This window comes from Schistocerca piceifrons, chromosome 8 (genome assembly GCF_021461385.2).
Source record: "Schistocerca piceifrons isolate TAMUIC-IGC-003096 chromosome 8, iqSchPice1.1, whole genome shotgun sequence".
Taxonomy (NCBI): domain Eukaryota; kingdom Metazoa; phylum Arthropoda; class Insecta; order Orthoptera; family Acrididae; genus Schistocerca; species Schistocerca piceifrons.
In genome coordinates, this window is record NC_060145.1 from 228,953,414 (window position 1) to 229,025,502 (window position 72,089).

The 72,089-nt window shown below is 41.8% G+C and overlaps 1 pseudogene; it reads left to right on the plus strand.

Annotated features, from left to right (window-relative positions):
* The first annotated feature begins 39,797 nt into the window (after positions 1–39,797).
* On the plus strand, positions 39,798–39,915 carry LOC124712888 (annotated as a pseudogene).
* The last annotated feature ends 32,174 nt before the right edge of the window (positions 39,916–72,089 follow it).

Below are 72,089 nucleotides of genomic sequence, written 5' to 3' on the forward strand. Positions count from 1 at the left end.
CGTTCCACAGGACTACATCCAGCATCTCTACGATCGTCTCCATGGGAGAATAGCAGCCTGCATTGCTGCGGAAGGTGGATATACACTGTACTAGTGCCGACATTGTGCATGCTCTGTTGCCTGTGTCTATGTGCCTGTGGTTCTGTCAGTGTGATCATGTGATGTATCTGACCCCAGGAATGTGTCAATAAAGTTTCCCCTTCCTGGCACAATGAATTCACGGTGTTCTTATTTCAATTTCCAGGAGTGTAGAACCGTGCTGTAAGCAATACCAAACTCGTGACGTATACTCATCACACTTCGTCCTTCTTCCACTTCCTCGACGATTAACCCCAAGGGAAGTCATCCACATGTTGCCTGCCGGCTGCGTTGTAGTGACCACTCGCTTACTGACACACTACGTCGTTTCACGTTCCCTCAGCTGCCTCGTTTGCGGGGGCAACCACATTTGGCGTTACAGTCACATTGGCCTTATGCAAAGTGAATCCAACTTTCTCTTCAGGACTTGGATACCTTTGGTATCATCTTCCAGCACTTTCATTTTAGTTACATTATGTTATTTTATCCACCTCGCCCTTCAGTTTTTCATACCAGTGTGTCAGCCCATGATCTTCAGGCCGAACTAAAAGCAGCACCCCTCCCAGCAAAAACTAGTTGTGGTAACCACAACGGGGACTGGGGCAAAGGATACAGACGCCGCCCGGATACTATACAGAGTGTTAGCTATGTAAATTAAGGTATTGTAGTCATAAGTACCTTTATATGTATCCACTTCACCATGTTATTTTTTGTTCTGCCTTCAACAGTCTTTCTGCAAGGATATCACATAACTTACCACCTGATGTTTCCTGCATGCTCGTAACTGCAGCATTAAGTGGACTAACCGTTTTACTTCCACGCATTCACACTTCATCACCTGAGCTGCTGTCCAGGGCAAAATAAGCATTAATGGCTTGCTCTTGCCGCATGTAGTTGGAGATACTAATCAACATAATAACTATATTTATTAGGACACAAAGGAATTAATGACACTATTGGCATAGTGGTCACTGGTTTACATGAATAGGGAAAGTTGGAAATTGGTGTCGGACCGGGGGATTCGAACCCGGGTCGCCTACTTACTGAGCAGATGCTGTAAGTACTGAGGCACCCGGAGGCAGTGGTCATCATAACTGTGTGGAATACCGTACCTCGCCACACGTCAGATCCACATTCGCACCTTATCCACACACTAATGACGCAGTGGACCTTCCCATTATCCTCATTACTAGCGCGGTTTCTTCGATTCCCGTGAGAAATCGAGTGTGGTGTGCATCTGCACTGAAGGGATCTTTGGCCAGCACCGAATTAATCATACACTAGGCGTCAGTTCTTTCGGACGAGTACGGACATCACGTATATAACTGTTAGTCGGCAAATTAAGCAAATACTGATACAACGTCGTTCAGTACACTGCCTTCAGTCACTGCACTTATAACGCCAATTTCCTATAAGACACATCCTGAACGCAATTTTCGTGTCACGAAACAAGAGAACACTATACTACAATTGACTCTCTGAAATGACCTTCCGTCCCTCTCCAACACACACACACACACACACACACACACACACACACACACACTAATGTAGGTCAAACAGTAGAAACTTGCGACCGCCGTCTCTATAATGCTGTGCCACGAAGAGACAGTAGGATCCTCCCCCGTCTGAAAGGACTATGCACGATGGACAGGACTCCCGCTGTGTTTGAGGAGCATTAATAAGGCAGTAACGGCCAAGGTGAGCCCCGCCGCCAGAGAGGGCTTCCTGCCCAGCCAGGAAGCTGGCAGCCGCCGCAGCTGCGCCTGAAATATGGAACGGCCGCCGGCCCGTCGGAGACCCCCGTAGCTTCAGCGATGTGGAGTGCCTCCCAGGTCGCCAGCGACCACCCTGCTCTAGGAGGGACCGCGGGAATCAGCTGCGTCGGCGACGTCGCGGAAGTGGTTCACTTTGGCACCTCAGGTCAGTCGTTTGTTACCGTTCTTGACATTTCTGCACTTATACGATTAGTGTATGGCCTATGTGTTCTAAGGAGACAGCCCTGTTGGAGTGGAATTTGAGCAGTAGTCATTATGTTTCTATGGTAACAATGAAATCGTTAAACGTGAAATGCATACACATCCATAATCCGCAAGCCACTTTAAGGTGTGTTTCGGCACCTTCAAATTTCTCCTTTCCTACTCCACTCACGAATTGCACTTCGGGAGAACGACTGCAGACAAACCTTCGTTTCAACTACAATTTCTCTGATTTTAATCGTAGTGGTCGTTTAGTGAGGCATGTGTGGGAAGAGGTAATAAGCACGTGAAGTCATCTTGGAGCGTTCAGTTTAAAATACTGATAGTAAGTCTCTCTACGATGAACAATGTCTCTCTTACCCGTCCGCCATTGAAGTCTGGAGAACTCATCTGAAATACTCTGGTGATCACCAAAAGACCCGTAATGTGTGGCAAATCGCCTTAGTACGTCTGACACCATTCCTTTTAATCCTCAAATGTACAGTGAGTACAGTATCTCTTTGCCAGTCACCACTGTTGAGCAGGCAAGCCTGCATTTCAGAAAAAATTATATGATTTATTCAACAGAAAAAGCTTCACAAACTGAGCAAGTCAATAACGCGTTGGTCCACCTCCAACCCGCTTGGAAGCAGTGATTCGGCTGTCCTCCTGAGGGTATTCTGCCAAATTCTGTAGGTGGTCAAATTTCTGGGATGGTTGGAGTGCTCTTTCCATAATGCTCCAAATGTTCTGGGTTTGGGAGATCCGGTGACCATTCTGGCTAAGATATGGTTTGGCAGGCACAAAGAGAAGCAGTGGAAACTCTCGCTGTGTGGAGGAGGGCATTATCTAGCTGAAATATTACCACATGATGGCTTGCCATGAATGGCATTGGGGAGTAGAACATCGTGATGGTAGTGCTGTTCTGTAAGGATGCCACGCATGACGACCAAAGAAGTCCTGTTACGAAAGCAAATAACATGCAATATCATCACACCTGGTTCTTGATCCATGTGGCGAGCGAGAGTTGGGTTGATATTCCACCGTAGCCTACAGCGCCTCTAGGCGCGTCGCCACTGGTCATTGGGGCTCCGTTTGAAGCGGGACTCGTCACTAAACACAGCTCTACTCCAGAAAATGAGATTCCAGGCCGAAGACGTGTCTGGAGATGTCCTGGTCAGCGATGGGACACCCACCTGACTGTCGCCCGCCATACTTACTGACAACCGAGAGTGACAGTTTGCGATGCCATTTCTTTTCATACATCTCTTTGGTTGTCATCCCCGCCACCCTTACAGAATGGCATTACATCAACGATATTCTACGCCCCGTTTTCGTTCCCTTCAAGACAAACTATCCTGTTCTTACATTCCAGCAGGATAATTCCCGCCGACACACGGCAAGAGTTTCTAATGTTTGTTTCAGTGCTTACCAAAAACCCTTTCTGTGGCAGGACCCTCCAACCATCTCTAACGCCCCAACTGGACAGAATTTGACACGATATCGCTCAGAAGACATTCAAAAACTCTCTCAACACATAAGGGCCGAAGGTGACCAATCGCGTCATTGTCTTTCTCAATTTGGGTTGGGGTTGCGTTGTTTGTGGGAAGAGACCAAACTGCGAAGTCATCGGTCTCGTCGGATCAGGGAAGGACGGGGTAGGAAGTCGGCCGTGCCCTTTTAGAGGAACCATCTCGGTATTTGCCTGGAGCGACTTAGGGAAATCAATGAAAACCTAAATCAGGATGGCCGGACGCGGGATTGAACCGTCGTCCTTCCGAATGCGTGTCCAGTGTGCTAACCACTGCGCCACCTCGCTCGGTCAATCTGATATGCTCTTTCTATTGAATAAATCATCCAAGTGTCCTTAAATTATCCGTAAACGTAAATCGTATATACCGTTTCCCGTCCCATTTGGATAATTCCTTCGTGATACGTCTTTGCATTAATGTTTCCGGACATAAGTTGCAGAATCGTTTCTTTCTTGTAACGCCACGCTGTACCTTCAGGAGTAGCAGGAGGTAAAAGTATCCAGCCAAGATTGCGCCGCGATAGATGGCCTACGTCAGCCATCGCGCAGTGTTGGGCGACAAGGCAACTATATGAACCACTTGAAATTATGGTTTTACAATTTCAGTTTTCTGTTTTATATTGGAGACATAAAGAACGGATGCGCCAGTTAAAGACTTTGATTTAAATAACGCTGAATTTACGTTAACCGGGAATACGTAAAGCTAGCCAGGGACTCAAGAGGCACAGTACCCGCAAATAATTGCAGGCAATTACAGCAATTGTGACATTTTGATTTGCAGACTGCGGCTTGTTGAATGCGTATTGTTTTGCAGTGATTATTACTTTGCACGGTTTGTTTAGTTCTGAGCGAGATTAATTAGGTGACTTGTGCAGAGTAATAATTATTCTTTGGAATTCGTATAACCTCCGTCTGAATTTATTTTCTGCCAGTTGTGAGCAGTTGCGAACTAGAAAGCCAGGCTGCTAGAAGAAACTTTTTATCAGTCTATAGTAACTAATAATGCTTGCGAATCCTCAGGGGACTGATGTTAGGTTCATTTAGTAGGCGTTGCACCTGTGTCAGATCTTAGAATCTTTGCACGACCATTTCGGGAAAAAGGTAAGTGATCAGCCGACTAACATTGATCATAAAATCACCCTCATGATAAGCAGAGCAGCATCTACGAGTTAAGTCACTCTACTTTATATCTTTTCTAGCTCTAACCAGGTAAGGGTGCCAGTTGGACAAGGTGTAGTCATCAGCAGGTAGAACAAATATTTTGTAACTCACTTGTTTCATAATGACAACAATTTTTAATGAGTCGTCCGATGAGTTTTGTGAACATCCAAGGCTTTAGGTAGAATTTCTGATGTATTTTGTGTATTTCTTATATTTAATTATTACTGTATGCTTGTAAACGCTGCGCAGACAGAATAGTCGAGAACAGGATGTCAGTCGGCGCACAGTATGCGCATGTATAGGAATTGCCTTACAGACTATGGAAGAAATTTTGTTGTTAGTTAAAATATGTCTTCGCGTCGTGTAATAGTCAGCTTAGCTACTCAAGGACTGAATGGCACACATTGCTCTCTTTTATGTGTTCTTCGGCAAAAATGAATTTATTATAGCTTCCACAATGAAGATTCCACAATAGAATGTTACAAAATTATAAAAAGGGTAGTTGGTGCTCACCATATAGCAGAGGTGCTGAGTCGCAGATAGGCACAACAAAACGACTGTCAGAAGTGAGCTTTCGGCCAGCATGGCCTTCGTCAGAAATGGACAATACACACGCACACACACACACATGCACAAACACACAATAACAACTCACCACACATGACAACAGTCTTTATCTCCTGAGGCCACACTGCAAACAGCAGTGCAGCACGAGATGGAAGAACCAACTGGGTGGTGAGGGTAAGGAGGAGGCTGGGATGGGGATGTGGAGGGATAGCAGGGTAGGGTTGAGGGACAGTACAGTAATGCCTGTGGGATCATACAGGGGCGAGGTGGAGAGAGGGTAGCGCTGTTAGGTGCATTTGGGAGGTTATGCAGAGGGCACCGGAGGGGGAGGGGTTAGGGGAAAATATGAGAAATAAATAGACTGTTGGTTCACTGGTAGAACAGATCGCTGTGTTGTACTGAAATGGGGGTAGGGAAAGGGCTATGTAATTAAGGACAATGACTAACGAATGTTGAGGCCAGGACTGTAACAGAAACGCAGGAGATGTGCAGGGAGAGTCCCCAGCCGCACAGTTCAGAAAAGCTGTTATTGGTGGGAAGGATCCACATGGCACAGGCTGTGAAACAGACATTGAAATGAAGAAAACCAAGCTGGGTGGCTCGCTCAGCAAAGATGTAGCGCAAGTGTTACTTGGCCACAGTTTTTCAGTGGCCATTCATATGGAGAGACAGGCTGTTGGTTATCATGCTCATACAGAATGCAGCACAGTGGTTGCGGCTTAGCTTGTAGACCAGATTGGTTTCACAGGTAGCCCTGCCTTTGATGGGATAAGTGATGCTTGTGAGCAGACTGGAGTACGTGGCGGTGGGAGGATGTATGAGACAGGTCTTGCATCTACGTTTCGTTGTTTAATAAACCAACAATGCTAGCCGAAAACAGTTCTCAACATTCAGGCAGCAACTTATAATATCGATCATCTCAAATCTTCATGTTGATCAGCATGGACTCAGAAATTCTGTAAGAATAGAGACGCTAGCTGCTATTATTAGAACATTAGAGGAAATTTAGTAGGCCGAAAGAGTTACAATGTCAACGTGACATCTGTTCTTTCTACAAATGTTGTCCAATGTTGGAAGCTCTTGACAGTTGCTACTAGATGTTTTACCGTTTTACTGTTTTCACTGAGTTCTTGCTAGTGGAGTGCTAGAACAGTGAAGGTCCTCATAGGCCATTTATCAGTAGTGCGTTACATTTATCTATGCTAACAATCTACCTCGATAATCACGAGTTTGAAATCAACGTATAGGTAGAGTAAACCTTCTAAAATTGACCGAGCAGTTTATAAATAAGTTCTTTGGAGGGTTTGCATGTGGAAAGATATTAAGGTCAGCGCGTTAAACTGTGTTGACACTTTCAGTTCATACTCGAGTTTAAAAATTTCCTTTTTTACTTATATAGTAACTAACTGGTTTTATGCAGAGTCTTCTTACGTTCTGTTTTTAAGCAACCAGCTTAAAGGGAAATATTTACCAACTTTCCTTTCTTTGTTCCCTCCTGTTGTTGATGTTGACATCACATACAGTTAACTTAGTTTCGGCACGTTAATGATCAACTTGTATTTCTTCCTGAGAAGTTCTTCCTTGTGTATTGCGTTTAACATTTTCACAAATAATACTTCATCCTAGGCCTTCATTTTAGCATGTTTTAGCGAAAGAAAGATTAGAGTATGTTTTTAAGTCGTGCTACAATATAGGTCTTAGGACCTCTTCAAGGATTTCGTCAATTTACGTGTTCTTCTGATTAGCATTCCAGTTTAAATTGCAAAGATCCTTTTATTGTCACTGGAGTAAAATCGTGCCTGTGTTTCTGTGCCGTGCTCCTCCATATCAGCAAACTGTGACTATTTCGCAGTAGTATAACACATAACTAAATTCTAACTTCACCGAATGTCACACCACATATTTGGTTGTTATGCAAGAACTGCAGGCGTACCCCACGGAGTTAGTAATGGAAGATAGCGGCGAGATGGAGGGTTTGGGGTAGTAAGGTAGAGATGCTCCGAATACTAATCTGTGTGATGTCCTCAGGTTAGTTAGGTTTAAGTAGTTTTAAGTTCTAGGGGACTGATGACCATAGATGTTAAGTCCCATTGTGCTCAGAGCCATTTGAACCATTTTTTTTTTCTTCTAGTCTGTAACAACTGTGCGAACAGATTTTGGGTGCAGTTCCGGTAAACCCCCAACTCTGCCGTTACGTTTTTCTTATGTAATTCTAAAATTAAATTATGTGCTACACAACTGATTCATTCCAGTCATTAAGCTTTGCTGAAATAAAATAATCGAATGGCATTATTGGTCAGGAGACCCCGTCTCGATGTTGTTGTGCCACCTCGTGCAAGTTTTTCTGTTTGACGACTTTTCGGTGTGTCTTTATGATGAAGATCAGATGAACTAGTTGGCGCAACAGAAACACCTAGGTCTCGAGATAATTAAGTTTTCGCCTCGGCAGGGAATCGACCCTGGGACACAGGAAAAAAGAGTCAGCGACGCTGAGCACTATACCAGGAGATGCGAACAATAGGTACTGTTAAAAATTTTAAGATGGTCGCTTCCGCAGCAGCACGTTGAGGTGCAGAGCAGAGATGCGAAATACTGAACGGAATACACATGCCTACCTTACATTAAGTTAACGGATCGAAACTCGCATACCATAAAGTGTACAAAGATAGGACTGACATCAGCGTGTTCTGAAAAATCTGCACAGTGATATTCCCTTCAGTGTTGTTTCTGGCAAAGATAGAACTATTTTGGAATCCAAGTTTTAATAACAAATCACATTTTCATCTGTTCCAAATCACACCTCTATCAGAGATCTGTAACACGAGATAAGTTGAGTATAAGGCGACACAGAATATTCTACTCACGAGTTAGGAGACGAGTAGTTGCTTGTTTGGTTTCATTTCGAAAAATTGATAGCTGGGTCTATAATTAAACTATTATTAGTTTTTTCTGATCACCCACGCATCTATAATTTCAGCAGATTACCGCCAAAAAAATGGTATATAGTGAAAACTCTTGTTGTACGAAGCTGTGAAGAAATGATGTGTGACTGCAAATCAAGAGATCTGATTTCTTGAGAATAATCAATAATTGGCTGAGTGTCAGATGTACCTTTCTTTCATAATAATCATAAACACGAAGGCCTAACTCATTTAACGGCCCAACGTTCTTCCCCTAGAGCTTCCAGCTTCGAATATTTTCCACCTCGCTCTTCTTCATCAAATATTTTCTAGACAATCATCACAAAAGTGTTTCAGTTCATGTTCAAAGCTGTTGTGACACTAGTGATCACCTTGCAAACAGAGAGAGACATCTACTTGTTATTTCCCAAAGTAGGCACGTAACACGCAAATCCAGTTCCTAGAATGAGAGCGCACGACACTGTGTGACCACGAGAGCGACGCCGACCATTTACGCTCATAACATTTGACGAACGAGCTGCAAATTAGGTAGTAGCTACAACTACCGCAAGAAGTAAAATAAATACAACAATAACACAGAGCACCACAAGCAATCACACATGGCAGCAAGCTGCCCGAAATTGCACCTTGGCACAAGCGAGAAATGTATTGATGGTGGACGAACCATTTTGGCTCGTATCGATCGCGGTCTGTAGATTAAATCGCTGGTTTGTTTCCCCTCTGGTTCGCCGTAGGGCGCTCTTGCACCACGTCTTCCCTGAGACATTCGACAGGCGGGCGAGTGTGGAACGGGCAGCCACCTCAGGACGAGGGGGAAGAAAGCCGGTTGGAGGAAACCTGTGTTGTCACACTTCGGTTGCCGGTGTCCTGACCGATTCGCTCTAACGGAACCGTTGCAACGCGAACGAATTTGATTATAACTGGCTGATTCCAGTGCGCTGAAGGGGAATCTCTCTCCTGTTGTCGAGCTGTATGATCTAGTTTGGCGATGCTAGCGGGCCCTATAGTTACTGCCTATCCAATGTGATTTTTCCATGAGTTGTGAACTTATGCTTTCCGGGAAGTTTGGATCCACCTTTAGTGTGGTCTGTATCGCTAGCAGAAACTGTTTCGGTCTGCCGACCTCGGTGTTCGCTGAGCGCACTGCCTTGCTCTCCTGAGATGTAAGTTAGTTGTGATTCCCGGGGAGCCGGTTGCGGTGACACTTCATCATTGTTTGGTTTCAAGACACCTTCGGTAGCAGAGTTATTTTCGCCGTGACGACCCTTCTTCCTTAATAGTGTTTCTCCTTGCCAAATGATGCGTAACGTTATTACTGTCACCGTCGGCGCAACGGTGGGAGTGTGACTTTGGGTGCATGTGCTACTAATGCTCTCATGAATATTAATAATTAATTTGCAGTTTTAATCATGTTTTATATTATGATGTGGCCACATCTAGTAGTATACCAGGTGCGCTGCTGGAGACCTGTGAAATTATCTGCGTTGGCCCATCGGGTGTTGTAAGGCGAGATTTCTCACCTACTTCTAGGAGCCTAACTGGTTCTGGGGGCCGTCTTTTACTGGTATCTGACAGTTACAATATCAATAGAACCAGGGCTTCAGAAGGGAAGTGCGAAATTATTAGCTGAAATTTAATAAAATGTGTTCATAATTTGGTAATATTAATGTACTTATTCTTTGTTCTCGCAAGTATTTAAATTGTACTAACCCTGTAATTCTTAGTTTAGTGTCTTAACCGCCTTCTGGCGACTGTTGTTATCCCTTATTCTGGATTGCTTGTTCAAGCAGATATTTGCTGAACGTGTCTCATCGTTTTAATTCACTTATTGGTGTTTCTCGGCATCACCATGTCACATGGCGCTTATTTTACGAACGCCCTGCTGTTGCCTGATAGGCTAGTTACTATTTCTGCTACATTTCCTGCAGCTACCGGTGCACTGGCCTTGTCTGTCAAGGGCGAGCGCACCGGTGGCACGATATTACCGGCAAGCATTTGCGATTCGCCTCTGCTGTTACCTTGTGTCGTATATCTCGTCTTATGGCTTGGAGTCCTTTTGGTGCTGTTCCCTTTCTACATGAAGGCTTCACTCATCATCCGGACCATTTGCTGGCTCTTGTATTTGCTTAAACTTTCAGCTCTCTCAAGGGACCCTGTTAAATGTTCGTCTCTAATTTAAAATCATTCTGCTGACTAGGGACATTAAAATCTGTTTAAGCATTTGTATTAAGTTTGTACTAGGCGCTGTTATATTTGACTTAAAACTATTGGTTTAAAATTGCCGGCTCTCTTAAAGAACCGTGCTGAATTTTTGTCTGTACTTTGAAACCATTCTCCTAGTCTAGACACTTAAATTTGCTTAAATTTATTACCTGTTACTAAATTAGTGCTAGTCGTCATTAAATTTGTGCTTCAAAACTTCTGGCTTGTGATGCGAAACCGTTGTGTTAGCTTGTGATGTTTAAATTTGTTCAAACATTTTCACTAGGCTTGTGTTAGCCCTTGTTATTTAACTTAAAAATCTTGCTTTAAACGTGACAGGTCTCTTAAAGTACGGGTTGAATTTTGATCTGTTTTAAAACCATTCTGTTAGCTCGGATATTTCTATTTATTTAAACGTATTACCTGTTACTACATTTGTGCTGCTAGTCATTAAATTTGAACTTCAAAATCTTTGCTCTAAGTTTGTCAGGTCTCTTAACGGATCAAGTTAAATCTTGCGTCTGTAATTTAAAACCATTGTGCCATTCCGGGACATTTAAGGTGTTATATCTGTTTGAGCACATTGCTATCGTTGTTAAACTGGTTAAACTATTCAGAATAAAATTTTCAATCTGCAGCGGAGTGTGCGCTGATACGAAACTTCCTGGCAGATTAAAACTGTGTGTCACACCTATACTCGAACTCGGAACCTTTGCTATTCGGGGGCAAGCGCTCTACAATATGATCTACCCAAGCACGACTCACGACCCCTCCTCACAGCTGTACTTCCGGCAGTACCTCGCCTCTTACCTTGTAGAGCACTTTCCAGCGAAAGGCCAAGTTCCCGAGTTTAGGTCCGGTCCAGCACACAGTTTTAATTTGTCAACAAGATTCATACCGGCACGCACTCCACTGCAGTGTGAAAATCTCATCCGGGAAACATCTCCTAGGCTGTAGCAAAGCCATGTCTCCGAAATATCCTTTCTTCCAGAAGTGATAGTTCTGCAAGGTTAGTAGGAGAACTTCTGTGAAGTTTGGAAGGTAGGAGACGAGTTACTGGCGGAGGTGAAGGTGTGAGTCGTGCTTGGGTAGCTCAGAATGTAGAGCACTTGCCCGTGAGATGGTTAAGCTATTATTTTCGTTTTCATTTGAATCGTTCTACACATTATTTTAAGAACTGCTGATTTCTAAAAGATTATTTAATTGAGTTTTATTACCATCGTTTTTCATAAATTGTTTAGAAAAAGTGGATCACTTGGAAAATAATGAATGATGTCATAAAGGCCTAGCTCTTAGATGAATTCCTCTATACCTGGCTTGCTGGATATCAACGGATATCAGAGCGTGGTTGTGGAAGTGTGCTCGGCCCATAACCATGAGGTACACGTAAAAATTTTTGAAGGCCAAATGTAAGAACGACTAACATAAATATGGTAACAGGTAAAATTTGTACACAAATTTAAATGTCCCAAGCTAACAGAACGGTTTTAAAATACAAACCAAAGTTTTTAAATGTCAAATGTAACGACGTCTAGTACAGTTTTAGTACCAGGTAACATGTTTAAGCAAATATAAATGTCGTAGCTAACGGAATTGTTTTAAATTGCAGACAAAAATTTTTAACGCGGCTATTTAAGAGACCTGGCAGGTTGATGCTGCAATATTTTAAAGTTTATCCTTGACCTTTGTTCAATGTAAAGCAGCAGGATAATTTGATTGGAAATGGCAGTTTAAAATCTAGAACGACAGTTCAGTAGAACCAGAGGTATTCTGGGCGTAAACAGTGTGCGTCCTTTGCACTTTACAGCCATAAATTCGGCGTCGATGATGTTATTTCATGGCCGATTGACGATCATCCTAGTTCCATTACGTAGTTTTGGTGACTTTAGATTTCTGAGTAGTGCGATCGGAGATCTAGTTTTAAGTCGAAGGCAGTTGGATGGCATCGCTGGTACTTGCAAAGTGCTTAGAAATACCGTAGGGAAGTTCACAATTTCTTCAGCGTTTACCGCTGTGTCGATTGATTTGTATATTCTTTGCTCTTGAGAATTTTGTTTTTGGATACTAAAGTTGATATAGTCGACAATATTATTTTTAGTTGGCAAAATTGCCCTTTCAAATAGCCAATTCGGGTTGGTATAGTTGCGAACAATGTTTGAATAAGTTTGATCGATGGGTTCGTTTCCAGTAGTGGCGATGTTGCACTATTGAGTTTAATGAGACCGGTGGGCTGGTCAGCAGGATGCGTGCCTTAGCCTGTTTGTAAAATTGTTCAGCTAAATTGTTGAGCAAAATGTGCTTTTGTTTCTCCTTTCGACAATTCTACTCTCATTTTTTCTTTTGTTACTAGTAGTATTTGCAGGTGTGCCCAGAGATGTGATTTTTTTATGTATGCATTGTTCTCTTCTCCTGGTGTTGACTTGGTGATGACCGGAAATGTTTGTCGAAGACGTCCTGACAGCAGGAATACAGCTCCTCCCATTACTTCAGGGTTTCCTCGCAAGTCTTGTGAAGTTCTGTCCGCGGCTTCGAGAGATTTTGTTATGTGCCATAGTGCATTCGTCCCAGTAGATAATTTTAGCTTGCCTTAGCAGTTCATCCCGTCCAGATGCTCGTATGATTTTACGTACAGGGAAATGTTCTTCGCCTACATTTAACGATAGTTGTAGAGCGGAATGACCAGTTCGTCCTCCTTCTATAACTATGGCTGCAGTGCCAGATGATGTCACTGCAAGCGCAATGGGTTGGTTAACACTTATTTCCGCCAGCAATAGATTTATTAAAAACCTTTCCCCTATGCCGCCTGGTGCGTCCAAGTAAATAATTCAGCCAATGTTGTTGTCAATCCGGTCCATGGTAACGTTGTAAATTTTCTTTTGATTGCCATTGAGGAATGGTTTGTTGTCAGCACTCTACAGAAGTAGTTCGTTGTTGTTGTAGTTTTTTTCCTTTGTAGTTTGGAAGTTTAGCACACTCACAGCATATTTTCGTAGTGCATACATCCCAAGTGGTACTGAGGTCTGGTTCCTAATTGCTAAACATTGATCTTCTAGGCGAATATGTATTTCATTGAAGATCTCGTCGTTGAAGTCAGTTTGGGATGAGCTTGTCGGTTTTGGTACAGTATGTCATCACTCATAGTCTCTTTGAAGGAGTCTCACAGCTGTTTCGTGTTCGATGGGCTACCTGTTGTTATAATTATGGCGAGTAAGTTACTCATTTGTCAAGCTGAGGCTATAAAGGTATCTTGTAGTGTTAATTCCCGGTGGTTGCCGTTTTTCCAGTACTCCTAAGCATTGGAACGATTTTCTTTACATTTGGCATAGAAAACCGTCAACAGTCTTGAGATTTGTGGAACTTCTTGGTCCCTGCATTCCGTATAGCAACGTCCAGCGTTATTCGGATGTACGGTGTACGTATTGACATCTTCAACTTTTATAGTCCTGTCTTCCTCAGTTGCGTGTAATATTACGGTATATTAATAATTTTACTTATGGACCGTCTGACAGCAACTGAATAAAACACAATTTTAGTGCCATACGCGTTTCGCCTTTATTTTCTGCAAGGCATCATCCGTGGCCTGGAATATGTTCATATGTTAGCTATTTTATTTACAATTTCGTCATTGTGCCTATAGGTTATAAACAGTTCTGGTGGTTGGTATTTCCTATTAACTAGTAATGTTTTGAACTGTACTTACAGGTTGCGTGGACAATTTCCTACAAGTTACGCTCCTCTTGCATTTTTGGTGTTGTTCTTCTTCTTATGACCGCCAATTTGCGGTTTTTTCCCCCATTCCACAACACTACGCACTAAACGCTTGTTTTAAAGCAATGCTTTGGTTTCTGTTGCCGACTGTCAAATGTTTTTGCCAAAGATCGAATGTTATTGCCAAACTTATGAGTGTAACTATTGAAGTATCTGTGGTCTGTTCGTGTATGCATTTGTGTGTGCGTTTGTGTGTGTGTGTGTGTGTGTGTGTGTGTGTGTGTGTGTGTGTGTGTGTGTCTCCAGATGATGTGGGGAAAAGTTTTCTTTTTTTTAATTTTTTTATTATTTTTTGTTTTATGTTATCATTTCCTTTACTATGTGTAGTAGGGAGCCTGTGGTGATGTGCGTTTGTTCATTTATCACATGTTTGTTTTCTGCTATGGCTTTCTGGATGTGGAAGTTTTCTTGCATTTGTATAAGATGTTTGTCATGGTTGCTTATTCTCATTATTTTCATTTCTTCTTCCATGTTTGTAGGATGATGGTCGTAGTGTTTTAAATGCCATGCAAATGTGGAATGGTTTGTTTCATACTTCCAACATCTGATATGTTCTTTGTATCTTGTTTGAAAATTCCTGCATGTCATGCCTATGTATACTGCATCACAACTTTGACATTCAAGTTTATATATTCCTGAGTGTTGGAATTTGTCTCTCTTGGTAGCTGGCTGGCTTAGGTGTGATTGAAGGGTTTGCCCAGGCTTATATGCTATTTTGAAGCCCTGTCTCTTTAGGATGTTTGCAACTCTGTGTGTTAGTTTGTGTGTGTAGGTCATGGCGTACCATCTGGTTCTTTTCTGTGTGGTGTTGTCATTGTGTGTGTTTGTTGAGTGTGTTTGTAAGTTTTCAGCTTGTGAGTTCTTTTGTAATGTGCCACTGTTGTGTTTGTTTTTTATTTGTGTTTTTATTTTTTGATTGAGCTTGTGTACCACATGGTTGTCATACCCGTTGTTCCTAGCTATTTGTATGATTGTACTCATTTCTTGTTCATAGTTTCTCTTGCTGAGTGGGATTCTGTTTAATCTATGTAACATGTGTCTTAGTGCTGCAAGTTTCTGGCTGTAGGGGTGGTTGGATGTGGAATGTATTATTGTATCTGTGGCTGTTGGTTTCCTAAAGATGTTAAATGTATGTTTACCATTTTCTTTTTTAATTGTAATTTCAAGAAAATTTATTTGATTTTCTTTTTTTTTCAAGTGTGAATTTTATGTTCTGATGAGCTTTGTTTATTTCTGAATGGAGTTCATCTATTTTTTCACTTGGCTCATCTACCAGACAAATAATGTCATCCACGTATCTGTACCAATATATGATTTTGAAACTTTCATTTGTGGTTATCTTATCTAATATCTAATTTTCTAGGTGACTGATGAAAATGTTTGCTAGTGTTCCTGATATTGGGGATCCCATGGGCAGTCCATCAGTTTGTAGGTAATATTCTTTCTCAAACTGAAAGTAGTTTTGTTCAGTTGTCAGCTGAGCATATCTGTTATTTCTTTTATTGCATTTGTGGTGAGGTTGCTGTGGGATGAGAGATTTTGTTCTATGATTTCTATTGTTTCTGTGATAGGGGTGGAGGTATACATATTTTCTATATCGAATGAAATCAGTGATGCTGTGTGTGGTACCTGTATGTTCTGTATGTTTTCTATTTTGTTTCCTGTGTTTATCACTGTTCTGTGGTTTTCTACTTTATAGTGTTTTGTAACTAACTTTTGGACGTGTTTGGCTATGTGGTATGTTGGGGCTTTCTTGAATTTGATAACAGCTCTCATTGGCATTCCGTCTTTATGTACTTTCGGTTGACTGCGGAGTGTCGGTGCTTGTGGGTTTTTCTGTGTTAAGTAGTATTTATGTTTATCTGTGAGTGTGTGTTCAATGTTTTTCAGTGTTCGTGTACGTATATTCGGCATACTGCGCCAGGTTTTTATGATTCCTGTGCCATCTTCTACTGGAAATTCCTGTTTTCGTCGTTGGGAGACTTTTCTTGTTCTTTCTCACGTATAATAGGTACAGACGTCGATATATAGCAATGTTTTTGCGAATGGATTAGTTTTCCACAGTTCGTAAAAATTCTGTTAATGTTGTGTTTGAGATGAAAAATGGTTCAAATCGCTCTGAACACTATGGGATTTAACTTCTGAGGTCATCAGTTCCCTAGAACGTAGAACTACTTAAAACTAACCAACCTAAGGACATCACACACACCCATGCCCGAGGCCGGATTCGAACCTGCGACCGTAGCGGTCGCGCGGTCCCTGACTGTAGCGCCTAGAACCGCTCCACCACAACGGCCGGCGTTTGAGGTGATTCGTTTGCAATTTTTCTGGCAGTGACTTTCGTGAAGTAAAATGTCTTTCCATTCTCCAAATGTACTGCTAGATGATGCACAGTTGAGTTACGTTCGTGTATGGAAAAACCGAAAATCGGCCACACTACTTCGTTACTGTTGTTGTGTTTTCCTGTTTGGTAGACGAGGATCTCGACTTTCTGTTTTGTTGTTCGCTGTCTTTGGGTATGTGAAATACTTCCACGACACTGCCCTTCTTCACATACGTACAGACATTTTTGATGGATTTCATTGAATTTCAGTATTCTACCTTTATGTGACCTTGAAACAATTCGAAAAGTAGTGTGTTATACGGTACTACCCAGTTCTAAACTATTTCCAGTTTGTTGCTGCTTTGTGTTAGTGTTTTTATGTGCAGCTATCTTTTTTGAGTGATCGTCTTCTGTATTTGGGGTAGCCATCAACTGCGGTTAGTGTGGGTCGAAGTAAGGTTTTTGGGTGTTTTCTGTAATTAGTAAATTGCGAATTGGCGTTAAATGGCCCATATAATCAGTGTACATCCAGCATCGAGCGGTTCCAAAGATGTGGTATATTTTGATGACTTCGATAAATCGAATTTGTTTTTGTAGGAAAACTCGCGCTATTATGTCGTGTCGATGCATGGGGGCTTGTCCGTTATGTAATTTTTTTTTTCATTTCTGGTTATTAAGAGGTCATGTCGTACATACTTTCTTATGTAGGTCATGGCATCTTTAGCGTATTCTTGCTTGTGTCTAGGGCTTCGTATCTGTGATGAGGGTAGGATTACAATTGTTCCAGCGTCATCAAAGTTTCCGTCATTTATCACTGCGTATCGAAGGTGAATGTATTATTCTGTGCGTAGTTCCTTTTGATTTAGTCTTCGCAAAGCATCCGTTCCGCTTCCGTTTTTGGATACGTATCTACCAGGAATTATTGGAATAAACGGCAAATGCTGAGAATGTGATAGTATTTTTGTCTCTGATCATTCAGCGGTAAGCATAGAACCCCATGGAAGTGACGTTTTGTTTCTACGCTTGTTTCAGTTTTTTTTTACTTTAAAGTGATATCAGTCCCCTTCGTGCAGAAACGTTAATAAATATTTGAGGGAATCATACGAACGGTGAGTCTCTGCAATGCATTATAGTTCTTCCCTTCTTCGTTGTAGAGTTATGGCACGACCTGTTTTCACTATCCACGGTTATCATAGCGACTTCACCTACCTGAGGTGCATTGAATCTACGTTCAGTGCTCCAGGTGGTCTACTTCCGGCGCTAATTATCATTTAATAGTCATCTGAAATCATTCATTCTAATGAGGTTTGGAATATGTGAATCAGTTGATCGTATTTGTGTAAGGTCCTCTGTACATTTTGGACTATTCCTCGTCTCAATCCATTGACATTTTTCCATCGGTGATCAATTTCTTTTTCCTCATTTCCGACTAAACATACTTGCAGAAATTTATGAACTTCCTTGGGTAGTGATAGTAATTATTTCACGTTGCAATATATTTGTCCTTGTACGGAAAAAACATTTCTATTTTATCTCTGTTACAGTTGATCGAAGTGCCACCGAAAGGAGTCATCTGAAAGCAGGCGTTGTACGCTTTTACATTTTGAAGAAAGTGTTTTGATTCTGCAGATTCCCCGGTCATGTAATTTAATAATTCCTGTGGAGGTGCTTACAGTGGCGGTAATCTAATTTTTTTTCATTCACGCAACACAATCCTGATGTTTCCTTCCTAAATTTTTTCGCGTTGCAAAATTAACAGAGGTTATCCACTTTTCCGATTGACGTTCTTGTGTTCTATTCTCTCGTCCGGTCGTTGTGCAATGATTAATTTGTTAGGTTGTACTGTTTTCTTGTCCTCGTCTGCGTTTCTCCTACGATAATATTTTCTTGCGTAGCCTGAGTTTGCAGTCTTTTGTTAATAGATTTTGTCGCAGTTATTGATTCTTCAGTGTGTTCATTTAAATTTCTTTGGTTTCTGTGCTTCTTACGGTGCTCATTGTCGTTCGTTGGTAACTGAAATGCATCTCGCGCCCTTCAACTGTTTCATTTTCTCGATGTCCTTTTTGTTTTCGCCGTTTTGCTTCAGAACTGGCCAGATCTCCTCCTCTTTTACGTTTGGGCGTTGTCTAAAATCTAATTCAAATCAAACTTTTATTACAGATACACTAATTACACTTTGCAAATTTTATTTTCGATTTATATTCAGTTAGTGTATCATTTTGACTACTCATGCTCCACTGTTTGTTTTCATTCACTCACTGCACTATTTTTTCGGTTCCTCACTTCGTTACTGATAAGAAACTGACGTCAGAACCCACAACGGGTCTTGCTTTATATACCCCTATCAACAAGAAGCCGCACTAGTGGCGAACTCCAGAACATACCAAAAAGGCTTCGAACAGTCTGCAATGTTCCAGGACATTCCAGAATATACTAGAATATTCTGGAATGTTCCTCAATGATTTGGGACGTTTCGGGATGTTCCTCAACATTCTAGAATCTTCCCAAAAGTTCCAGATTATTCCCGAACATCACACAACATAGCGGATGGTTTTGGAACACACCGCAACATTCTGGAATGTTTTGAAATGCTCTCGAATACTCTCGAATGCTCTGAAAGGTTCCCTAGAATGGTGTGGAATGTTCTATAAATTTCTAGAGGGCAAAACAGCCAAGCCCTCATATCTTCAAAAGCACACCCTTCAGGTAAAAATAGTAACCTTCTTCATGGATAGGGAATAGAAGCCGACCACACCATGTGACTACCTTTGTCATATCGGAACTTGTTTCTGAGTTTTAGATGCACGCACATTGTACACCTACTTTTGTTATATATATTGATTTATTTTCTCTCGTTTCCGAAACATATATATTATACATATGACGTTACTCTCTTTGTCCAAACCTTGGCCACTTCCTATGCGTTTTTAGTTCCGTGATGCTCATCTACTGTACAGGAGGATAGGCACGGCATTGAAACATGTGATGGAGAGACCGGTGGGCGCATGTGTAGAAGTGTCGCTGGTACAACCTTACAAATCCTCTAAACAGTCCCGATCTCTCTTCATGCGATTTCCATATTTTTTGATAACTCAAGAAAGTCGTTCGTGACCGACGGTTTGCTTCAGACGAAGAGGTACACGCCTGGGGTCGACAATTGTTCTGTAGACAGCCGCAGACAGTTATCCATGAAGGCATTAATCGTCTTGCTCACAGGAGGGTTAATATAGTAACAGTTACGGCGATTGCTTTTGAAATACTTAATAATTAACTCACTTTTCCCATCCACTCGTTTCTATTTAACGGCCTTTTATACTCTGCATCAATATTTTGCTGTCATGTTTTATTAAATTATGGGTACGTTAATATTCACACCTTTTAGTACATGCCCTCTTTGGAACTGGAATTATTACATACTTTCTGAAATATAAGAGTATTTTGCCCCTCCTTGCATACCAAACGAAATAATTTTGTTGTGGCTGGCTTCCCCGAGGTAATATCTCTACTCCAGAGGCCTTGTTTCCGCTTTGGTGTCTCACATATCATATCTCCAATCTAATCTCCACCTAATTCCTCTTCTGCTTCCGTAAAATAAACCTCATGTTTATTCCCCATATACAGAACCACTATATAGAGTGACTCAAACCTATTGAGTTAAAATTAAACAGAAGGTGGTGCGTCCACAACCGATTATATGGAAACAGGGAACCTGTGGTCGGAAATACATATTTATTGTGTTACGGACATACACAGCGTACATCGCATGACAAGGACGTAGCTAATAGTAATGGTTGAAAGTGACGTATGCGAAGTCTCAAATCATGTACTGCAACGGTGCATGCAGTTCTGTCACACTCTCCGACAGATATCTGGTGTCTGCTGTACACTGAGCCATGCAGCGGGTGATAAACAGCGAACGCATCTGACCACGGAACACGTACACGAGTTAGCTCATAGCACGTGGGTTAGGTCATATGATGATCGCATGCATCGCACCGGCGCATAAACCTGTGCAGTACGCTTTCCATTAAAGAACTTGCGACGTGTCCATGGTGAAGGATGTTTCCGTGTACAGTACATGACGCGTAGTCAAAAATGGAACGTTACTCGTCACTAGAGTTGGCAGACATGCATTTACTCTATGGTCAGAGTCCAAATCTGCTCTTGAATGTATCTTACATTTTCTATCGAATTGTTGGTCTTAACACAATATAATCAATCTTAGATCTGACATAATGGTGTAAAATTCCCCCTAAGGAGGAATACCGTTTTATTAAGGGACACAATGTAAATCTTTTACAGCTGAAGGCAGTTAATGCAGAAGGAAGAGAAATCAGATTTAGACACTATTTCACAATCTTAACTGGAAAGAAAATGATTTTTTTGAACTCTCCTAAGGCCTAGTCACACATAAGGACTTTGTTCTGTGGGTTTACCAGTATGTGAGCCTCAGGGAACCTTAGTAGGTCTCTGATAAGTACGATTGGCTTTTCCCGCAACATACCGCCTCTTTTAGCTGCCTCGTGGCGTCCTAAGCAAGAACGAGGCAGCAGCACAATCTGCGATGTATTGTGTATTTCTTTGTAGAGTCTGTATTCTTTTATCCGTAGTTCAGTTTGCACGGTTCTTCATAATTGATCTTCCGAGTTTTATTTGTTCTCCTTTGTATGTGGCAACCAATAAAACACTTAATATTGATTCGCCAATACTCATCAGTTTCTGTAAACATTCCATACATGAATTAATATATTTTAAAATCATCCTAGTTGTTTTTTATTTATATGTAAAGATCAGTTTAGGTAAACCACTTATTAGTATGTTTATATTACATTTCGGCTGATAGTATGAAGTACTACATCACTGCTGTTAATGCTGTAACCTCAGGCTGTAGATTCTGTCTTAAAACGGCTATTTAATTGAAAATGGTCACCTTGTACAAAGAATAAGGACTTCGCCCGTTCAGTGATCAGTTATCGTTAATGAACCGCTGTAGTCCTTTGATGTACTATCACACATCTTGAAATATTAAAGTTTTCGTCAAGTGTTTGCTCGTCCTTCTTTTTGACTTTATATGAGGACCTCCAGTAGTTCTTTGCAACAATGCTGCGATAATATTAAAAGAAGATGAACTACAGTAATTCCTCTTTAATCAATATGTTTCAGAATTTAAGGAACCATGTATAATATAAAAAGACTTTTTCAACTTGCAAAATGTCATTACATCTTTTAAAGAAATATTTTATCTGTTAGTGAGACAGAATGTCATTGTGTCCAGGCTATATTGGGAGATAAACACCGAGTTGAAAAGGATGAAATAGTTGGAACACAGCAGGATATCGTTGAGCTGTTGAGTCGAAGTTCTAACCAGGGACCAAAAATTTCCAACAATGTAGATTTCGTAAGAGTAGATTCTTCACTACGGTATTAAGTGATTTTCCAACCTATGCTAACTCTATCTTTCAGCATTCGTTACTAACAAAGTAATAAAATAATAGTGGAATCTGAACATAATACAAGACATAATGGTCAGCTTTCGCTAGAGAGTTTTCTGCCACAGGGCAATTCCGCTGCGAGGTTTTCTGATCTAAGCGTACTAGAACGTTATGGAGATGAGACTATGTCGTATGTTTGTTGCGAGTTGTCTTATACTGCCGGTTGGCACTAGGAAACTACCGGTTCTGAAGGAAACCCAGTCGCCCAGGGTCGCTTTTTTGATTATCCTTCCTACGTCAGCGAAGCTCCACTTCGTACAGCGTGGCCTGCGATACATCAAAGGCTTCCCAAGCACAATGGGCAACAATACCGCCACTTTACGCAATGAGTACTCCTACCCTAATGGGGCTGTGCGGCAGCGGTCTCTGAGGACAAGATTAGGCCTGTAACGTCCGTAGTGAAGCGCCAAGGGCGTCCGCATCAACGAGAACGGAAACGTGACGCCAGTACAAAGCGCTCATATGGGGAAGCGCAGTAGCGGTTTATTCAGTAAGTTTTCGGTATAAAGGGGAAGGGGCCACGCGTAAAATATGACGCTGTTCTTACTCCTTGCTGCCTTCTAGACCTGTAACAAACGTCATTGCAAAGCTCACTTCATGTCCTCCCTTGGAAAAAATACGTAGCATCTGTTGTCGAGAAGATTTGTCGCCAGTGGAAGATTTACGAGGTCTCGACTGTCCTCGGCACGTATTCTGACCCGAAATCTCTTTGGCGGCATGCCGATCTTGTTTTGTAGCGGCAGTCCGTGCCACTACAGAAAGCCACCTGTGAGGTAGCGAGCGGTATTCTATATCTGAACTCCATTAACGAATTTTATAATACTCCTCCTTGTAGTTTTCTTGCAGAAAGTAGCAGTTATAATACTTCGCATTACCATACTGTATGGCGAATGAAAAGTTTTGATCAGTGGAAACTAGATACACTGACTAGTCATCAGTTAATTGTGGTGCGGGTGCTGAAGCGAAAGTGTCATGGCTGGAATTGGAGGTAAGGAATACTGTATTCGTCATAATTTGGATGTCGGTGTTCAGCATTCGACTTCCAACGTCCATATTACACAATTTTATAGGAATGGGGGATTTTTACACACTTTTCAAAATTTCTTTTATGTTTTAAATTTATTGGTGATAGAATGAACAAAAATATTACGAAAATCAGAAGTATTATAAATATTTTAGTGTTGTGAACAATATACTTCGTACAGCCATTAAGAAAAAATAGTCTTTGTTGTGACGTAAACAGGTTAAATGGCAGAAATGGAAACAAGGATTGTGAGTAAAAAATTTTTCAGCGGGAAAAGAGTTTTTTAGCTTATAAATCGAGAGCAACACGTATCTTAGACTGTACTACATGTCAGTTTTTCCCATTGCATCGCTGTCACTTGAAAAATTACTACCAATTCATTGTCTATATCGTTTCACGCTGTACGTTCTGAGACTTGTAAACAGCGCCTGATCAAGTGTTAAAAATCTTAAGTACTGGGCAGTAATTTCCATTCCGCCATTACATTAATAGTGTTAGATACTCTCAGCCAGGTGTTTGTGATGGAAATTCGTTTAAAGTGACAAACTAGAACACCCATAAGACATGGTCTAATAAATGGCTCTGAGTACAACGGGACTCATTTTCTGAGGTCATCAGTCCCCTAGAACTTACAACTACTTAAACATTATCTAACCTAAGGACATCACATACATCCATGCCCGAGGCAGGATTCGAACCTGCGACCATAGCGGTCTCGCGGTTCCAGACTGTAGCGCCTAGAACCGCACGGCCCTTCAGCCTGGCATGGTCTATACCAAAATAACTTCGTATATGTGTACATCATCCGCGGGTATGTAAATGATTAGAATTGCAGTTCCCTGTGACAGTCAGAATGGCCGCCACAGCGCATTAGCAATGCCTCGTAAGGTATATAAAGCCATGTCCGGTGTCAGTAACAGAAGCGTCCGACAGGCGCGACAGCTTCAGACGACAAAACATGACAGGAGGTACGCTACGGAACTGTCCTCGCGGCATCCATACCCCTGTTTGTCGTACGCTATAACTGCTGGCGACATTTGAATTAAAATATGTCTGGATCTTGTCACTGTACAATGTGCGGCAGTGAAGGCGACGACTGCGAGTCTTCTCAGCGGAGCGCTGGATCAGACATGCCAGATGGTATAAAATACGCTGACGGATAAAAATCACAACAACAAAAAATAATTGATCTACACTACTGAAATTTCGGGAATACATTTGTCTAGGCAACATATTTAAGTGATAAACATTGCAAGATCACAAGTTAATGTAAGCGTAAGATAAGTCATTGCCCACCTGAGATTCTGGTACATTAATAACCGGTGTAAACGCCTGAATGTTGAATGGAAGCAGGCGACTGTAAATGTATTGTGCTGTACAGGTGCCGGCTGTCAGCTCGTGGGATGACGTTCCATGCCTGTTGCACTTCGTTAGTCAATACAGGGACCTTTAATGGTATTTTTTGACGACTCTGGGTTTGTCGCCCGACGGTGTCCAACATGTGTTCGACTGGAGACAGATCTGATGATCAAGCAGGCCAAGCGAACATATCAACATTCTCTTATCCTGTTGGATAACAGCCCCTTCAATGTTACTCGTGAGTGGCAGCACAACAGGTCGAATCATCGTAAAGTTTTGCAGTCACGTTGCGTGGGATAGCTACCAGACTGGTCCTGCTGCCTAAAGAAATCGTACCCAGACCATTACTCCAGGTGTAGGTCCACTGTGCCTAGCACTCAGACAGTTTGGCTGCGGCCCCTCAAGCGGCCTCCTAAGCAACCATAGCCATCATTGGCAATGAGGCAGAACCATCTTTCACCAAAAACCACAACAGACCTCTACCTTCCATTCCAATTAGCTGGACACCACGGAAGTCAGAAATGGAGGTGGTTTGGGGTCAGTGGAATACACGTTACAGGTTTCGGAGTTGTTCTTCAAGCAAACCTGATTTGCTTGCCAATAGTGACGCAAAGAGTGCCACTCTTATGCACTTGGCGCCAACACTGAACATGCATCGTGCTTCAGATGTAGAAACACACTTACCAACTTTCCTTTATGTCGCACAATTGCTTCTTGGTGTTGTGAGGTTTTTCTCTCGCCGTACTTGTTACAGGTTTCTCCCTCAGTGTACTTAACACTTGGCTTTACGGAAACTGAGACTGTGGTCTGATAAGTCTGATAGAAGAACGATTAACATTATTGTTTCCATAGCAACCCACCATACTTTTCAACAAAATTTCCTTCGAAGGGTACACTCTTCCTCCAGCAATCCTTCAGCCCATCCATTCCATCGGAAAAATAGGTTCTATCACACTCTCTAAAATACTCTCTGACTGTAAGTATGGATTTCTCATTTAGTGAAAATTTTTTTCCTACCGAGTCAAAGTTTCAAATTAGGAAACAGGAAGAAGTCACTTGTGGCTAAGTCTGGTGAACAGAGTTGTTAAGGAACCAATTCAAAGCCCAACTCATGCGCTTTCGCCAATTTTTGTTTAGTACCCACACAATATAAGTAAGTCCAACATATTTTCAAAGTCTTGTATCAGACCAATGATTGTAGCTATTACGAGTAGTATTCATGTTCTTTAGTATCACCAAGTACGAGTGGTGAAACCAAGTCACTTATGCTTATTTTTCCCTGGGCTGCAGGTATGATGTTGAAATGTGGACACGTGGACGAAAATCGGCTGGTCTACACTGACAGGTGTAGTCCACTTAGTGGTCCACTTACGGGTGCACAGTAAACATGGGCTTATTAATTTGTGATGTGTTTGTGAGAAGAGCGTTCTATGCAGAGACAAAACAACAAACACACTGAAGTGTGTACATATTAAAGTACCACATATAAAAGTATCTTCAGTTATACCCTTAAACCCTATATATGGTGCAAGGACTCGAACACATCTGAGTATCTAATGTAGAAATGAAATTACGAACTGGGCCATTTAAGTAACCTTTCCGTTCCGTTGGAAGCCCTCATTCCAGCAGTAATTGAAATGAGATGAATTATTTGTCTCATTTACTTTCCACATGTCTAAAACTCAATAAAGCTTTATTGTATGAGAGATTACACCGTCAAAACGAATGGCGAAGGTCCTCTGGTTTTAACTAGTGACGCAGTGGATTGCTGGCAATGACAGAAACATATACTCCCACCAAATGTTCCTGTGGATGGAAAAAAAATTACAGCATCTCAAGTAAGAGCCACGACTAATATTTACATTTATTTTTATTGTTTAGCGGTAACAACCCAACCACTGGAAATGAAGTGCTTGGAAATTTTATTTCGTCAAATACAAAGTATTGTAAATTTTTATGCATATAGTTGTTATTGAAATCACTAACCCTACCCATCTCTTTTTCATAATGCAAATTAAAGTGCGTTTCTTTGTGGTTCAGAGCCATCGCTTGAGGAAGAACACAATTATACAACTAAAATTTGTGCGTTTCGATTTATAAAAGAAACCACGATAATGGCCGTCACAGCAGACTTTACTCACTGTGACTTCTCGACACAGCTCGAATCTTGAGACTTCTACATAATAAATTTGATAACAAGGGTCGTAATACACTTGTAGAATTTCTCATCCATATTACTATTTGTAAATAATGTGTACCACATTGTTTAGTTTTAAATTATTAAGTTTGGTTTAGTCACTCCACATTCATAATTTTAAAGGATACTCTATATACCTTATAAGAAGTAACTACTGAACATTCGCCATTGCTCAGCGTTTTATGTAACTATTTATCACGTGTTATAATGTTTACACGTGCAGCTCAACGGCAATGTTTCGTAACCAGAAAGCAGTTCCTAATATGCTTAGGTAATGGGCACAAGGGACATTTATTTATAACTAATCTAAGGAAATTCTAGGATTCAAGATGTGTGAAAGGAATTATGATTATTTGAGAGAGAATATCATACAAATAACTACCAAGCAGTGACGATTATTTTCCATCTAAAACAACCCGTACTGATATGCATAAAATAATAGACGTTCAAAGAAAAGACAGCTTAAAGAAATCGTATAAGTGAGACTGACCTGTTTTGATCTCGGAAGTCTGGTACCAGTCGTCAGTATGATCTTCTTCTGCAGCAGTTCACTGAAACAGGAAGTTACTGAGTTAGTCACGGCACAGATTTACTGTGTATGTTCAGCAACTTATCATTTAAGAGAAATTCGCTTAAAAGGGTACAAGGTACATTAGGACAGTTCCATTACAACCGACTAATCAGATACACTCAGCAGCGTACTGATCTATAGATAATTATTGTGCTGGAGGGAGTTCTATCGCTACGAAGAATGGAATAGGTCCTTCTGTCACGTGACTATGATCAGTCTGAGGACGCAACAGTTAAGCATAAGAGGGCAAGACAAACGGCGTTGGCACCTTTCATCACGGCCACATTGAGGGTGCTTGGATCTTGGAATACTCTCTCATCGATCCTACACTAGCAACGTTATTCTCATCTGCGACCGTATGGAAGATTCGCTGTGAGTAGCAGGATTTCAGGAAAATCACCTACAGTACACTAATATGTAGAGTGGCTTGGGTGTTGACGCAAAATCACCGTCGACTTATGAGGAATCTATTAACACAGAGATGGATCGAGTCCAACAAATAAGTCACAAGCCCACAGCCTAACAAGAACAACCTCTGAACAGTAGTTCCATTGAGAGCAACACCCTACCTGCAGGGTACATAAGCCATTCCCTGAGGCGTATGTGCTGATTACAGCCCGAGCGTATAGAGATTAGTGTGTGTCCATAAACTGCACCTTTCAACATACGAGCTGTGGAAACAGGACACCTCGAGAAATGTGTCGCGTTACTTGTCAGTACAATGGTAAAGTACAGCAAAAGCCTTATGGCTCTTTACACCAGCAGCCAAAAAGAGATAATTTAGGTGTTTTAATGCTGGAATATGTAGATGAAAAGATTATGCGGTAGTTGACAAGTTCACTATCGTACCTCAACTATGAGCGACTCAAGAACGTTCTGTCCAATCACACGCTCTTCTTTACCACGTTTATATTCATTCTAACCACTTATATTTTCGTCAAGGTAGTGTAACACTCTATCGTTACCGAACTCTGTCAGAGTCATTCAAGGAAACACTATACAGTCGTCAGGCTGCCAGATGGTCCCGCATGTAGCCGAACCACAGTACTATTCAGTACTCCCGTGACTTCACTTAAGAGATTCTCACGCCTGAACCCAGCTCCGACTATCTCTGTGAGCCGTGGGCTTTGCTCCAGCGTTTACAGATCAGGAAGGCTTCTCGAAGTTTTAAGCGTGTTGTGGAACCTATGCCACGAAGCTTCACGTCTGTCGTCAATCTGAAAGTGTTTGCCACACATTACAAGGTAGGCAGACAGGTGTCTATAATGCAATTGTTCAAAAGTAAAGTAAGCAAAAATAGAAATAAGGAATATAAAAACATTTTAAAGTAGTTCTGAGTAGATATGATGCCCATCAACAGAGTAATAACGATGCATGTGAAGCAGGCCATTCGAATGTACCGTCGATCATCTTTTGAAAAGCTCTGCTTTAGTTTCCACTCGTTAATCTGATATGTTGGTTTGTACTCGTTACTAATGTAAAACACTAAACAGCAAACATTCCCTGGTAATTTTCCGGTGTTACATGTTTCAATCTTGAAAGAAGCGGGTAATTTTCCTTATGTCATAACTGAGAGCTGATGAGATCGGTGTTAAGTGACACAAAGTAAAACTATAACAATACAGTGAACCTATTTGTTAAATTATCACTTTTTCAATCGCTGACGAAACTGAAGTTTGATCATAATTAGATTACTTACTAGTTTACTTAAATGTATACCCCTCTCGTCCACACAGCTTCTCACCATTGCATGAGTGTTAAGTAAAATAAATCTTAATTAAATTATCAAATCAAATGACCACAGAAAATATTCGCTATAAACTCTTCAAGTGTTCTGGCGCAGCACCGGGAAGCTAAGAGAATTGAATGTTACTGTTCCTTTTTTCTACTTACGTATTTACCTTACTTAGTAAGATTAGGACACTAAGAACAAATCCTACACATAAAAAGATATCTTTGGTACGTCAACAATACACTATGTGTCGTTCATGAGCAGCGAGTAATAATAATAGAAATAATAATGGTAATAATAGAAATAATAATAATTATTATTATTATTAGACCATTAATGAATGTTACATCCATTATTATTATTATAATCAACATTATTAGCCTACTTAGGACCACATGCCTCGTTTTGGCTTTTTATATGGATCTTATGTTTTTTCTTATCCCAGAAAGCTCCCCACTTTGGTCTGCTGCTTCCTGTGATCTTTTTCTGGTGAGCGTGACTAGTATAATCCCTTGTCGAATTTGAAACTGTCCTGTACGGTTTATAGTGGAATATCAAGTTACTCCATGTCTGATTTCATTGTGGTAATCCATTTGTTCCTGTACGCCTCCACTATAACTGTCGTGGTGAAGATCCTGTTTGTGAGTGTACAGGGGTTCATTATTGAGTTGTATTGTTTGAGTTTAAGGTTTTGTAAAGATAACTGGATGTGTAAATGCTGTGACAGGAGTGGCAGACTTCCTCAAACTTTGCACATCTAGCATCTATTGGTAAGTTCTGGAAGTGTAAATGCTGTGACAGGAGTGGCAGATTTCCTCAAACTTTGCACATCTAGCATCTATTGATAAGTTCTCAATCTCATTTGCTTCAGTTCACTCCTAAGTATCTTATCGAAGGGACACGACAAATGCTAGCGGAATTACAGGTGGTGTTCCCTTTACGTTAGCCATGAACTCAGTTCTTTTATACGCTGGCGCTCATACTAGCCGTAGCTTCTGTAGTTGCTGAGTAGCCTTGAGACAAGGTCATATGAGAAGGATAGTCAGGATTCATTGAGGTTATTTATCTTGTTTCGAATCTTCATCCCCGGTACTATGGTAGTGTCCGTTGTTATTTCCGTGATAATTTTCCTCGGGACGCAGTTGCAGAACATTCACGAGAAACTATCACCTGGTCTAACTCCCATTTGAAAGGTGAAACTCTCAGAGAACTCATCTCTAAATTTGTCTGTAGAGGTGGTATTTCTCAGAGTGATCTGGGCTAGTCTGGTGGTCTTCTCACCTAGGCCCATTCCTCGTTGGATGGAGATCACGTCTGTGTATCTATTGAATGATATGTCCTTCGAAGTCCACCAGGATTATTATCCTGGTACGTACACCGCGATTTTGATATGTAAGTATGGCCTTCAGGTTTTGTATTTGATATGTGAAAGATCAACTAGCTTGGAAACTAGTCGGATATTCGTCTCAAGTTGGTTGGCAACTCTAGTTTTCAGGCCTCTAGAAAAAATGTTGCACGTATCAGAGTTTTGACCCTTGAGTTGTCGCTGTCGGTCTTCTTGTGTAGAGGATGGATCACAGCTGTGGTCCATTCTTCTGGTAAGGTCTCTATTAGCCACATGTTCTGTATACTCTGATGTTCTGTGCAGATTGATCATCTGCATGATTTCACATGACCGCTATATTTTCACCTGAAGTCTTGATTTTGAGCCTCTTGCAAATGTTCTCTATTTCTTCTCAGGTTGGTGGTGTGTAATCTGTCTTTCTAGAAGGGAACTCATGGAAAGTAGGTCATTATTATTATTATTTCTTTCTTGTCTCAGACGTTAGGTCTGGTTAAAAATGGTAGGTGATGCGGACATTGATCAAGTGTGACTTCCTTTTAACTCTACGGTATATGTTACATTGCATTTAAGAACTTTTGGGTAATTGAACAAGTGTCAATAATTACAGATTTCTGTAGTTGTATATATAAGTTTGGATGTAGCTGTATTGCATTGATGTACTGGTGGATATTGTGTGGTATGACTCTTGTAGTTGATAGTATAATTGGTATAATGTAAACTTTATCCTGATGCCACATGTCCTTGACTTCCTCAGCCAGTTGGATGTATTTTTCAATTTTTTCTCCTGTTTTCTTTTGTATATTTGTTGTATTGGGTATGGATATTTCGATTAGTTGTGTTAATTTCTTCTTTTTATTGGTGAGTATGATGTCAGGTTTGTTATGTGGTGTTGTTTTATCTGTTATGATGGTTCTGTTCCAGTATAATTTGTATTCATCGTTCTCCAGTACATTTTGTGGTGCATACTTGTATGTGGGAACATGTTGTTTTGTAAGTTTATGTTGTAAGTCAAGCTGTTGATGTATTATTTTTGCTACATTGTCATGTCTTCTGGGGTATTCTGCATTTGCTAGTATTGTACATACACTTGTGATGAGTTCTACTGTTTCTATTTGTTGCTTGCAAAGTCTGCATTAATCTGTTGTGGTATTGGGATCATTAATAATATGCTTGCTGTAATATCTGGTGTTTTGTTGTTTGATCGTGTATTGCAATCATGAATCCTTCTGTCTCACTGTATATATTGCCTTTTCTTAGCCATGTGTTGGATGCGTCTTGTTCAATGTGTGGCTGTGTTAGATGATACGGGTGCTTGCCATGTAGTGTTTTGCTTTTCCAATTTACTTGCTTCGTATCTGTTGATGTTATGTGATCTGAAGGGTTGTAGAAGTGGTTATGAAATTGCAGTGGTGTAGCCGATGTATTTATATGAGTGATTGCTTTGTGTATTTTGCTAGTTTCTGTTCGTTCTATAAAGAATTTTCTTAAATTGTCTATCTGTCCATAATGTAGGTTTTTTATGTCTATAAATCCCCTTCCTCCTTCCTTTCTACTTAATGTGAATCTTTGTGAGTAGAATTAAATGCTTGGGTGACTTCATGTTGCAAAATTATCACTTCATGTATTTGTGGTATCATCTTGAATGTATCTGTTTCTGCTTGAATCCACCGTGCATTCCTGTTATTATTATTGTTATTATTATTATTATTATTATTATTATTATTATTAGTAGTAGTAGTAGTAGTAATATTATTATAGTAATATTATTACAGTTGTTGTTGTTACTATTAGCATTAATAGTTTGGACTTCTTAATCAATTATTAACATACTGAACATCTAAGATTAGAAATTTTCTCATCAGATCAAACACATTCATAAAGAAATAAACAAAATAGTTGCATTCAGTTCTCTTATCATCTTCCTGTTTCGTCATACCTTTTGGTGACTTTTTACCTACTTACACTGTGTCCATGAGACAGAAAGTATACCTTTTTATACATTTCACTTAATTTAAATTAATTACGAAAATAAGTACCAAGCAATCGCTTGATAGTAGACAGCTGTTGAGAGCCTACTGAAACTACTTTTACTTTCCATAATCCTCTTGCAGAAACCTATTCAGCTTAAAACAAAATTTAAAATAATATCATTTAATGTCAATTGAAAGCTGATTTTAGACTCTTAATGAACTTCGGAAATGACAATGTGAAGTGCGCTGATTTAGGTTTGATTCAATAGCTGGGGTCTGAACAAAAATGTGGTTCGTGTCGCAGAGCTCGGCAGTTTGCCTGCTGCCTAAAAAGAATTTAATTCTCGGATATGGTGAACCGCGTTGACCCCTTCATGAATATTAAACCAGCGCGCTACATTCTACTCATGAATTGCAATGACACGGAATAAGTATGCAAATGTAATTCTTGTAAATTGATAAAATAGTCAACCATGAGGTTACTTCAAGTTTGTCCTTAACGGCACTCTCGAATCTCAGCGTCGGTCTTCTCCCGAGGAAAATTATTTTACATCGTCTAAGTTTTAAAAATAATGACACAGTTGATTGCCTTGGTTAAGATGCACGGGAGAAATGTAGAATACCACGGCGTCTGGTGACGGGTGGCTGGCGTCGCTAAAATGGGGCATTCACTGTCCCTTCTCCAGCCGACTGTAAGCTGCCATAGTGATTTTACTCTTTGCTTAAGTCTTCACTCACTAAAACTTCGTTACCTCTGCATGCATTAATCAGCAACCTTAGCCGTATTTGTAACACTTCATTGATTAAATCTGGTCGGACACACACTACAGATGCTTATATTTCTGACAGAGAAAGAATGAGATAGATCGCATTAATAATAAAGTATATTCCAAAGCGTTATAGTTTTCAATAATTACTTACAGCAAGGACGAAATTACAGCCGCTATTTTTCTTAAGAACGTTGAGCTCTGCTGTGTAGTTACATGATAAAGGCATCCTCATCGGTAAGTTATTCCGGAGGTACAACAGCCCCCATTTCGAACTCCGGGCGGAAACCACTCAGGATGATGTCATCAGGAAAAAAAAAGTTGCCATGTACGGGTTGGAGAAGAGAATAGTAGATCAATTAAGTGGGTAGGTACTCTAGAGAATTTAAGAAAGGAAATACATAGACTGAATTTATAATTGGAAATAATTAACTGCGGTGTCAAGAAGAACAGGATTTCTGACACGCGAGTACAGGGTTATAAATACAAAATTAAACATTGGTAATACAGTATTAGGTCTAATAATGAATAAGAAAATGAGAATGAGCCTAAACTTATACGAATAGGAAGGTAAACTGATTACCTTATCGATTATAGGCACAAAGTCAACACTGACCACAGTAAAACTGATTATCTTATCAATTATAGGCACAAAGTCAACACTGACCACAGTAATACACGTTTATAAGTCTGCTAGCTCTGCAGATGAAGAAATAGAGAGAGTTCTTGAGGAGGTAAAAGAAATTATTCAGATAGTTAAGGAACACGAAATTTTATATGTGATGGGCGACAAAAATTCGGTAGTAGGCAAGGGCAGAGCAAGAAAGTTTCAAGAACATGGAATGACAAAAAACTGAAAGAGAAAGCTCTCTGGTAGAATTCTGCACGGAACATAATGTAATCATCGCTTATACTTGGTTTAAAAGTCATGAAAGAAGGTTATATGATTCGGAGGGGCCTGTAGACACAAAAAGGTATTAGACAGATAAGACAGAGATTTCGAAACCATATTTTAAATTGCAAAACTTCTCTAGTAGCAGATTTAGTCTCTGATCACAAATTACTGGTTATGAATTCAGATTGAAACTGAAGAAACCGCAGAAAATAGGAAATTAGCTACACGGGAACTGGACAAAGTGAACATTCCAGACCTATTTGAGCGTTTGAAAGGGAACATTAGATTACGAATATGTGAAACGGAAAAACGAACACAACAGAGAAATGGATTGTATTGAGAAATAAGTTAGTCAATACAGCTTACGATCGAATAACAGTAATACAAAGCCCAGCTATAAAATCTTTGGGAAGCACACGAGATATTGAGCCTACCTGGTGAGAAGAAAACATTAGAATATACAGCAAAAGATTTAGCAAAATTGAATAAATACGTATGAAAAATGAAACCGACAGGAAGTGCTAAATGGCAATGTACTCGTAAGACTAGCTACACGAGAACTGCAAGAATGTAGAAGAATGCGTAACTGGGAAAGACAGGTGAGGCGTGAAGGAAGATTAAAAGGACATTTAAAGAAGAGAGAAGCACGTCTAAGAATATAAAGAGCTCAAATAGTGAACTGGTACTGAGCAAAGGGGGGAAAACTAAAAGATGGAAGGAATGTACAGAACGGCTGTTATAAGGAAGTGAACTTCAATGCAATATTACACAAAGGGAAGAAGAAACAGGTGGAGATAAGTTGGGAAATATGATATTATTAGAAGAATTGGACACAGCACTGAAATATCTAAGCTGAACAAGGCCCTTGGAGTTGGCGACAAAATCGTTAATGTAAAGAAATTTCTCAAACTGCTCCAGGAAAATCTTACAACGACAAACTAGTCTCTGACAAAATTATTCCACACGGTGTGCAAGACACATGAGACAGGTGAAACACAACATAGACTTTAAGAAGGATGAAATAGTACCAATTACCACAAAGAAGAGTGAAAAAATCTGTAGAATTCCACCTTGGGGAAGATTAGTTTGGGTTCCGGAGAAATGCAGGAAAACGCGAGGCAGTGTTGACACTACAACTTATCTTAGAGGATAGGTTAAAGGAAGGTAAACATACGTTTATAGCATTTATAGATTGTGAAAAAGCTTTGGACAATGTTGAATGAAATACTCCTTTGAAATTCTGAAGACAGCTGTTGTAAAGTACGAAGGGCGAAAGGCTATTTACAACTTGTGCAGGAACCAGATGGCAGCATAAGAGACTAGGGGCACGAAAGGGCAGCAGTGGTTGAGAAAGGAGGGAGATGGGGCCACAGCCTATCCTTCACGTAATCCAGTCCGTACACTGAACAGTACTGGAAACCAAAGATAACTTTGGAGAGGGAAATAAAATTGAGGGGCAAGAAGTAAAATATTTAACGTTTGCACGTTGTTGTTGTTGTGGTCTTCAGTCCTGAGACTGGTTTGATGCAGCTCTCCATGCTACTCTATCCTGTGCAAGCTTCTTCATCTCCCAGTACCTACTGCAACCTACATCCTTCTGAAACGTTTGCTCATGACACTGTAATTCTGACAGAAACAGTAAAAGGCTTAGAAAGAAAGCTGAATCGAATGGATTGCGCCTTGAAACAATCAACCATAATAAAATTAATACATGGGTATTTCAATGTAGTAGAATTAAATTAGGTATGTTACAGAAATTAGATCAGGAAATAACACTCTAAACGCAGCTGATCAGCAGGATAGCATAATGAATGATTATGATAGAGGTATGTAAAGAGTATATAAAACGCAGGCTGGCTATAGCACGAAATACATTTGTGGAAAATAGGAATATATTAGGATCTAATACAAATTTAAGTCTTTCCGGAAGCTGCTTACCTGCGGTGGTCTTGTACAGATGTGAATATGGATGATTGGCAGCTCAAACAAGAAGAGAACAGAAGCTTTTAACACGTCATGTTACAACGAATATTGAAGATTAATGGATACGTCGAATAACTAATGAGGAGAATCTGAGACAAACTCGAAAATAGAAAATTACGGTACAGTTTGACAAAAAAAAAAAAAGGATCGGTTGTTAGAACACGTCCTGAGGCACGGACGATTCGTAGGTTTAATCATGGAGGGAAGTCCTGGAGATAAAATTTGTAGAGTGAACCTATGGGATGGATATAGCAAACAGGTCAAAATAGCTATAGGCTGCAGCAGATATTAGCTCATGAAAATGCTTGTAAAGGATAGAGCTGCGCGGAGAACTGCATAGAATCATATTCGGACGGAAGACCACAACAAAAACCGTAAAGATTGTTTCGTTCACTAGTAATGTGAACGGTGTAATATATTTTTGGTCACACTTCGTATACAGTCTGTATGCGTTGCAACTGTTCCTGCTTATTAGGTAAACCTCTCCAAAGTCATTTCATGTAACAAACGAGGGCTATTTTCTAAGGTCCGATCGGTCGCGAAATTAATACCACAGTAAAAATCACATGAAGCTTAGTGCAGATGTGTTGTACACCGTCTCAGGTACGCCCATCGATCGCGTCACGTAGCACTTTTTAGTCCTGTGCGCACAGAGAGCACGTAAAGATGCCTCGAACAATAGTTAGTAAATTCGAAGTGCGTGCTCTCTTTATATTGCCTCGTGCTGAGGGGTTCCACCTGATGTCATGCACCCCACATAGCTTAACTGTCATGCTGACAGTAAAGTGCGACATTGGTGCAGGAACTCTGAAGCAGGACGTACAAACGTTCATGATGCAGACGATTAGAGAAGGAAGCGGATTTCAAACGATGATCTTGTTCAGCCAGTGGATTATGTGATTCCAGAATCTCTTCTACGAAGCGAAATTCGGAGCAAGCTAAGAGGAATGTCATCGTCAGACATTGTCCTTCTTCATGACAGTGACTGGCTACACACTGCAGCTGCAAAAAAAGATGCTTCTGCAGCATTCTCAATGGGGAGTATTTGATCATCCATCAAACAACTTAAACTGACTCCCTCCGATTTTCATCTCTTCGCTCACATGCTGCCTATGAGGAGAGAATTGTATCATAGACAATGAGCTACAGACCAGTGTACGTAATTGGCGGAAGTCACAGATGTCTTGGCATTGGGAAGTTGGTACCCCGTTACGACAAATGTCTAAATCGGGACTACGACTACGGAGAGAAGTACTCGTACATGGAAGGGGTAGCTAGATGTTGCAAAAATAAAATTAATTCATTTACATTTGGGTTTCAATTTCAGGACCGATCGGACTTTGGAAAAGAAATAGCTTTCGTACATTTGGAAACAGGATGTGCTAGTCTCGCAAGGCATGCAACAGAACGATTGTGCAGTTTGCGAAGGAGACGAGTGGTACTGGTAGAATTGAAACAGTGAGTACGGGCCGTCAGTCGTGCTTAGATAGCTCAATCAGTAAGAGCAATTCTAGTGTAAGGCAACGATATGAAGGTTGGTTTACAGTCCGGTGCAAAGTTTCGATCTTTCAAGAAATTGCGTTGGAGACGTTGTAAGTTGAAAATATAACATAGTGGAGGTATACAGACTCACTCTTGTTACCTTCATCAAGTTCATGATCGCTTGAAAAGGTCCCTAGCTAATGAAACCGGAAGAGATAAGTGCAGCAGGCGCTGCTATTTGTTGGATACAAAGTACCTTATTCAGCACTGTATATAACTGAAACGCAAAAGACAAAAAAGATGGTAGTACAGATGGAATGGATCATAAATCACAAGACAGGGAAGATAGGTTGGATAGTCTTTTGTCCTTTCGACTTTTATTCTACTTTAACACTAAAAACTATGTTATGTGTTTAATTGAATACAGCATACAGTCATACAGGCCTATAGTTTCGTATTCATTCCAGCTGTACAGGTTTTATGGAAGTTGTTATGCAACTGCTAGATGATAGAAGGAGTTGTGGCCGACAGTAAGAAATGATGTAAATCATTATCTATCAGGAAGAAATGTAAATTTGAAGAATAAAATATAAAGTAAGCGAACCGTCGCGTCACAGCACAGGTCAAAGCTACGAATAGGTAATTGGTGGCGCCCTCATGGCAAAATCAGCAAATTAACGACAAAATTGTTCGGCTGTGTTTCCACTACTTAACCAGTATAATTGAATGGAGAGGTCTTAGAGCCTCCTTGGCCGTTTAGGGTCGGTGTTGGGAACAGAGAAGGAAGTTTGACAGGGATGATTATCTTCGGAGGTGAAGTTGAGACACAGGTGCTGTCGCTGGCACTTTTTCTGCTTGTGCTGAATCAATTACCAGTTGGCGTAACTAGTAATCAATGGCGCCATGGTCGAATCGACTTGAGGCAAGTACTATGCAGCTGCGAGTTCCCAACAGCAAATGAAATCACCTACACTGATGTCTGAGGCAAAGGCAGACTGTCTGTGATCAGTACTCTTCAGTGAAACGTACACTGACGGAAAGGAAGCGCAACACCAAAAGCTGATGTGTAGGTGATTAACATAGCAACATCACAGTTTAGTGTCAGAGGGAGATAAGCCACTGAAAATGTGAAATGCCGGTACACTAATAACTGCTGTAACCTCCAGATTGTTGAATGCAAGGATGCAAACGTGTATGCATTGGCTTGTACAGGTGCCGGATGTCAGTTTTTAGGATGGAGTTCCGTGCGTGTAGCACTTTTTCAGTCAATATCGGGACGGTTACTGCTATTTGCTAGACGACGCTGGAGTTGTCGTCCCATGATGACCTATATCTGCACGATTGGAAACAGATCTAGTGATCAAGCAGGTCAAGGCAACAAGTTGGTTGCAGACGCGTAACTGGCCTCCTTTTAACCAACCAGTGAACTCATCTGGCCTCCCTCTGAAAAAGACCTCCACCCTGCCACCCAGTGAGCTTTCGCTCTACTTGGCACCGCTGATGTCGGAAGTGGCAGTGGTTCGGGATCAGTGTAATCGATTGCAACAGTTCATTTTATTACTGCGATGCTAACGGCTGCTCAAATTAGTGCTGCAGATGCTGTACAATACGCTAGAGCCACACGTCGAACACAATGTCCTTCTTTCCCGGCAGGGCCACGAGGCCGTCCAGAGCCCAGTCTTCTTGCCCTCTTACAGTCTCGTTACCACCTTTGCCAGCAGTCATATACAGTTGCCAAATTTCTGTCAAGACTTAAATCTTTCTCCAATATCGCAGAGGGAACATCCAACTTCTCGTAGAACTGATAGACGACCTTGTTCAAACTTATTAGGAGTTGTAATGGCATATTTGTCGTCTTGAAGGCATTCATTGCCAAGTCAGCTCACCACGTCCAGTCTGAAAAGTAGCTAACAGACTAGGAGGGACCTACGCACCAGCATGATGGCTGTCCAGCCCACAGCGTACGAATTATATCAGCATGTCTTCAAGAATTGTTTCCAAATCGTGGGACTGAACGCAGAGGACCTGTACATTGGCCAGACTGTTCCCTGCATTTGACGCCTGAAAACTATTTTCTGCGGGAGAAGGTGTGTTCCTCACATTGGCTCACTCTACAACACATGCCAATCACACCCGATGACATGCAACGACGTATTACTGCAGCCTGCTCGGACATCTGCACTTAAATGCTAGCAGGCGTGCAGTAGTCATTCCATATCAGACTATAAGCGTGTATTGCCGCTACCAGTGGGCATTTTGAACAGAGCCTGTGTGGTCAATTGTCTCGTTATTGGTGAAAACCCACGTAACTATGGTATACACTTGTGTAGTTCTTCAGTGTGCGCTACCAAAGGTGATGTTCAAGTGTGGGTATGGGAACTGTTCGAAATATGAATTCCGTTAACTATTTCGAATAGACTCCTGCAACCAACAATATTTACATTCCGATTTACCCAACTTTTAGTTTGTTAAGCAACCGCCTTGCCGCAGTGGATACACCGGTTCCCGTCAGATCACCGAAGTTAAGCACTGTCGGGCGTGGCAGGGACTTCGATGGGTGACCATCGGGGCCGCCATGTGCTGTTGCCATTATTCGGGGTGCATTCCGTCTCGTGATGCCAATTGAGGAGCTACTCGGCCGAATAGTAGCGACTCTGGTCAAAGAAAACCACCATAACGACTGGGAGAGCAGTGTGCTGACAACACGCCCCTCCTATCCACATTCTTAGCTGAGGATGACACGGCGGTCGGATGGTCCCGATAGGATAGTTGTGGCCTGATGACGGGTGCTTTTTCCTTTTAGTTTGTTAATGTCAATAGGCACTGTTCCATTTAAAAGAAGTCCTCTGAATCACAGGGTCCCAGGTGCGATTCCCAGCTGCATTGGGGATTTTCTCTGCCCAGGGACTGGGTGTTTGTGACGTCCTCATCATTTCATCATCATCATCACCATCCGTGACAGTGGGTACATTCGATTTTGTAAGAAACTGGACTGTGTAAAAATTGGAACTTTGTATGGGCACTGATGACTGCGCAGTTGTGCGCCCCACAAACCAAACATAATTTAAAAAAAGTGTATGTTTGCACAAAAATTACACTTTCTAAGTATTACTAAATCTATTAATGAGCCAAAAGTACTATAGTCCGACTACCAATCCATCCAATGAAAACAGGACATCAACAGCGCTTTCCATTTCAGCAATATTTACAATGCGAGTTTAAGATGATTCACCCTGTATAACACAAATTACCAACATCCTCACTTAAACTCTGTGAAAGAACAAATGTGTTTAATGAATTAACATGGCATCTTGAGGGGTATAAGGGGACGAACTTGGGCGTTGATTAATCCATGCAACGATATCGTGGGCTATGTCCGTGCTGTTTTTGTGACGGGAATGGTATTTTTTGAATTGCAAATGAAATCAGCTTTCACTAGGAATATGACAGTTTGTGACTTGCGTCCATTCGGAAAATCATATCTGACATGAAACTCTCGTTGCCGAAAATTGAAAACGATCTGAAAAATTCGTTCATATGTGGGTCCGCACCCAGCAAATATTTTTTTAAAGAAAACACTGTCCGTATTATTCTGTGCAGTTATAACATTAATTAAAATATGTAACGGGACATTCTACCAAGGGCAGTGTTTTCTTTCAAAATTTATTACCGATGCTTCTGTGTACACGTCGAGGAAAAATATAGTTCAGCAAGAAGACGTGGTTCTCTGTGATGAAGGGTCATATATCAAAATCCTAGGTGGCAGAGGCCAAACAACGCCACAAAGACAGCGTTATGAAGGCTCTCAACACATGACGCTATAAGCGAACATGAGAGGCCTATTTCCGACAGCGAATTCTCTCGTAAACTGAGAAAGCCATAAAAGCGCCGTGGCGCAGACGGAGTGCTTTTTAAGCAGCTATACGAAGTAAATTGCAGAGGCAGCTGCTACACAAAGGGACGGCCGAGGGTCGAGGGGTCTGAGCGATGGAGTCTGGGGTGGGGTTGAGTGGGGGAGGGGGAGAGGGGAGGGGCAGGTGCCCACCTCACCTTCCAAACGCGACGGCCCGCCCACCTGCCACTTAGCAAACCGCCAGAGGAACAGTAAATTCTTTAGTGGAGAAATATTTCACTACTGAAACAGCGTCAATGCATGTGTTGTGGAGTCTATGTCTCTCATCATAGGAGATAGTCTCACAGCGCGTACACATGTCCTAAGTTTCGTTAGGGAACTGTCTAATAGATAATAGACAGCAGGCTCGCATTTATTTGCATGCAGTGAAGTACTAGAACTGGATTGTAGAGGCCGTTCCATAATCGTGGCATATGCAAAGGGAGCAAAGCAACACAAGAAAAGGACGTTAAATCATAAGATTTCATTATGGGGAATCTTAATCTAATTTTGTGAACCTTGGAGACATTCAGCCGGCTTGTGGAAGGCAGTATCGTAACGAATCGTGACAACTGAAATTTTTGTAAAAGACGGACTCGTTCCTACATCTTTTATTTTTATAGAGATTTTTTTTTTTTTTATGTTTACAGAGCGAGGCTCCAAGCTTGACTCAAACAGTGTCGCTGAGGATCCCACATATGATTTCCGAACACTAGTCCTTTTTTGCAAGGTGTCATATTTCTCCACTATCTCTCTTCCAACAGAAAGGCTATTATCAAATAACACATTGAGAATCCTTGGTAGTAGCGTTAGGAAAACGTACATAGGAAAATCAATGACTACGAGAGACTGAGTCAGTGTTGCAAGAAATATGTCTAAACTGACGGCTAGTGCTACTGGTCGGAAACCCTGTTTCACATAGATTTTCAGTTGCCACAACATACATTTTTACGCTTTACTGTGGGATTACTCCACATGGCTTCATCTTCACTGACTTTTAATCCGTCCATCATTTCATTTCATTTTAGACATGCAGTCAATTGCATGCAGTACTGTAACCAGCAGAACACTAACAGGCCATATGATCTTAACGGTACAAAAGCAATCCGCCTTCAGGCCATAAGCGGCCCATGGGGACCATCCGTTCGCCGTGTCGTCCTCAGTTGAGGATGCTGATAGCAGGCACATGTGGCCAGCACACCACTCTCCTGGTCGTTATTTTGGTTTTCTGGGACCGGAGCCGCTACTTTTCGGTCGGATAGCTCCTCAATTGGCATCGCGAGGCTGAGTGCACCCCGAGAAATGGCAACAGTGCATGAGGGTCCGGATGGTCACCAATCCAAGTTCCGACCACGCCCGACAGCGCTTAACTTCGGTTATCTGACGGGAACCGGTGTACGCACTGCGGCAAGGCTGCTGCCAGAACGGTACAACCCGCATTTTTTCCTCATTGTAAGAAACGTGCCTTCTCCTAGGCAGCCATTCACGACAATTTTTCAATATTTTGTAGTAAAGTGCTCCCGCCGTAGCTGATGTCGCTGACGTAAACTTGTGTAGTGATACTTGATTCGGGGGTACGCTGGTTCGAATCCTGATGATGGAAACTTGACACTGCAAATATTTTAGCAGGGACGAGAGAAGTGTCTCACTAACTGAAGACATGTGACACTGTTGATGGCGATTCGTGAATCGGGTGGGGACATGCATACTGGTGCATTTACGGAGGGGTAGGCTATGTGCCGGTTAACAGGTTTAACCCTCTTCCTTTCCTTTATTCATAACGAAGCAAATCCAACACTGCACTGCACAGGCCCACGTCACAGTGATCCACACGACACAGGTACAAGCTCGGCACTCCATAAGAGTTCTGAGGACGGCAATGGCAAACCATCTCCACTAAAACCTGGGCTAATATGGTGATTCAGGTCTCCTGCATCTCCTCCCCTACGGTCATTTCCTGAATACTGGACTTCATTGAGCGTAAAGAAGTTAGCTGTTGTAATTAATAACGCCGAGTGGTTGTAAGGGTAGGCCACTTACAAACAACCCCGTCCTTGTTATTATTTTGTATGGGAAAAGTTTTAAAATTCAAGGCAGCAGGCTGGATTCTGAAGCCGTGAAATCACATATAGATCTGATTGGCTGTTTCACTATTTTTCATACAATCTGTTTCGATTTAGTGACGAGTCACTATCAATTGACAGTGACTCACAACTGCCTAAAACGATTTTGTGAACACTACATTAGAATGTAAATCGGATAAAGGAGCGTCTGGCTGCAATAAAAGTGAAATCAACAGTTGAGTAAAAGTACAGAGGCTTCCACGAGTGTCAGCTCTACTACTCCCTCAAGAGTAAGACAACACAGGTTCTATATTTTGGGTTGAAATACTACTAAGAGTAAAGGGAACTTTTCCTTTCTGTTTAGTTTTCTACCTACTGTTAATATACCTATTAACGTGAATAGCTAAAATACTTATTCTATGAGTAGCGCAAACATAGGTCCGCATCATTTATAGTACTTTCAGCAAGGCTACATTGTAAGATTTCATGGCTGTTACGTACGTGAACACTGAAGGTGATGGCAGCAATAAATGTTCTTCATAGCAGTTGATGATTTTGAGTACGTGACGGCCACTAAAAATATCTGATACGATCGTTGTGAATGACAGTAACCTGCGTCAAAGTGAGTCCTGCATAGTGCACTGCTACGTGGTTGTTAGTTTTGAAAGTCGAACTTTGGGTGTGGCTATGGCTCGTTAGAGAACAGAAATTTTTAAATTTTTAACAGCTCTTGGAGAAATACATCTTACAGTACATCTGTCCACTACCGATTTATAGCTATTGTAACTACATGCTATAAATGCCCTTTAAGCAATCAGCAATGGCGCATACTTCCACAACCATAGATGGAAGCATAGTAGACCAAAGACATTACTGGCTAGGAACGAAACATCTATGGTCCATAGAACACTAACACGACAGTACTGGCGAGCCCCTGCAACACAGTTGTTACTGGAAACCCAGATGTGCGACCAGCCGAAAAACAGGCAACCGCAGGGAAACCGTACTGAACACAGCACGCAAACCAGCCACACACACCCCCTACACCGTCTGTGAGCCGATCTACGGCCGATCGCCCACTAATCTACAACGACCTTTACCTGTTGCACGGACGCAGCAACTGCAGAAAGCGCCGCAACAAGCTACAACAACGACAAAGGTAACGATGCACGATACCTCGAACTAACACAACCACACCTTTCATGCACTGTCGCAGATACCAAGCCGCTACTGCCCTTACTACCCGCCCTACTGTCGCAGATTTTTTTCCCTTGGCTCTTGCCTTGGCACTTTTTTTCCTCTTCCCTTACAACTGCTACCCTTCAATCGTTTTCGTCCACTTCTATCTCCTGCTGGACCATATTAATGAGTAATCTTACCCAGATGCATGGACAACATCACAGCCCGCATCCTGTGACGCCTGATTCAAAAACTAGCATGTTTACGGAGGTGACAGTAGAACTTTTGGTTTGGTCACCACGATGGTGTGGGCGTGGAGGGGCCCATCCTTGAAAAAAGGCGCATACTTCCCTGGTTAAATAGCATGTTTGCCACGTGAAGTTGTTAGACGATATTATCCACAATGAAGATGGCGCATGATCAAATCCGGCAGTGAATAAATATATTTTAAAACGCACAATGTTTATCACGCATTACTTGAAGTCGTTGGGGTTCATCGCGCTAGTTGCACATATTTTGAAAGTAAAATCTGTATCACATAACGAGTCACTTCCAAAACTTCCCTCGAGACTAGAGAATTAAAGAGTTCCCAGTCACCAAACTATCACAACTGGCGGCCGTAATTTCGTTAGTAATACAGAACAGTTGGCCATTGTCTGAGTGATAGTCTTTGATTTTCCTCGCATTATGTCTACGTGAGTAGCCGCCGTATATAGGACCTACAGCTGTCGAGAGCTAGCAGCCATTCGTACAGAGGTCAGTCAGTGCTCAGTGGCAAGCGGATAACCAGTTTAACTTTCTCTAGCTTATCCATTTCATACTTCTTCACCAAATGTTTTGCCTCAGTTTCACAACAGTCTGCAATCATCAATGTTGTAATATCTATGGTTCACTCCTAGCCGTTTGATGACTGGATGAATTATAGTAGACATTATAGTACGATGAGCAAGGGCACGGCGTACCAACGTCGTTCGTACTATTGTCTGTCCAGGAAAACAAAGTCGAGTTTATTGTCTCTGATTAACTCTCCAGTAGCTAAAAGCGAATTTATTAAGTCACCTATAGCTGCCGCACCACCTGTACTGATTTGACATATTCCGTTATATGCAAAGATGAAGCTACTGAGATCGTCAGTGGACGAATACATGAACACATATCCTCTGTATGTGACATTGCGACTATTTGCTTGACGGTGCTTTTTAAATAAACCTTTTCCACAGCCTTCGAACCATAGCAGCCTATCGTCAGATGCTGGGTGCTTACAGGAAATTTACATTTTGTACCAGGTGCAGCAAGCCATTGGGATCATGTAGAAGATATGAATTACTGAAGGTATAACTGTAGCAATTTAAAAATCCATTTAACATTTAACTGCTGAGTTTTATGTACTAGTATGTAATAGAACGTTTTAAAGTGGCTTACTCAATTCCAGAAATTGCATTGCGCCACAATAAGCACAAATAACTCATCAACTGGTTTCATGATCTCAGAGACAATTTGTGCAGTTCTCTTTCGGATACTCTGATTGTACGTTATTACTGCCCTATATTTCACCGACTACTTTGAATCTAATTCTGTTATGCCTTGCAGAAGCTCATTTGTTAGAAATGGTAAAAGTAAATTGTCACAATAGAAACGACGGTGGTTGAAACGTGTTCCATTGAGAAGGGGCTCTTTCCTTGATTTCCTTGTTTAAGAAACTAAAAAATCTAAGCATTTTTGTTAGATGGATACTACTTGCCTCAATCTTCTTTGAGTTCTGAATGTCATGCTACCCTGGTGTAGTCAATATTTGTCACACAATTTTATGCTTGCTGCCATTTACAGTGAAGAGGCTATACGGCAAGGTCTGAATCGTTCTGCGGTATTAATAAAAGAAATTTTCCACCTTATGTGTTGTTCCACAATTTTTTTTGATATCAGAGGCTCACGAAACGATCACCACAAACTACAGTTGTTTTCTTTAGTCGACGTTGATCTAACAAGATAGTATATTTACGAATATAATGTTGTCGAATATTACAATACATAAAGCAGATAATGATGAAAATGGAGGAATGATTTTAAGCAATAAAGAGAACTGCCAAATTCTAGTTGAATACTTGGAAAATCTATTAAGTTGTGAAGAGCCTAATGACAGATTACAGTTTCAGAAACCGAAACATGAAAATCCACCATCGGAACGACCTATATTAAATGAAATAGAAAAGCATTGAAGAATAACAAAGCACCAGGAGAGCATGGGATAGTAGCAGAAATGTGGAAACTAAGGTGCTTATCCGGTTAGTAGAAAATTCGCAAAATAATTTAAGACATTTAGACAAAAGGAATCATATCCAATGACTGGAATCAAGCATTGATCCATTATCTGCATAAAAAAGGGGATAAAACAGATACCAACAACTGCAGTGGTACATCCTTGTTACAAGTAATACACAAAATGCTGTCTAAAGCACTTTTAAATAGAATAGAGGAACTAGCTGGATCTAATATAGGAGATTGTCAATCAGGATTTAGAAAAGGAGGATGATGTGCTGAACAGGTTCTTAGTTTAAAAACGATTTTGAGCGTGATGGATATACAAAATAAAAGTATAGTAGTTACTTTCGTACACTTCAAGAATGCCTACGACTCAGAAGACAGACAATCACTATTACAGATACTTTATTAATCAGGGATAGACGAAAACACCAGAAGACTTGTTGAACAAACGCTCACAGATACATCATCAAGGATTAAGTTTAAAGGTGAAATTTCTGAACTATTCAAAATCAAAACAGGAGTTCCATAAGGAGATGGACTGTCCCAAATTGTCTTTAACTTGCTTTCGGACAAAATACTGAAAATATGGGAAAGCACATTGAAAACAAAGGCACAAAAGGTATAAGCATGGGCCAAGGAAAGAACAAATTTGAAGTGAAATATTTAGCCTTGCGGATGATATGGCATTGTTAACTGTAAACCGAAACTACGCAACAGTTATGCTTAATCTGTTACACGAGACTGCTGAAATGACTGGGCTAAAAATAACCTATGAAAAAATCGAGTATATAGAACACAAACATAATGCAGAAAAGTGTATGAAAAGAAAGTATGGAAAAATTGAAAGAGTTGATAAATTCAAATACCTTGGGGAGTGGATCCAAACCAATCGACTGGATAACACAGTAAATAAATAGAGGCTAAAAAAGTTAGAATGTGCAAATAAAATAACACAATACTACTACAATAAGAAATCAACATCCATACAAGCGAGATTAGACATTATAATTCCCTTATTGGGCCACAAGCAACATATGGATCAGATTGCCTAACATTGAATAAGAAAGGCGAGTTAAGAGAACTAGAAAAAAGAGAGAGAAATATACTAAGAAAAAATCTAGGTCCCGAGAACAACAATAAAGATATGTTTACTAAAAGGAGAAATAATTATTTTCACAAAAATACATAAAAGATCACAGATACAATGAGGAAGAGACGCAAAAATTTTATGGACATTTAAAAGGAATGGAAGAAACATGGATTGCAAAGAAAATTTTTAATTGCGTTAGCAAGCCGAAAAAAAACTGTAGGATGGATAGGAGGAGTAAAGAATGATGGCAATAAAACAGGTGTTACAGAAGAAATAATACCTGACAGTATTCACTTCAGGCTACTTATAGAAAACTCAAACTATGAATAAGATGAGCCAAAACCACGACCCAAGAGTGTGTGGACAGATGAGCAGCGATATGCAGTTAGAGAGAAAATGAAGAAGAACTGGGAAGAAAAGGAAGAAAAAGAGACACCATAAGTCTTAAGTTGTATGCGGTCCATAGCTAGCTAAATTTATACATAAAAAACAGACATATCTCAGAAATAGCATAGGAGCAGCTCGTTGTCATACTGATCACTTTCTGGCAAACTGTTGGTTTCATGTACCTCCCAGCGTGCAGGAAAGCCTTCGTTTCACAGTTTTTGTTGGATTTCCATTTATCCCATTTTTATCTTTCTTTTAATATTGTTCACAATTTATTTTGCGTTTCATTAATTCCAGTGAAGCACTGCACATTACTTAAACGATAAATTAAAAATAATAACTCGTTCACGGCCTGACGAGCGCGCAAATGGTGCACTGCTTCTATCATTAAAATAAAATTTTCAGCGCTTAAAAGGTCTCACTAAGAAACTACTTAGTATGCACGTGCCGAAAATGCAGTTGTGGAAGATGTAGAAGGAACGCCTCCTAAGACATTCATTCGAAACACAACGCAGCACTAATAATGATCAGTTAAGGCTGTGATTTATTGCGCAGCACCAAGAACCAAGTATAAAATACGATTTAATACAAAACGCTTAAGCACTCAACAATTGAACAGCTGGCAGACAACTGAGCTACATGCAAGAAAGCCGTTCCCAGGCAAAGTATGATGTTGCACGGAAAGAGCCAAGCGGAAGAACAAACAGTCTAAATTTGTGTTGTGATGAGAGCTGATTGTGCCTAGGAGTCAGCGACGGCGGATTGAGAATGCGGTGTCGAGGAAGAAAAGGAGCAACACCCACAGAAGTGTAGCAAGTGGCCACACACCAATTGTATAGTTTTACTTTCTAAAAATAAAAGACTTCACTTGTTATCTAATTTTTCATGCGTAGCAAGATGCGTTTCGAGAATTTATACAGGCTGAGGCAAATAAAAGTGGCGCGGACGAGTGAATGCCTTTAGACGTGAATTGGTTGGAAGAACTTCGTGCAGGGACTGACCTCTCGATTGTGTCCCATAGATGTTCTATCGGACTCTTGTTGGGCGATCTGGTGGCCAAATAAATTGCTCGAATTGTCCAGAATGAATTTCAAACCAAACGTGAACAATTCTTTCTCGGAGACATGGCGGAATGCCATTCATAGGAATTCTATCGTTGTTTGGGAACATGAAGTTCATGAATGGTTGCAAATGGTTTCCTAGTAGCCGAACATAATCATTTCCAGTTAGTGATCGGTTCAGTTGGACCAAAGGATCTAGTCCAATCCATATCACCACAGTCCACACAGCTATGGAGTCACCACTAGCTTGCACAGTGCCTTTTTGGCAACTTGGGTCCATGGATTCGTAGCGCCTGCGACACGCTCGAACACTACCATCAGTTCTTAGCAACTAAAATCGGTATTCAGCTGACCAGGCCACGGTTCTCCAGTCGTCTAGGTTCCATCCGATATGGTCACCAGCCAAGGACAGGCACTGCGGGTGATGTCCTGCTGTTAGCAAAACCACTCGCGTCGGTCATCTGGTGCCATAGACTATCGCATTTCTCAACATTGTCCTAACTGATACGTTAGTTGTACGTCCCATGTTGATTTCTTCGGTTGTTTCTCTCCAAGCACACGCTGCTGCTCTCGATTGTTAAGGGAAGGTCGTCGGCTATTGCGTTGTCCGTGCTGAGAGGAGGTGGCTGAAATTCAGCATTCTCCGCACACTCCTCACACAGTAAATCGGAATACTGAGTTCCCTAGCAGTTTTCCTAATGGAATGTCCCAAGCGTGTACTACCATTGCGTGTTCCAAATCCGTTGTTTCTCATCGTGCGGTCATAATCACGTTGGAAACCTTTCCAAATGGCAGCTCCACCGATGTACTGCTCTTTTATACCTCATGTACTGGATGTTGCCGCCATCTGTATATGTCATTGCCGCTGTCCTATCACCTTCTCAGTGTAGTCGCAGGCTTTCAAAATATGTAAGCAACGATTAAAGAAGTTAGATTTGGTATCTACGTACACTATGTTTCCTTACTAGATTCTAATACCCAACAGCGTCTGATCTGAACTGTTGTGCAGTAAGAAATTTTAGTAGTGCGAGCAGAAATACATGAGCTGGATAATAAGCAGTGTCGTTTCTGCCGTAACATGAAGGATGTGCGACACATGACATGCCCGCTGTCTGTAGCTGATAGAAGTTCAGCTGGCGTAGTGCAATGAGCGTCTACGGATGTGTTTGGGTCAGTTGTTGTGTGTACTGGCTGAAAGTGAGGGAAGCCAGTTCGAGTGCAGTATGTGTAGGAAATACAAATGACATGTGTGGATCAAGTATGAAGCGGCACGTAGTTGGGGAGCACAATAATGTTTCCTTTTGGCAGTACATCGCATCATCCTGTATGACAGTGAACAAGGCCACAGAACGAAACCCTTGCAGGAGCACCTCCGTACGTGGGACGGGAGATGCTGCAACATCCACCATTTTCAATAGATACGAGTCTGTGCGATTTAGGCCCGTTCGCAAAAAAGAAGGAACCTCTTTGTGACAGACATTAGAACACAAGACGAGAGCACATACGTGACGTTGGGCGGTCCGTGCGAGACATAGTCTGAGATGAACGCTCTGCTTCTGTACGACGCCTTCTATCTCTGTGGTGGGAGGTGATGGAGATGCAAAGCGACTATACTGAGGGCATGTAATACGTGAACGTCTGTCAATAAAGTCTGGTATGAATTAGATTCGTATTGCCACCACTTTTTATTCAACCCATTATTATATTGTCAGTACACGACCTTCCACTGAAATGACAGGATAACAGCGGGCGTTAACACAACGCTTCCTGGACTGGGGAGCTCCAGCCCTCATATGAACCTACCCGGATGAGTAACGAAGGAGGCTTGTGCCCCGGTTAGCATGGATGCGGTTTTCAGGCAGTTTCCCACATCCAATCATGGGAATACCGGTCTGGTGCGAAAAGTAGTAATTGACACTAAATAAAGAAAAGTGTGAAGTTCTTCCCATGAGTACTAAAGGAAATCAGCTAAATGTCGATTACGCGATAAGCCACATAAATCTTAAGCCTGTAAGTTCAACTAAATACTTTGTATTACTTTTGAATGCATTATGGGAATCAGCAGTGATCAATGTCTTGTAAATAATTACTATTAAAAACAGTCTTGATCACGATTTATTTTATAAGGTGACCGGTTTCGACCACTACTGTGGTCATCTTCAGACCATTGAGTGGGAACCCCTTTCTGTTGGAGAATCACAACAGAAAGGGGTTCCCACTCAATGGTCTGAAGATGACCACAGTAGTGGTCGAAACCGGTCACCTTATAAAATAAATCGTGATCAAGACTGTTTTTAATAGTAATTAAATACTTTGTGATTACAATTACAGATAACCTACAGAGGAACGAACACATAGCTAATGTTGTGGTTGGAGCAAACAAAACACTGAGATTTATCGGTAGAGCACTCAGAAGGTGCAACAGGTCTACTAAAAAGTACAAAGAAGGGCGGCTCGTTTTGTACTATTGAGAAATAGTAGAGATAGTGCTACAGACATGATACGTGAATTGGAGTGGCAACCATTAAAAGAAAGGAATTTCTGGTTGCGACGGGATCTTCCCATGAAATTTCAATCACCAGTTTTCTCCTCCGATTGAGAGAACTATCTGTTGGCACCCACCTACATATGGAGAAATGATTATCTCGGTAAAATAAGAGAAATCAGGAAACGCACAGAAAAATTTACGTGTTCGTTTCTCTTGCGCGCCGTTCGAGAGTGGAACGGTAGATAGACAGCTTGAACGTGGTTCACTGAACCCTCTGCCGGGCATTTTATTGTGAATAACAGAGTAGATGTAGATGTATCCACGTACCTCCTGAGTTAATGCTCCGCAAACATAACGGATCCGTTCTCACATTTTTCCGCTGTGAAGATTTTCTGTAATTGAAACCTGTTGTGAATAAATATTTAGAAAGACAGCACTGTGTCACCATGCATTTTTACAAATATATCGATGATGTTAATAGTGGTCCAAAAAAAAAAAAGTTGGAGTTTCACATGGGATAACACTAGACGCAGACAGATGCACTATACAAATTCGGTCCCAGGGTGAGGGGGCGTGAAAAGTGTAGGAACGGAGGTTACAGGAAAGACATCAGGCCATCCTCTACCCCTGACATTAGCATGCACAGATTAACATGTCTACCCGTGGAGATACCTGATATCACCAAGAGAAAGGAGGAGTAAGCGACGTTTCATCGGTCAGCACTCCAATGCCGAGCACAACGATATAGGGAACGGTTTGTTAGGTCAGAATGAACAGTACGAGATGAATGCAGAACACAGTCCAGCCAATTCTGTTTCCGTCCTACAACGTCAGAGAAATTTATTCCGTCTACAGAGGCAAGTCTCTGCACTTAATGCTGGCGCTGTCTAAAACAGGCAACAGAACGTTCGCCACTGTTCCTGCACATACTGCATATGTAAACATGGTGAGATGCCCTCTGATGTGGCCTCCAGTTCCTAGAAAACCCCTCGACTATTTACATTCATACGGCGCTGGACACTATTACAAATGTGATATCTTGTATATATACCTTGGTCTTATACCTTCATGATTTTGAAATGATGGAGCCAGACATTTCTGCATATACCATAGAATGTGTATGTATGTGTGTATGTATTAACCCGGCGACCCAGAAACGACGGAGTGCCTTAGTCCCGCCGTAGGTCTCAGTGGTTCACAACCCCACACAGGCTACAGCAGTCCACCCACCCCACCACCACCCCACACCGAAACCAGGGCAGGGTTATTGTGTGGTTCAGCCCCCAGTGCCCCCCCCCCTCCCCCCCCCGCCAGGAACGTCTCATGCCAGACGAGTGTAAGCACAAATGTTTGCGTGGTAGAGAAATTATGGTGTACGCGTTCGTGGAAACCGTATTTGTGCAGTAATCGCCGACGTAGTGTAACAGAGGCAGAATAAGGGGGACGAGCCCGCATTCACCGAGGCAGATGGAAAAACGCCTTAAAAACCATCCATAGACCGGACGGCACACCGAACCTCGACAATAATTCTCCTGGCGGATTCGTGCCGGGGACCGGTACGCCTTCCCGCTCGGGAAGCAGCGCGTTAGACCTCGCGGCTACCTGGGCGGGCTAGAGTGAAGATGGTCACACAGATATGCAAGCCATAATGTGTATAGTACGTGCTGCGTCTCTGCCTTCAGACTGCGGAATCCATACCCTAGAGCCGTCGCTGTCATGGACTCCAACAACCGTCTTGCACTGCAGGTGTCACTCCCCTACCGTATTTCGCCACAGGCGGAGCCCAATCACTTTCGGTCCGTGGTGTCCCGTCACAACAGTAAAACAGAACTGCACTCACCTAGGTGTGATATGGGATTCTCATGTGGCTGTATATTCTCACAGTTATTATTGGCGGTTGACTGAACTCTATTGCTCTTATATTATATTTTGGTGGATCTTTAGATTGGTTGTTGTTACGTTCACGATGTCAGGGCTACGGAGTGGATTCACGAGCTACCAGTGTACTTTGTGTCATGCTGCGAGTAGTTACAAAATATCTCTCTTGCAAGACTATTCTCACTACGAGAAAAATTTGTGTTAATTTCTAACGAAAGTATTCTGCCAGTATTGGCAAGTTTACTTCATCTACATCTACGTACACATAATGACTTTTCAATACGCACTTGACTGGCACAGGGTTCTGCCGTTGCCCTCTCAAATAGCCCGTGGCAGAAACGAACACCTAAATGGTCTCTTGAGAGCTCTCTGACTTCTCTTGCACTTTAGGAAGGTCATTTCTCCCTGTGTATGTGAGTGTCAGCCAAATATATAGACTTTAAAAGGAGAAAACGGCTGACTGAAATTTCGTGAAAAGATCTCGGCCGACCGTGGTGACCGAGCGGTTCTAGGTGCTTCAGTTCGGGACAGCGCGACTGCTACGGTCGCAGGTTCGAATCCTGCATTGAGCATGGATGTGTGTGATGTCCTTAATTAGGTTTAGGTAGTTATAAGCTCTAGGAGACTGATGACCTTAGATCTTAATAGTGCTGAAGAGGACGTACAGTCCTAGTACATTCAATCAACCAAAAGCACTTCTGCTTCCCCACAATATTTTCTATGTGATCTTTGCTGTCTGAGATGTTCGCAACTGTAATCAGTAGGTATTTCGTTGAATCGACTACCTATAAATTTTGACGATAACGCGTAACCGAAATTTAAAGAAGCTCTAGCTGTGATGTGGATGACGTCAAGCTTTCTTTGATTAGAGTAAATTGTCCTTTTCGTACCGTGGAGATATCACGTCAAAATTCTTTTGCAATTTATTATGATCTCCCGGCGATTTTACCAGACGGTAAACGAAGCGTCGTCTGCAAACAATCCAGGAAGGCAACTCAGATTGTCTGCTACACCGTTTAAATTGACTTGCAGGAGCGTCGGAGGCTATAAGATGCTCTCTTGGGGAACTCCACATATAACTTTAATACCATTCGACGACTGTGTGTCAGTGACTACCAGCTGTGACCTTCCAGGCATGATATGACGAATCGACTCGCATAACCACAATCATTCCCACCGCACACGATACAATAATAAGCTGCTTGTGAGGAACGGTGTGAAAAGACTTTTGCAAATCTACACTACTGGCCATTAAAGTTGCTACACCAACAAGAACTGCAGATGATAAACGGGTATTCATTGGACAAGTATATTATACTAGAACTGACATGTGATTACATTTTCATGCAATTTAGGTGCATAGATCCTGAGAAATCAGCACCCAGAACAACCACCTCTGGCCGTAATAACGGCCTTGACACGCCTGGGCTTTGAGTCAAACTGAGCTTGGATGGCGTGTAGAGGTACAGCTACCCATGTAGCTTCAACACGATACCACAGTTCATCGAGAGTAATGACTGGCGTATTGTGACGATCCAGTTGCTCGGCCACCATTGACCAGACGTTTTCAATTGGTGAGATGGTGAGAGATATAGAGAATGTGCTGGCCAGGGCAGCAGTCAAACATATTCTGTATCCAGAAAGGCCCGTACAGGACCCGCAACATGCGGTCGTGCATTATCCTGCTGAAATGCAGGGTTTCGCAGGGATCGAATGAAGGGTAGAGTCACGGGTCGTAACACATCTGAAATGTAACGTCCACTGTTCAAAGTGCCATCAATACGAACAAGAGGTGACCGAGACGTGTAACCAATGGCACCCCATACCATCACGCCGGGTGATAAGCCAGTATGGCGATGACGAATACACGCTTCCGATGTGCGTTCACCGCGATGTCGCCAAACACGGATGCGACCATCGTGATGCTGGATTCATCCGAAAAAACGACATTTTGCCATTCGTGCACCCAGGTTCGTCGTTGAGTACACCATCGCCGGCGCTCCTGTCTGTGATGCAGCGTCAAGGATAACCGCAGCCATGTCTCCGAGCTGATAGTCCATGCTGCTGCAAACGTCGTCGAACTGTTCGTGCAGATGGTTGTGGTCTTGCAAACGTCCCCATCTGTTGACTCAGGGATCGAGACGTAGCTGCACGATCCGTTACAGACATGCGGATAAGCTGCCTATCATCTCGGCTGCTAGTGATACGAGGCCGTTGGGATCCAGCACAGCGTTCCGTATTACCCTCCTGAACCCATTGATTCCATATTCTGCAAACAGTCATTTGATCACGACCAACGCGAGCAGAATGTCGTGATACGATAAATCACAATCGCAATAGGCTACAATCCGACCTTTATCAAAGTCGGAAACGTGCTGGTACGCATTTCTCCTCTTTACATAAGGTATCACAACAACGTTTCACCAGGCAACGACGGTCAACTGCTGTTTGTGTATGGGAAATCGGTTGGAAACTTTCCTCATTCAGCACGTTGTAGGTGTCACCACCGGCGCCAACCTTGTGTGAATGCTCTGAAAAGCTAATCATTTGCATATCACAGCATCTTCTGCCAGTCGGAAAAATTTCGCGTCCGTAGCACGTCATCTTCGTGGTGTAGCAACTTTAATGGCCAGTAGTGTATAACTAAGGAATCAATTCCATATCTATTGTCTTAGTCTGTTTCATTCTTTAAAGGATGATAATTTTAAAAAAGACAAAAATATTCGCATGAGGCCTTCCCAACGGACAGTCTCCACTTCTTCCAATCCGAATATGTAATCGTAGACTAGACGTGGTGTACACAGACTCTAAGAATGACAGTTATTGAGAGACTTATACCAAATAAATTAGCAAGGGATGATACTGATACCCCATGGTACACCAAACTGGTCAGAATACTGTTGCCGATGGAACGAAAACGCATGCTAATTTTAAAAGGACACAAAACCCCCAAAGTTAGCGACGTTTTACAGAAGCTCGAAACGTAGCGCGAGCTTCAATGCAAAATGCTTGACATTCGTTCCTTGACGAGACTCCGTCTCGAAATCTGGCAGAAAATCCAAAGAGATTCTCGTCGTACACAAAGTACACCAGCCAAAAGACACAATCAAAACCTTCACTTCGCGACATCAGTGGTGATATTACCGATGGCACTGCCACTAAGGCGGAGTTGCTAAATAAGTTTTTCCGAAATTCCTTCAACAAAAAAATGAAGTAAATGGTCCCTATTTCGAACCAAGAACATCTCCCAACATGAGAATTTAAAATTAGATACCCTCGGTGTGGCAAAGTAGCTGAAGTAATCCAAAGGTCTTCTGTCTTAACTGTATACAGTCAGGTTTATCTCAGCTTATGCTCATAAAATAGATCCATATTTAACAATCATATACACCCGTTTGCTCTTCCGAAAATCCGTACCTAAAGACTAGAAATTTGCGTAAGTCTCTCCAGTACCCAAGAAAGGAGGTAGGAGTAACCCACTGAATTACAGGCCCCTATCAAAAACGCCGCTTTGCAGCATGAATTTGGAGGGTAAACTGTGTTTGAACATCACTAGTAATCTCTAAGAAAACGACTTATTGATAGACAGCCAACACGGTTTCAGAAAATATTGTTCTTGTAAAACACAACTAGGTCCTTATTCTCAGGAAGAAGTAAGTGCTATGGACAGGGGTGTCAAATTGACTCTATATTTTTACATTTCCAGAAGGGATTTGACACCGTCCTCCACAAGCGACTTGTAAGAAAATTGGGTGTCTATGGACTACCGCTTCGGTTGTGAAATTGGATTCCTGTCAGAGACGTAATGGTTCGTAGTAATCGACGGAAAGTCATCGAGTGAAGCAGAAGTAATATCTGGCGTTCTCAAAGCAAATGTTATGAGCCGTCTGCTATTTCTGATCTACATAAAGGATTTACGAGAGAATCTGAGCGGCCTAGACAGTTTGGAGATGATGCTGCCATTTACCGGCTTATAAGGTCATCAGATGATCAAAACAAATTGCGAAACGATTTAGACAAGATACCTGTGGTGGTGATGATGATGATGACTGTACGATGCGATCAAATGGCTAGTGATGCTACCTAATGAGAAGTGTGAAGTCATCCACAGCAGCAGTAAAGTGAATCCGCTAAATTTCGGTCACAAGATAAATCACACAAATTTAAGGCTGCAAATACAACTAAATACTTATGGACTACAGTTAGGAGTAACTTAAGTTGGAACAACAATACAGAAAATGTTGTTGGTAAAGTTTTTTCCACGATTAGAAAAAGCAACAGACCTACTAAATAGACTACCTACACTACGTTTGTGAGCCTTCTCCTGGAGTATTGCTATGCGGTGTGGGGTTCGCATTAGGTGAAATCGGTGGAGGGTATCGGAACAGTTCAAAGAACAGCAGCTCGTTTTGTGTCATCGCGAAATAGGGAAGAGAGCGCGATGGATACGATACGTGAATTGGGGTGGCAGTCATTAAAAGAAACTCGTTTTTTGTATCGGTGAGCTCCTCTTATGAAACTTTAATCACCATATTCCTCCCAGATTGTGAAAATATTTTGTTGGCGGTCACCTACAAAGGAAGGAATTGTCATCGTTATTCGAGAGTGCAACGGTAGATAAATAACTTGGAGGTGGTTCGACGAATCCTCTGCCAGGCACTTAATCGTGAATTGCAGAGTAATCATGTAGATGTACACAGAGAAAGGACACAATACCACTCACACCCTAATTCTAAAGAAAAACTAACTTCAACTGTGTTAGCATCGAAAAAGAATTCCGCTGGGAAACTGAAGAATAAAATCCGTCTCTTTACTTTTCAATTGCGGATTTACTTCGTCAGGTGAACGTTTCGACTATCAAGGCTTCAGCTGTAACGTGAGCAACAAGTAATCAACAAAGTAACACGCCAGCAACGAATATCTGAATGTTTTGATTTCTATTGTGTATGACGTCACACTGACGTAAGTGCCATTTTTTTTCACTGTGTACGATTCTTATAGGAGTGTAAATTACACGTTAAATTTATTCCAAGTGAAGTCAAGGAAAACTGAAATCATCAAAGTTCAGGGTTTTGACATCGCAATGAAGATTCTTGAGTCCGAAATGTTGATAGGCGAAGGAAAAACGCTACTGGAAAATCAGTAAATGGATTACACTGCCATTATACTGACACGAGTAGCCGCTATGGCTATTACTGTATTTATTTATTTATTTAACCGGATCAGAATAGTACTTCCTAACCCCGTCCTATGTCAAACTATGGTCTCATAATTATATTTTTACATTGATGTTAAAAAAATGTGATAAATAACAACAGTGTAGCAGCACTACCGTTTAGGTTAGGGAAAGTTAGTTTTGTGCCATATTCTGAGCACAAGTTACGGCCAGTGTGGCTGTTCTCTTGGCCGGCGGGGTGTGTCACACCACCGGCTACACGCAGCAGCAAATGGGGTACCAGTATTCCAGTCCATGGTGGGTCGTTAGTTCGACCCCCTGAGGCCGACGTGGGGTCCATAGCCAGCCAGCAGTGGGCCACTCCACTGCTTGCTACCGAGGGCAGTCGTCCTGGCTTCCAACACACGCCGGAGACATCCTGAGATGAGGGCCGCAGATTTGGACGCCGGATCACGGGCGCTTGTCCTCGCCACGAGAAGAAGCAGCAGCTGGCCGCCAGCAGCTCACATCGAGCAACACTGAGTCGGCCGGGACGCAGACCGCTGAGCAACTGTCAGCGCGTCATGACGCTGTCACAATTCCGTGGCTATCCAAGGCCGGCACAACACAGCATTGTGTTACACAGACCGCTGGGGTGCTTCCACAGTATTGCAGTGACCTATGATGCAGACCAAGAGGAACTAGGGCACTGTAGTTGGAAACAATAAATCACTTGGAAAGTTCTCACTGAATTTCATTACGGCGCCTTCTACCTCATTCCACTACATTTGGCATCCTTCCACTACAATAGAGTGACATAAATAATATTTCTCCACCGCTAAGTGAAATTATAGTAATGACTACGAACTAATAGAAATAGTACTAGCAATACTACTTACTACTGCCTCCAGCAATTAGGTCGTAATGGTGAGTAGAATGACGTAAAGAAAAGTAAGATGGAAAATTCTGAGGGAAAAGAATGAGTATGGTCAGGTTGGAAAGAAAGGTACTAATTTTTTATGGAATAATGGGTGCGTAAATGGGCAAAGGCAGAAATTACTAAAGCAGTCTCATATATATTGTACGCAAGTATACATCACTAGTTGGAGTCGCCATGAGGTGTCCTGAGGGGCAGCTTTCAGGATAACACAGCAATAAATGAACATATGGAAGTATAAACGTCATTAAAAGTTTGTTTTTCTTGTAAGAAGGGAAGGGCTTTTTATATATTTGTAGGGAGTGAAGATGCCTTCTTGGTCATTTTACAAGGGAATTTCAGTGAGTAATGCTACACATGTTTTTTTCTGAAACCAGGTAGGTTGGCTACAAAACCCTTTTTCCCAAGATAATCTCCGCTCAATGCGACGGCCTTACGCCATCTAACTGGGGCGGCCTGCATGCCCACATGTGACCGTTCTACTGGTTGTAGTTGGAGCCAACGTCTTGCTGCGTGAATAATCTCACCTTCATCCACGTACTGTTTCCTGAGGAGTGCATCCTCAATTGGGCCAAATTCGGAAGAGAGGTTCAGGCTATGGAAAGATGAGGAACAACAGTCCAATGAAGTTTTGTGAGTTCCTCTCTGGTGCACAGACTTGTATCAGGCCCTCTGCTGCCTTGGAGAAGGAGAAGTTTGTTTGCATGTCTGCGGCGACAAACACGTTAAATTTGTGTCTTCAGTATCCTGACTGTAGCATAATACAATTGTAAGTTGATAGTTGCACAATGAAGGAGGATCCCAAACATAATAACCCTTTCGGAGTCCCCGAAGACCACTGCCATGACGTTACTGGCAGAGGCGCTTGGGAACATTTTTTTTTTTTTTTTTTCTGTGGAGAGATAATATTCCGTCACTCCATGGACTGGCGTTTGCTTCCGGTTAGAAATGATGAACCGATGTTTCATCGCCAGTGACGATGTTCGGAAGAGAAATCATTATCCACTTCGTAATGCACAAGTAATGCCGCACAGTTTGTCCTTCGTTGCTCTTTATGGACTTCCTTCAGGCGGTGAGGAAACCACCGGGCACACGCCTTTGAGTACCACAACTGGTAGACGAGTGTGTCAGCATTACCAACAGAGATGTCCAGCTGAGCAACCAGGTGTTTGATTGTGATTCATTGACCATCTCGAATGAGAGCGACCTGTGCGACCGGCCAGCAAGCGGGAAATCGAATAAGTGATAAGTTTGCGCGACCTTTTTATGAATAAATGTCGTGTGACTAGGGCCTCATGTGAGGTAGACCGTTCGCCGAGTCCAAGTCTTTCGATTTGACGCCACTTCGGCAACTTGCGCGTCGATGGGGATGGAATGATGATGATTAGGACAACACAACACCCAGTCCGTGAGCGGAGAAAATCTCCTACCCAGCCGGTAATCGAACCCGGGCCCTTACGCTTTTTTTTTTTTTTAGAGGCGTTGATTTAGTTCTTTGGGGACATGTTGAAAATGTGTGCCCCGTAGGATTGACATTCTGTCGCGCGGACCACTCAGCTACCGGGGGCGGTCGACCTTGTTAAGATGAAGACGGACGCCTCGCTCAACGGATCACCATGCTTTTGATCAGTGTCAGGCCTCCGTAGACAGTCCGTAAGTGTCTACAAATATCATGACTGCCTTGGCTATGGTTGGGTCTTGGGTTGATTCGGGGAAGAGACCAAACTACGAGGTCATCTGTCTCATCGGATTAGGGAACGACGGGGAAGGAAGTCGACCGTGCCCTTTCAGAGGAACCATCCCGGCATTTGCTGAAGCGATTTAGGGAAATCACGATAAACCTAATTTAGGATGGCCGGTTCCTTGGCTTTCCACCAAAAAAAACTCAATGGCTGTTCCGGCTTGCAACGCACCAGTGTTGCGTCGCCTCCTACCGGAGTTTTATGAAACTATATGGGCTGAAGCAGGAATACTCCACGACGTCTCACAACAAATTCCGCATTTTCAAGCTTAACTGACTGAGAAACACATGTGTTGCATTACTTATTGAACGTCTCTCGTGCGTAAATTGTTTGCAGTTTGTAACTTATTCCGAGTTACTTTATTGTTCTGCACGAGTAATGAACCATCGAGGTTTCCAGAAGTATTACATTGCAAGTGATTTCGCTACCAAAAGATTAAGATACTCTATTGTATCCACGCCGATTTCACCTCCACACAGAGCGAACCGTACCTTCTCTGTAAGTTCGTAACAAGGATAAGCGCTGCAAAGCTTCGAGAGGCACCAGAGGGCCAGCGGCCGTCACTGTGCCCGACTGGGCTGAGTTCCGGATCCTGGCTCCAGCCGACGTCGCACCCACTCCCCGGTCTCGCCCCCCACCACCAGTGTTAACCGAAACACGCCCCTCCCCTCGCCTCCCTGTCTGACCACGCTGCTCCCGTGTTTCTAGCTAATCGCCAGATTACGTACCGAGGCCTCGAGTGTGCGTGCCGTGTGTGTTCGGACCGTGTGTGTGCTAGTGGAGCGGTCGGTCGCTGTTTGTGCTCGTGTGTGTGTGTGTGTGTGTGTGTGTGTGTGTGTGTGGTACACGTATACGGGTACGCACAGCTGTGGTAGACCACTGATCCGGCAGACACGTGAGACTGGGTCATCCACAGTTGCTTTAGCAGTTGCTCTATGTTATTACAGATGTCGTTTAGATTTTCATGCTCTTTTGAAACTCGACAAACAAGAAGAAAAAAAAAGAAATCTTTCCTTTAATCGAAAGTGCACCAAAATTATCTTGTATTTCTGCATCAATTCAGGGAACGAGGCTATCAGTGCTCTATCCATGTACTGGACGCAAAGACGTTTTGGGATACAAAGCGCAATTTTTGAATGACCTAATCCGTAATGTTAGGTGTACTGCTCAACCTGGTCTACGTGTAGGTATTTTAGTACCTTTTCCTGTTTTTTATCTGGATTTTTATACGTATCTCCTATCAAAAAGGCTTTAAAAATCCAATGCAACGGAAGGAATCTGTGGAACATATTACCAAAAATTCAAATCTAGACTTCCATATCTTGTTTAACATTTGCTTCTCGTAAATAGAAAGAAGATTATAATATTGCAATTCCAAAGAAAGCAGGTGTTGACAGATTGTTAAATTACCGAACTATCAGTTTAATAAGTCACAGCTGCAATTCTTTACAAACGAAGGGAAAAACTGGTAAAAGCCGACATCGGGGAAGTTCAGCTTGGATTCCGTAGAAATATTGGAACACGGGAGGCAATACTGACCTTACGACTCATCTTAGATGAAAAATTAAGGAAAGGCCAACTTACGTTTCTAGCATTTGTAGACTTACAGAAAGCTTTTGACAATGTTGACTGGAATACTCTCTTTCAAATTATAAAGGTGGCAGGGGTAAAATACAGGGAGCGAAAGGCTATTTACAATGTGCACAGAAACCAGACGGCAGTTATTAGAGTCGAGGGGCATGAAAGGGAAGCAGTGGTTGGGAAGGGAATGGGTCAGGGTTGTAGACTCTCCCGGATGTCATTCAATCTGTATATTGAGCAAGCAGTAAAGGAAACAAAAGAAAAATTCGGAGTAGGCATTAAAATCCATGGAGAAGAAATAAAAACTTTGAGGATCGCCGATGACATTGTAATTCTGTCAGAGACAGCAACGGACATGGGAGAGCAGTTGGACGGAATGGGCACTGTCTTGTAAGGAGGATATAAGATGAACATCAACAAAAGCAAAACGAGGATAATGGAATGTAGTCGAATTAAGTAAGGTGATGCTGAGGGAATTAGATTAGGAATTGAGACCCTTAAAGTAGTAAAAGAGGTGTGCTATTTGGGGAGCAAAATAACTCATGATGGTCGAAGTAGAGAGGATATAAAATGTAGACTGGCCATGGCAAGGAAAGCGTTTCTGAAGAAGAGAAATTAGTTAACATCAAGTATAGATTTAAGTGTCAGGAAGTCGTTTCTGAAAGTATTTGTATGGAGTATAGCCATGTATGGAAGTGAAACATGGACGATAAATAGTTTCGACAAGAAGAGAATAGAAGCTTTCGGAATGTGGTGCTACAGAAGAATGCTGAAGATTAGATGGATAGATCACAAAACTAAAGAGGAGGTATTGAATAGAATTGGGGAGAAGAGGAGTTTGTGGTACAACTTGACAAGAAGAAGGGACCGGTTGATAGGACATGTTCTGAGGCATGAAGGGATCAGAAATTTAGCATTGGAGGACAGCGTGAATAGTAAAAATCGTAGAGGGAGACCTAGAGATGAATACATTAAGCTGCTTCCGAAGGATGTAGGTTGTAGTAAGTACTGGGAGATGAAGCTTGCACAGGATAGAGTAGCATGGAGAGCTGTATCAAACTAGTCTCAGCACTGAAGACCACAACAACAACAAATAGAAATATTATCTGAATAGAATTTCCTTCATTTAGTCAAGTACTGCGGACAAAAGAAGTGTGAATTACGTTAGTACTAGCACTGAATACTTCAGTAACATACACAGGAATTTCTGAATACCTATTCGAGAGCAAGGTTTTTCTCAGTCTACCCCAGCAATTTTATAACATACCGTACTTTGTGCAAAAGGCAATAAACTGTACACCCTCTTCCCACAAACTCTGTAGACAATTTACAGGTGTATAGTGTTATGTTGTTCAGCACTGAACGGCTGTAAACGTTGTGGACTCTTTCTAGAAAAAGGGCGAAAGAGTGTGTTTGTTCATGGGATACTAGGCCTAAGAACAGATAATGAAGGGCCTTGCAGCAAGACAAATTGCTTACGAAAATGTTTACAGCAGTTTTACCCGCATGTTGTGGTGCTAGCGTGCATCATTAAAAATACAACTCATTCTTTCTTCTAGCTGTAATGCACCACTGGCCATTAAAATTGCTACACCTCGAAGATGACGTGCTACAGACCCACATTCTCCAAATCTCTCACCAATTGAAAACGTCTGGTCAATGGTGACCGAGCAACTGGCTCGTCACAATACGCGTCACTACTCTTGATGAACTGTGGTATCGTGTTGAAGCTGCATGGCAGCTGTACCTCTACACGCCTTCCAAGCTCTGTTTGACTCAATGCCCAGGAGTATCAAGGTCGTTATTACGGCCAGAGGTGGTCGTTCTGAGTACTGATTTCTCAGGATCTATGCACCCAAATTGCGTGAAAATGTAATCACATGTCAGTTCTAGTATAATATATTTGTCCAATGAATACCCGTTTATCATCTGTATTTCTTCTTACAGTAGCAATTTTAATGTCCAGTAGGGTATTTCTGCATCAATTCAGGGAACAATGCTATCAATGCTCCATGCATGTACTGGACGTAAAGACGCTTCGTGATACAAAGCGCAATTTCTGATTGACCTGATTCGTAATGCAAGGTGCATTGCCCAAACCGATCTACATGATAGTATTTTAGTACCTTTTCCTGTTTTTTATGCGTATCTCCCACCAAAAAATGCTTTAAAAATCCAATGCAACGTAAGGAATCAGTGGAATATATTACCAAAAGATTCCGTTCTAGACGTCCGTATCTTGTTTAATATTTGCTTCTCGTAAATAGAAATATTATCTGAATAGAATTTCCTTCATTTAGTCAAGTACTGCGGACAAAAGAAATGTAAATTACGTCAGTATTATCAGTGAATAGTTCAATAACGCAGATAGGAGTTTTTGAATACCTATTCGAGAATAAGATTCTTCTCAATCGACACCATTAATTTTATAACATACCGTACTTCGTGCACATGACAATAGACTGTACACCTTCTTCCCACAAATTCTGTAGACGAATTACAGGTGTATAGGGTTATGTTGTTCAGCGCTGAACGGCTGTAAGCGTTGTGGACTCTTTCTAGCAAAAGGGCAGAAGAGTGGGTTTGTTCTTGGGATACCAGGCCTAAGAACAGATAATGAAGGGCCTTGCAGGAAACAAATTGCTTACGAAAACGTTTACAGCAGTTTTACCAGCATGTTGTGCTACTAACATGCATCACAAAAAAATACAACTCTTTCTTTCTTCCAGCTGTAATAAAAATAAGGTTTTGTTTTGCATCTGAACTAAATTTAAATTAGGCATTGTAATTGTTCTCTAAATGTGATATCCGTCCATCTATCATTTATCATTATTTAATACTGATAAAGTGTACTTCCCATTACTTATGAATGAACGAGTCAAACCCCATAAAATTAATATGTTTTTGTTTCTCATTAAGCTCAACTCTTTTCTGCACAGAGCATCAAAAATTCTTTAAAAACGAATTTATGGAATATCAGTTTTACAATATACTCCTAATGAGTGCTGTGCATTGCTTAAAGTATCGCGATAAATAGGTCCTGTGATATCGTACGTAAATGAAACTGCGTGTGATACTTTGTAGAAAATTCACTCACTGGTGTGCGTTTGTACAAGATCTTAATCTGAAGGACATACGCCTTACAAATGTTGCATACTAAGAAGCTGGATCCTTCATTATTTTGCTTACGCACGAACGAGTAAATTGTTCGTAGATCTGTGTTATAGCATGTTCACACTGTTCTCATAAATATTTCAAATTTCTTGAAAAGAACTTCATCTTTAAATGTTTCAGGTAATGTATAAGTAAGCTCAGAGACCACTGTTTTCCTTTTCATGCAAATCTACCACTGAAAAAGTAATTCCGTTGCTGAAGCAGTTCACGTCAGAAAATTACGATTCTCGTGATGCAGAGATACTTTCAAAGCTAATTAGCGTTTCTCTTGAGATTAATTAACTTTCAACTCTAAATCAGAGTGCTTTGCGAGAGGTCCGTATAAACCAAATTCACAAAGAGACGTAAACAACAAAAGTTTGTAGGAGGATAGAGTGAAGAATATTTCTAAACAGGACACCGTGAAAAGCCATTTCGTTGATAAAAAGTGAGTCTTACAGTGTTTTACAGCACATTTTTAGTTTGCAACGCTTTAATCAGTGGGTATAGATGAAGTGAACATTTTATGTCCGTTTTATTTTGGCAGATGTATCTTATCTACAAGTAGAAACTTCGGAAGTGACGATGCTGTAAATGCAACCGACTAATTCGACAACTGGAAGTTCTTTCCATGTCATTATCAAGCAACCGAAGTTTTTTGATACGGTCTGATTAAGTTTTCAGTCTCACTTGACTACACGTAAGATCACGTCGTGTTGAATGAGAATCACTAAAACCTATGCAAGTTAGTACCAGAACGATAGTAGATGAACACAGTGTTACATTCTTAGTGGGTGCTTAGTACCTGCACTTGAATGGGGACAATGCTGCAAAAATGCATATTGGGTTAAAGGGAGTCTACAGCAACAATTGTTAGGCCGTGCACTCGCTTTTAGTGCGATCAAACACGTCTGCTCAACAAAGAGAGAAACTGTGGACCATGTTTCTGTGAAGAGTTGGGAATCACAAAGGAGTCTGATGCCATGGTGCACGAAGATCAGCTCCTTCAAATCGAGCCGATAATGGGAGAAGTGCAACTCACCTTAAAATACAGAACAGTTATGCAACAGATGGACACGACAGTCTGATCACGTCCAAATTGTAGTCGGAACATGCTCAGTATAAAGATCTTGGGAATATACTCTAAGTCACAGTGAAAGCAACCCATCATGAAGGAATTATCCGACGTGAAGTACATGTACAGACGAACTAATGATTTCTATTTTAGGAAAATTGGATGATTCCTTCAAGAGCAACAGCTTGAAAAATTGAGCAAGTGAAGAACGGTTGTCCATCTGAGGTATATCGTGCAAAATTTTGTCCTTGTGGAGCTTTAGATCGTCAATATTCCAAGACTGTTGTTGGGTCCTACGACACTGCTCCAAACGTTCTCAGTTGGGGAGAGTTCTGGCAACCTTACTGGCCAACGTGGGTTTGGCAAGTACGAAAAGGTGCAGAAGAAACTGTCGCAGTGTAGGCGGGCATTATCTTGATGATATGTAAGCTAGGATGGCTTGTCATTATGAGCAACAAAACGAGGCGTAGAATATCGTAACGTACCGCTGTGCCTCAATGGCGTGGCCTTTACAACCAAAGAGGTACTAGTATGTAATGAAATGGCACTTGAGACAATTACCCCCTGGTGTCGGGCGTATGGCACACGACAGTCAGACTGGTGTCCTTGGGCCGTTCTGGTCGCCTTCAGACACCTGTTCACTGCTCACCGGGGCTCAGTTCGAAGTGAGGCTCACCACGGATGGCAGCTCTATTCCAGTCAGTGAAACTCCTGGAGCAATGAGCCCGACACAGATGTTGGTCTACATAGGTCAAGTTAGTCGGTGCAACGTGGGCCTTGAGCCCCCTTTCTGTGAGCCGCCTATTAATGGTCCTTGTGGTCAATGAAGCACCAGTTCCACGTCGGATAGAAGATAACGATGAATCTGAGGCCCTGAGTGCCTCTCTGACGATTGATCTGACGTAAATTTCTGTCGTCTTTCTAGGTCGACCGCTTCCCTCTTTGCGTTTGGCCATAGTTCACCTACTCGTGGCAACATCGTCGAATAGTGGCGTCACTCCTATCCAGATATCGAGTGATTCGCCAATTGCTCCAAGCGCCATCTTCGAGCCCAACTACATGTCTTCTTCCAAATATTGGCACATGCGCATATTGTTTACCTGCCTATCTGCCAGGCATAATTACTGTCCAGTTGGCTACTCCGAAATAAATTCACAAAGACTTTAAGCCCTAGTTAGGACGTGTCCCCTGTTTACTGTCCTTGCCAGTTGTGCATTGTAATTGTGCTGCACTGTCCCTCATTCATCCATTGGCAGCCAAAGTTTACAATCTTGCGTCGATAACTGTATGAATATCAATTTGTGACCAATTTACATGACTCCTTTGTGGTGCGAAGTTTTTTTGATGTTGATTTTTTACAGTGTATAAACTGAATTACACAACTTGCCACTATAAACGTTGCACGGAAATGTGCATCTGAGACCGAAGAATAAATGTGAATTGTTTTTAGAATGAAGGACTTTTTAGAAGAGTCCTCGCTCTGGATGCAGCGTCGCGATAGACATGTCTGTGTTAGGAGGTTCCAGCAAGAGTAAATGTAAGCAGACGGCATTTTGGACGTGTCACCGTGATACGGGCACAACACCTGGTGTGGTCGGACAGATTGCATTTGAATGTACAAAACAATCACATCCATTTCACATAACCGATAATTTAGATGGAAGCTGCTAAATTTATGAAGTCTCATCTTGAATTCTCCGTGACGCTATCTTTCAGCAAGGTGACGCAAGACTCTTTGTCGCTTATTCTCCCCCCGAAATTCCTCGACGTAGAGAGTGTTCCACGTTTGCACTGGTTGGCAGGTTCCCCAGATCTCTCATCCAATGAAAACCCCTGGTTACCAGCCACTACAGTTTACAAGCTCTGACATACGTTTGCAGAAGCGTGGAATGGTGCAGCTGTATCTGTCATCCAAACCCAGATCGAGTGGATGCCCAAAAGGATTAGAGCCAGTGTTTGTGCCAGAAGTAGAAGCTGTGAGTACTACTTCTTGGGTCGTGTACACCAAATAAGCACCTTCACAAATTTAATAATGTTTTCTTCCTATTCAACGGGGTGTTCCTAGAGGAATGTTCAGTATCTCCACACATAAAAGGAAATGTCCTGACTGACTGACTCATCACCACCTAGCCCAAACCGCTAATGATAGAAACTTGAAATTCTGAGAGAGCGTTGGCCATACGCCGTAGGCATTGTTTCAGAAATGTCTTTTCAAAATTCCACTGATAAAGTGATGACATGGGGCTGAAATACTTTTAGCAAATATTTCGCTATTAACACAAGTTTTTAAGTTGGAGCTACTATGTTGGTGCACGCGTTCGTAGCGTTTTCATATGTTCAATACACATAATACACACAAGTAACACTGACTTTTGTCATTAATAATATACTCTCCATCACTATTTACAACAATCTGCCAACGCTGGCGTAACTATTCAATTCCGCAACTCTAACAGCACCTGGTTTTGAGGAGAACAACCCGTCGAGCCACGTTCCGAGCGCATTGTCATCCGGATAGGAAGCTCCTTGAAGGTTGTTCGATAGACAGCGGAAAAGCTGAAAACCTGAGGGCGCAAAGTCAGGTGAATAAGATGGGTGCGGAATGATTTTCAAAGAAATGGTTCAAATGGCTCTGAGCACTATGGGACTTAACATTTGACGTCATCAGTCCCCTAGAAATTGGAACATTAAACCTAACTAACCTAAGGACATCACACGCATCCATGCCCGAGGCAGGATTCGAACCTGCGACCGTAGCGGACGCGCAGTTCCAGACTGAAGCGCCTAGAACCGCTCTGCCACACCGGCCGGCGAATGATTTTCCAACACCACTCATGTATAGTGTTATTGTCAGTCTAGCATAATGCAGGTGGGCATTATCGTGGAGTAGCATCGCCTGACACAGTCTTCCTGGTCGTTGTTCTTGAATTGCGCCTACAAGACGTCTCAGTTGTTGAAAATGAATGTAAGCATTGATGGTTACATTTTGACTAAAGTTCAGTCTTGATCACATCATGTATGTTTTAATAATACAGGTAACCGGTTTCGGGTCTTTCTACAAAACCATCATCAGACCCATGGCTCTTTTAGGATGGTAGGCGGAGCTCTCCTCGCTGCTACGCAGTCAACTGATATCAGTTGACTGCGTAGCAGCGAGGAGAGCTCCGCCTACCATCCTAAGGGAGCCATGGGTCTGATGATGGTTTTGTAGAAAGACCCGAAACCGGTTACCTGTATTATTAAAACATACATGGTGTGATCAAGACTGAACTTTAGTCAAAATAAACAATTAATTGATCACTGCTTTCCAAAAATGTTTACCAAAATTGATGGTTATATCTGGGGGAAACAACTCGTAGTAAACTGCAGCATCTCTCTTCCATCGGAAGCTTGACATTATATTTTGTGTATGCGTGCAGGTCTGTGTATGGGGAGCTGCTGCTTTGTTTGGCCTCAACCAGTCCTTTCTTCCCCTTGCGTTAGTATGGAAATACCATTTCACGTCAGAAGGAACGATTGAAGATGTGAACAGTCGGTATTGTTTACGAGCAAATTGATGACGAGCAAGCAGAGATGCACATATGACCACCCACTGATTTTTGTGATTTTGGCTTAGAGCATGCGGTTCCCATAAACCCAATTTTTTAACCTTCCACATTATGTGCAAATGTGGCACGATGATGGAATGGTCACAGTTCGTTACAATCTTCAGTTTTCAAGTACACTGACATGGATCATAGTCGATTAATGCGTTTCTCATCAAACCCGGAAGATCTTTCTGACAGTGGAGGGTAACTAATGTCTAATGTCAATACCGTCATCATTAAAACCGTTCTCTTGTCGTGCTCTGTCCAGTTGTACTATTGCCACACACGGCCAAGTGTTTCTGTCTGCCTTCGCTGGTGTCACCCCTCTAGTGAACTCAAACAGAGGAAATCGTCGGAAATGTTCCGATTTCTCCACCTGGCACTACATTTTCTAGCGCCCACAGCTTCACTCACTATCTCTAAATGAGAAAACGACAATGTGTAAACTCAAGCAGCAACAGTGCCCTACAAATAAAAATCGACAATCAATAAATAATCCCATAGTACCCAGAATACCAACATGCTAAACAAAAACCCTATCGACTCTAACACTAAACTAATACGAAAATTGATATTTGGCTTTACACTGTCTGCGCAGTGTGATGATTTATGCATGAGCAATGTGCGTGACATGAATATTCGATAACAGCCATTGCGACGAAGCAAAGGGCACTAAGCTAATTCAGGTATACGACAGGAAGTTCGTTCGAAGCAGAAAAAGGTCTACTGAACATGGGCTCTAAAACGCATACGTTAAGAACTGTGAGCGCTTTGACATTTTAAGATGTCCTTCAAAGAAGGTTCTGCATGACAACTGCATAACTTTTCAGGAAGTAAACATAATAATTGTATTCCTCTTATACCGCTTTTTATACTTGTTGTGATCTACGATCAAACGCCGGCCGGGGTGGCCGAGCGGTTCTAGGCGCTACAGTCGGGAACCGCACGACTACTGCGGTCGCAGGTACGAATCCTGCCTCGGGCATGGATGTATGGAATGTCCTTAGGTTAGTTAGGTTTAAGTAGTTCTAAGTTCTACGGGACTGATGGCCTCAGAAGTTAAGTCCCATAGTGCTCAGAGCCATTTGAAACATGGTACGAGCAGAGAGTGTAATTTCTATTTTGTTGTTCTTGGTTGGTAGCGTCTTGTTTGTCACAGGGCCTGAAACACATACGTGTATGTGTGTGCGTGCGCGTGTGTGTGTGTTTGTGTATTTCGGCTGTCACGCGCAT